At 40.6% G+C, this 72,089-nt stretch overlaps 5 protein-coding genes and 1 pseudogene across 5 annotated transcripts; 2 read left to right on the plus strand and 4 right to left on the minus strand.

Annotated features, from left to right (window-relative positions):
- Nucleotides 1-12,312: 12,312 nt before the first annotated feature.
- LOC115728078 lies at nt 12,313-13,179 on the plus strand. Its single transcript, XM_030658406.2, has one exon. The coding sequence runs from the start codon at nt 12,313-12,315 to the stop codon at nt 13,177-13,179; it is 867 nt and encodes a 288-aa protein (XP_030514266.1).
- Nucleotides 13,180-19,859: 6,680 nt separating this feature from the next.
- LOC115728077 lies at nt 19,860-24,561 on the plus strand. Its single transcript, XM_030658404.2, has 3 exons — nt 19,860-20,676; nt 24,026-24,152; nt 24,191-24,561. The coding sequence occupies exons 1-2, from the start codon at nt 20,438-20,440 to the stop codon at nt 24,081-24,083; spliced, it is 297 nt and encodes a 98-aa protein (XP_030514264.1). The 5' UTR covers nt 19,860-20,437; the 3' UTR covers nt 24,084-24,152; nt 24,191-24,561.
- Nucleotides 24,562-27,289: 2,728 nt separating this feature from the next.
- LOC115728076 lies at nt 27,290-29,261 on the minus strand. The gene is made up of 3 exons (XM_030658403.2): nt 28,862-29,261; nt 28,636-28,727; nt 27,290-28,541 (listed from the first exon to the last, which is right to left on the minus strand). The coding sequence occupies exons 1-3, from the start codon at nt 28,937-28,939 to the stop codon at nt 27,692-27,694; spliced, it is 1,020 nt and encodes a 339-aa protein (XP_030514263.1). The 5' UTR covers nt 28,940-29,261; the 3' UTR covers nt 27,290-27,691.
- Nucleotides 29,262-30,061: 800 nt separating this feature from the next.
- LOC115731692 (pentatricopeptide repeat-containing protein At4g11690) lies at nt 30,062-31,827 on the minus strand. The gene has a single exon (XM_030662370.2). It carries the CDS (start codon nt 31,684-31,686, stop codon nt 30,352-30,354), a length of 1,335 nt encoding a protein of 444 aa, XP_030518230.2. The 5' UTR covers nt 31,687-31,827; the 3' UTR covers nt 30,062-30,351.
- A 508-nt stretch (nt 31,828-32,335) lies between these two features.
- LOC115731691 lies at nt 32,336-37,493 on the minus strand (annotated as a pseudogene).
- A 540-nt stretch (nt 37,494-38,033) lies between these two features.
- Nucleotides 38,034-48,028, minus strand: LOC115728079. Its single transcript, XM_048272019.1, is given in 26 exon segments — nt 38,034-38,364; nt 38,538-38,627; nt 38,629-38,644; nt 38,731-38,811; nt 38,888-39,024; nt 39,126-39,219; nt 39,302-39,375; nt 39,455-39,616; nt 39,705-39,764; nt 39,906-39,968; nt 40,134-40,257; nt 40,355-40,410; nt 40,494-40,589; nt 40,729-40,831; nt 41,136-41,284; nt 41,371-41,399; nt 41,735-41,915; nt 42,258-42,381; nt 42,648-42,795; nt 42,984-43,062; nt 43,187-43,246; nt 43,387-43,488; nt 43,616-43,721; nt 44,294-44,511; nt 47,507-47,680; nt 47,995-48,028. Coding segments are annotated over 25 exon segments (2,598 nt in total). The 5' UTR covers nt 47,995-48,028; the 3' UTR covers nt 38,034-38,292.
- Nucleotides 48,029-72,089: the final 24,061 nt, after the last annotated feature.

A 72,089-nucleotide genomic window follows, 5' to 3' on the forward strand; every position in this document is an offset into this window, starting at 1 on the left:
ATTGAGTGAGCTAGTGAGTCAAATATATATACATACATAAGCATTTCTATATAGTCCGTGTTTGATGTCTTCTTATGAATTGTGCGGTCATCGTGCTTTTTGCTCTTGGAGCTTGGGAATTCGGGTTTTTTTCTAATTTATTTTTTTAAAAAAAAAATTTACAAAAATATTTTTTAAAAATAAATATTTATGGATTTGGGCCTCGCTCGGCGGTTGGGCTGCCGAGTAGCCATGGTGGGCCAGCATGGCTGCTCGATAATTGGGCTGCCGAGCAAGCCCATCTGCTTTTTTTTTTTTTAAATTTCATTTTTTAAGTGTTTTAATTATTTATATTTATAATATTTTCGTATTTTTTAACATGTTTATATTTATTTTATTTATAGTTTTTTTTGCGAAGCTTATCTTTATAACATAATTAGTAATAATTAATACAAAAAATTATTAAGATCTATAATTCATAAATAATATTGTAATTATGTAATTAATTGAAAATATTCACATAAGGAAAATCCTCAATACCAAACGAAAAGAAACCCTAGCCGCAATATAAAAAATAGAGCCCAAAATTTTTTTTTTTCGGGGCCGTTGCCCCGAACCCCCACGCAGATCTATTCGCACCGTAAAGGAGATTTATTCGCTTGCTCCAAGTCGGGCCTATCGGCCCAACTCTCCGCGTCGCGAACTAAATCTCAATTTTTCCTCTACTTTTTGGGCTGCACAAAAATATGTCGGGTCGGGTCATAAACCGGACTGAGTACATAAAATTCAAGACATATTTTACAATATATGAAATTAATTGAAAATATTCATAATATAAATTTGGTAAAATATTCATATAAATAATGTTGTAATTATGCAATTCGGTCAGCTAAAAAGATTGAAAGAGGAGGAAAGAGGGAAAGGAAGGTTCATTTAATATCGAGAAGTAACACCGAAGGGAAAAAAATGCAAAATTGACAAGGAAAACGGCGTTTTTTGAGGAAAAAGCCGGGTTTTTCTTTTTGTGTGGGAAAATAGCCGTTTTCCTTGTCAATTTTGCATTTTTTTCCCTTCGATGTTACTTCTCGATATTAAATGAACCCTCATTTCCCTCTTTCCTCCTCTTTAAATCTTTTTAGCCGACCGAATTGCACAATTACAACATTATTTATATGAATATTTTACCAAATTTATATTATGAATATTTTCAATTAATTTCATATATTGTAAAATATGTCTTGAATTTTATGTACCCGGTCCGGTTTATGACCCAACCCGACATATTTTTGTGCAGCCCAAAAAGCGGAGGAAAAATTGAGATTTAGTTCGCGACGCTGAGAGTTGGGCCGATAGGCCCAACTTGGAGCAAGCGAATAAATTTCCTTTGCGGTGCGAATAGATCTGCGTGGGGTTTCGGGGGCAACGCCCGAAAAAAAAAAAAATTTGGGTTCTATTTTTTATATCGCGACTAGGGTTTCTTTTCGTTTGGTATTGAGGATTTTCCTTATGTGAATATTTTCAATTAATTACATAATTACAACATTATTTATGAATTATAAATTTTAATAATTTTTTGTATTAATTATTACTAATTATGTTATAAAGATCTTCGCAAAAAAAAAATATAAATAAAATAAATATAAACATGTTAAAAAATACGAAAATATTATAAATATAAATAATTAGAACACTTAAAAAATGAAATTTAAAAAAAAAAAAAGCAGATGGGCTTGCTCGGCAGTTAGGCCACCGAGCAGCCATGCTGGTCCACCATGGCTGCTCGGCAGCCCAACTCGCGAGCGAGGCCCAAATCAGTAAATATTTATTTTTAAAAAATATTTTTGTAAATATTTTTTTAAAAAAAATTAAATTAGAAAAAAACCCTCGGAATTCTCACAATTTTGACGCACTTTCCCGACTATTGTTCTATGAATATGTGATGATTGAGTTGCCTCTTCACGTAAAATCTTCTTGACATGACTCCACATCTCATCAGACAGAGCCTGTGGATTCCATTACAGCTTTAGGAGCGTTTACCCTGTCATAAGTAAGGGATTTATCCCCTTGCAATTGAGTTTGGAATGGAAAAAAAAAATCATGATACTTATTATATTATGTCTCAAGTTTGAATCATTTAGATAAAAATAAATAAATAAAAGCGATCTATTAAATATGCAAGATTTGATCGGTTTTGATTAACGAAGACTAGAGCGTGTTTAGCAATTACGTTCAATTAAGAATGTCTTTAATGGAAAGGACTCTTCGGTGGGTCCCGATCATAGTGGCACTAGTTGACTTTTATTGGAAGAAATTGAACTCTACAGTGCTTTTTTCGTGGAGCAAAAAGGAGGGGCCCACATTGAATATAAGTTATATTTTAAGTGTGGGTTGTTTAGATAGGGTTCAGAGAGGGAAAGAAATAAAAAGTAAATCCTTTTGCCTTTATGTTTTCCTTCTCACGCCCAGACGAAGTTGCTCGACGAAGCCGCACAGTGAACTCCGAGACAAGGGTGAACAGCGAAGACGAAAGAGTCTCTCTGGGTGACGTCTTCTTCGATTTGCACGGAGAGTCCTAAACATGGTGATTCTGTGCTGTAAGTTTTTTTTTTTATCATATCTAATTGTGAGCTATTTTATTTGTAAATAGCTAGGGTTTGGGTATACCATAAGTGCGGGAAATATGAGCGCATTGAGCGATTGTAATTGTGATTCTCCGATTATAGTGGATTGTTCTTGCTAGCTCTTCATGTGGATGTAGGTACCGATATTCGGACTGAACCATATAATCACCGATGTCCTTTATTGTTCATCGTTATTTCTCCGAGCTTTTCGCATTGATTTATTTGCAAGATTTTGGTTAGCTTCCGCGTTATATTTCAACAATACTATCCAAAGGTTAGAAGTGTTCTTCCAAGGAGAGACACAAACAAATGGCTATAGTTTTAGGGAAGTTATCGGTAGTTACAGAAGTAAAATAGTTGATACTTTCAATTTGTCCAAACAAATAGTACTGAAAGACATTTTAGACATTGCTAGATCATAATGTAAAAATCATAGCACATATAACAGTGGTAGCCGACAAGTGCCGTAAAATGATAACTCATGTTGGGAATGTTGGAAAATAAAAACAACGTTTGACATTTGGTCAAAATGAGACAACTTTTCGATAGTCTTGTTTGTAATATAAGTTCAAATATGGAGTTTTCGACCCCTCCACCAAAAAAAAAAAAAAGAAAGAAAACATATTGAGTGTCTTTTGAACCAACTTTTATTGAGGATGAGAACTTTCTTGTATTATATGCTTGCAAATTCATCAATTTTTCAGATATAGTGTTGCAAAGTTTTTATTTTTCAATTCTTCCAAACTCTAACGATAGTAATCTAAAAGGCCGTCAAGATAAATGTGACGTATCTTGATCAATAGTGAGTTTTATTTTTACACGAATTATCGTTTTGGCTTAGTCCTTTTTTATGTGGATAGCCTCACATAGTACAAAAAGACTAAAATGCCCTTTATGGTATGAAAGGTGCAAGTCATTTCGTGGGCAAAGTTGAAATTTTGTGGTTCCTCTACATGTGTTCTCTTCATTTTAGGGGCGATTGAAATCTGTGGATCCCATATAAGATTGAACAAATACCACCCTAATCTTTTCTCCATCTTATTAGAAAAAAACTATTTTTTATTACCTTCTTGCCTTCATAGTCTTAACTATTACAAAATTGCCATCAAAGCCTTTTTTTTTCCTAGAAAATGACTTAATTTGTCATTCCTTATGTTTTTTTTACCTCCATTAATATACTTCTTAGGAACTATGGTCTATACAAGGGTTAATTATAACAGCCGTAAACAAACAATAATACTGCCCAGGTCGCGTAGCTCATGTAAGTCCCTGTCTAATCAAAAGTTGTATTAGGTCAGAGAGGAATATATATGATATAAATCATTCACTGGAACGAGATAATATACAACATGACTACTATTACTTATGGCAGGACGACATAATTATGGACATGTTCTAGTTCTTGGAAAAATATAAAGAGTAGGCAAAATATGTTTTAAGGATTCTGAGAAAATAATGATAAACGGTGCGGAGAAAAGTTTAGAAAATTGGAATATGCTACCTATAGATGGACACCATGTATACAAGAGAAGAAGAACCTTCGAATTTAGGAAGTATGTGATTAAGACCGTTCAAAAAAACAATTTCATAGTGGAAAAGGAATGTTGACTGATCATAAATTAAGGAAATTCTATATTTTCCTGTAGGGCGAGTCCAAGTTGCTTAAATCCCCCAATCACGATCGAATTGGGGTGGGTTTGGTTCAACATTTAAAATGAGCTTTGGGGAAATGAAAATGCCTTGAAAGACTATGCGAATAACAAGTTCTCCTTACTAAAAACCGTAGCATCCAAAATGTGAGATGGATCTATTTGCGTGTGTCAGAAACACATACTTTCTTTATTTATCATAAAGGAGTCATAAAATGCAAGCCCATGTAGCAAAGAAAGTCCCATAGAGTTTTTTGGGATCCTCATGAATGATCAAGTCAGCCACCTTAATAGGTTCATTTCGGTTAGCTAGGCCTCCAATAGTTCCGCACTTCAGCGACTAATCTTCCCTCGAATAATTATTTCCTCACATGTACCGACCAACCATCTGACATTGTCTACTATTGTTTCTCTGCCTGCCAAGATGCTTTGCCATCCCCATGCAGGTCAACACCCTTTTCTGCTTGCCAGAATTTTCTTATGAGAAAATATAGGCCTTTAAGAAGTCTGCACCACATGGAGTTTTGATTCTGAGAAAATCTTGATCGATGATAATACCTCTAAATACGCTGGACTCTAGGGAGAGACGAAAGGCAGGTCGCGACGGTACTTAGAGAAGCTAAAGTCACACATGTGATAACCTTCTTCATCCATATCTCGCAGAACCCCATTTTCCTCATAGAAGCATCTAAGAAGTGCCACTCCACCCTATCATATGCTTTTTCATTTCTAGCTTTAAGTTAGATTGGAATTTTGACTTCCTTTTTCGCACTCTTAATTGGTGAAGAACTTCTTGTACAACTAGGATGTTTTCTTGAATTTGTCTCCCCGCCACAAAGCGCTTTGTTCCTCCTCTATAATGTCATTCAACCAAGGTTCAAGTCTATTGGCCAGAACAAGCTAGATCAATTTTGACCTATAAGCCTTGTAATTTTTCCTACTATAGTAATATGAGTTCTATTTAGCTTTGAGTTTAGGTGTCCAGTGTTAAAGAAATGTCGTAGCTCCTCAAAAACTTGTGTCTTGATTTCCTCCCAGTTCTGATGGTAGAAGAGACCTTTTAAGTCGTCTGGTTCCAGATCTTTAAAGATCCCATCTGGAAAACAGTACATTGGACTTCTAAAAGGGTGACTTCTGCTAATAATGACTCATTCATCACGTTTGTGACTACCGTGGGATACTGTTCCAGCACTAAATCAAATTCTCGGGGGCATTCAAAGCTGTACAGTTTCTTAAAGAAGTCTGATGTTATTTCCTTCAAGAGCAGTGGGCCATGTATCCATGTTTCATTCTCATTTTGCAGCATCGATATTCTGTTCCGCTACCTTCTTTGAATCATCGTGGTGTGGAAATATTTCGTGTTTTTATCTCTCCGTATAAGCCAAATAATTCTCGGCCTTAAACCCCAATACATTTCTTTCCTTCTCCATATGTTGTCAATTTCCTCCATTATTTCTTTATGTTTTCCCCTGTCTGTGGCCAGATTATGATCATCTGTCATAACTTTAAGCTCGGCTTGCAATACTATGATCTGCTTTTGGATGTTCGAAAGTGTTACTTTGCTCTATTTATCCAGTAATGCAATAACAGCTTCGATCTTCCGAATGAGATCACCCTTCACTAAGCTAGGTGAGTTCTAAGCCTCCTTAATAATCCTTCCACAATCGTTATATTCCTGCAAAAAAATCCTCGACCCTGAAAGTTTTCTTTTTCTTTTTCTTTACTGGAATTGTAGTAAGGGACATTAATAGAGGGCAGTGGTTTGAGTCAATAGCGGGTAGAGCAAACACTTCAGCTTTGGCGAATTCAATCCTCCATTCCAAGTTACCCACTGCTCGATCTAATCTTTTTTTACGTATGCATGATTCGATCTAAATAGACACTTCTAGAAAAGCAAGCTGAACATATATTGAGAGGTTTAATGGAGGAGGAAGATTGATTGGGAGTTTTAAGTAACATTATGGATTATATTCACAGACCGGTCAGTTATGATTATTTAGTGTGATCATAATTGTGAATATAACGTGTCATATTTTAAATGAGATCCAGAGAAAGATATATATGTAACTGATCAATCTACAGTACAACATACAAAAATTCACCTTTGATTATGTCCATTATGAGCTGTCATATACTCCCGACGGATGTATGACAACAAGCTCTCAGTGTATGCTAGACGCACGGGTTATTTGTCAATATGAACTTTGCAAAGATAAAGAGAGTTATGCTTGATCCTCTGTGGACGAGTGGGAGTTGTTGGTCCTCCGTGGGCATGTGGGAGCTATTTGCCCTACATGGACGAGTGGGAGATGTTGGTACATGGGACATATGGTGTGCGCCCATGTGGGCAATCACACTTGCCCATCAGAGATAACTACCGAAGCAATTATCTGTCAATCTTTTTTCAAACGTGAAAAGGCATGTTTATTGATATACGTTAAAATAGATGCTCTCCCCATTGTTATGAGTTTAGTGAGATGCACTCAAGAGAAATGACGACAAAACTCTCTCTTCCTTACTGTTGAATCGCACTCGACACAAAGAAACTCTCAAGATCGCAAAGGGGCACCTAACCTTGACAATTACTGTATGTCGTCGTGATATACTCATTCTGATCGATGATACAAGTTATGTTTTGGGTATGTTTCCACAATTAGATCTTAAATTGAATAAGGGTTTCGTATCCAATAGTTCCTTAGTCTTCTACTCATAGCATCCATACATTTTTCATGTTCGATATCCCTATCCATTTCTATACACGCAGTGGCGCAAACCAGGAGTAGGAAAAAAATTACATTATAAGCAGAGAATTGACTTGGCTTGATAGAAACTCGAGGGCAGAGGCCAATTGAAATCACTTCTTACTTCCAGATGGGGAGCAAAGTTGTGAAGGTTTAGGGGGTTCGGGTAATTTGCATTAGGCAATTATTGTCCGATACATTTCCTTTAGAGTTTCAAAGGAAAGGGGTAGGGGAGGCTAAGAGTTGTTTAGGAAGGCTTGGGTAAGATTCGAGGGAAAATCTGGGAGTTCATGGGAGCAACTAGGGTTAGGTTTTAAAGGGGAAAAACACTACCTAGAAAGGTAAGAGAACTATACAAAAATGAGAGAGAACTTTTCTGTATATTGCACTTGCTATCTAGATTTTACTATTTCAACAAAAGGATTCAATTGTTATGAGAACATTAGCGGTTGTTTACACAAAAAATGACCAACTTTTGGTTATTATCTACAAGTGATAGACCTAGTCGATAAAAGCATACCAATCCTTATGGTTATGATGAGGAGTATAATATATAGGAATCAATTTACCTAGTTTGTTGTGGGTGATGCTTTGAAAGCGGCCCTTTTATGTTGTAGACCATGTTTTTACCAAGGCTAATCCATTGATTTATTTTGAGTTAAGGATTGGACGTAAACTTGGCTTGAAATAATTTAAGATTTAGGGATGTCCTACAGAAGTGAAGTTATTAATAACCCAATATTGAGTAAGTTGGACTCCGTAATCACTTGGTGTCACATCCTATATTACCTAGATCATTTGAAAGGGTATTGTATATATAATTCTAGTGAAGGCACAAGAATTGTGAAATTACGTATAGTGAAGTTCCTAGAATTTAATGTAATCGAATAAGGTAGCTGCTCATATTGAGGATATCGGTTTGGTGGGGTTTACTGTGTCGGTTTCTCTGCCTATATAGACGATCGTGGAGCCTCCCACATCAACTTTTGGTTATTATCGGCTTGTTGGGGTTCAAGATCCTATTGTTGAGACAATTCTGATGAAATTCCTCAAGCTGCAATTAGCGAGGTATTCGGATGCAAACTTTTCTAGGTATTGAGATGACAAGAAGATGGTCATCTTTATGTTAGCAAGAGGTGTAGTATGATGAAAAAGTGAGAAGCAACAATCTAGATTAACCTCTACCATAAAAGTGGAGTTTATAGCATGAGTTTTGGTTGCTACTCAAGATATCTAGCTTAGATACCTCATTAGGGAGTTGGTTGTATTTGTTTTTGTGGATAGACCCATTCATAATTATTTATTAACAATAATAGAGGTCTCAAGGGGTCTAAGTATTTGGCGGCCAAATTTTAGCCATAAAGGAGACAGTTGATAACGGAGATATTAAAGTAAAGTATATTTCCACATATGATATAGTTGTTGATCCACTAACAAAATGTCTTCGCCCTTGTGTATTTAAACGACATGTTAAAAGCATGGGCTTAGAAGCATCATGTGATGCTGTTACAACATGTCATTCAGATAGGCTTAGAAGCATCATGGAATACTATTGTTCAATGGGAGCTATTTACTTTGCTTTAATAAAGTTTACATATGTGCTTGTTACATTCAGTAACAATATTTGATATGTATTAACTCTTTTGCATGCAATATAGCATTTATGAATGAATTGATGTTCAATACATATATATAGTGAAAATCTCAAGGAATTTGTGAACCATGAGTAAAGGCTAGGGGCATTCAATTGTTAGCCTTAAGGATATGTCTTGTTACATATAAAGTAAAGTAACTATAAAGATAAGGCGTATATAAGTTCATTGGAACCATAAAGATATTCTCTGGTGGCACATCGAGTTTCGTGACTCATAAAGAGAAGTGAATGTGATTGACAAAGGAGATGACACATAATGAATCACTATGTGAGGTTTTGTCATTTGCCACACTACCATATTGAATCGATATCAGTAGAGTTAAAGGCATTCATGACCATGGAAGGCTACGTGTCCGTTGATGCCGGTACTGACATGATTCGGTGTTTGAGACTTTATGGGATCGGATTGATCATTAAGAATATCTTTTGACTAGCATAAAGGTGTGCACATATAGAATAATTTTAATTAATAGAGCCCAAGTGGGAGAATGTAAGAGTTTTTTTTTCTATGTGGGATTACATTAAGGTAAGCTATAAGGATTCTTAATTAATTTAATATGGACGGTAGCTAGTGTGAACCAAGTTAGGCCCCAACCCGTGATAATAGGGTCCATGTTGGAAACTCCATATAAAGGGTTAAGTGCCCCCTCTAGCCCTCTATTGCAAAATTTCATAACTTACCTTTTTGTTTGGAAGAGTGATTGTCTCATCGGCCAGCGTAAACAAGAGGAAATAGAGGGGAAGTGCTCAAGTCTCAATTTATCGATGTTCCATATCAAGTTTTGACGGATTCTAAAAAAGGTGCATGCCATTCTTCTTTCTATCATGTAGTATTTCATATTCTAGTTATGGCAATCTTTGGGCGCACCACATTCGTAGCTTACAAAAACTTCTGAAACTTATCAATGTACAAACAAGGATCATAAGCTAAACAAAGTTTTCTATTTGCATTACGAATGTAGGTAAAAGGGGATGTAAGATAGCTAACAAGGTGCCAATATGAGTGAACCTTCACCGCATACATAAAAGCAAAACAAACATTGAAAGCTATAAGCCTTACCTCCATAATCCTAGTGTTCAGGATTAATATCCGAGTCTGGAATCACTAACATAAAACACCAGGCAACCCTGTTGGCAAAAACTATTTATAGCTTTTAGGAGATCATAAATGAGTACCACAACCCATCCATGGGTGGCTCAATTGGTTAGGGGCCCCCTAAAATTGGGTTGTTAGGGGAATTTGGTTCTTTTTTTTTCCTCCACAAAAAAAAAAAAAATTTAAAAGGGAGGGGCTTGGGGGGGTTTTTAGTTGGTTTTTTCAATAGGAGGGTGCGAACCCCAACACCTCGTTTAAATAATAAAAAAAAAAAACTAGAAAAGACATTAAGAATATGAGAACAAACAAATGAAGAAACCTCCGCACTTGTTGGACGTCTCCTCTCTCAATCTTACACCCAAAACCACAGTATCTCTCAAAGCGGACATTGTTGATCATCTTCTTTGCTTCCTCTTCACTGAAGCCATTTACATACAAAGCAGCATGGACAGTCATCATAGAAAATCACCAAGACAAAAGCTTCCAACTGCTGTGAGCTTCAAAAACATTCATTTGGATAATATTAGCACAACGATTTCATGTCGATAGCATGAAAAAGTTAGAGCAAACATCCACTATATAGAGATCAGAAACTCCTTCTCCTGCATTTAAAAACCCTAACCACCTCAGAAACCAATATCAAATCGGTTCAACACAGTATCATTAGGATTAGAAAAGAACTTGAATCGCTACCTACCGACAATTGTAGTTGGGGCTTGAGCAATAATCGATCATCTGCTGCTTCATAGCTCCATCACCACCAAGCTTATTTAGGATGATGAGCCAATGCTGGTAATCACAGCTTGGAAATAGATAAACCATCTCTAGAGGGAATCACTTCAGGGAGGTTGAGTTGGAGTTCGCTGATGAGCAAATGGAGGTATCAAACAGGGTCACACAACATCAGACTGAAGCGAACCTTGTCCTATAGAGGTTGGTGGAGTTAGGCACGAGCGCGACGTAGAGCAGCAGGGGAAGAGGAGGGTGGGGAATGGAGGCAATGTCAAGTGGGGTTTGGTCGGGAAGAGGTGTATCGGGATGAGTTATATGGAGAAGGAGTGGTGGCGGACGACATGGAATGCGCCAAGTTTTGTGCCATGGTGGGATCGGAGATTTTGAGAGGGAGTAAGGCGGGAGATTGTGATGGAGGAGGAGAGAGGGGGGGCATGTTGGCCGTTGAAGATCCTCAAAAGCGAGAAGATTAACAATATCTAAATTTTAAAATAACATTTCACTAACAATAAATTATTCTAATTTCTCCTTTTTTTCGTCATTAACAATATTTAAATTGAATAAAATAGTTAGTTAGCTAATATTAATCGCCATATAAGCAAGAACTATACAAGTAGTGGTGGTTCACTATAGAAATCTATAATCTTAGCTTAGGTATCTCATCCAAACATTGTAATAAGTCTTGTTACATTACTAAAATGTGTGCAGTTTTGAATTTTTTCAAAGGATAGGCCAAAAGATCAAGCGCGCATGAAGAAATGGTTTGCACCATCACGACACGAACTGCAAACATAATTCAAAATGTAAGATGTAAATCATAATAAATTAATATAATGGGCATATAATAGAAAATTCGCACTTCAAGGGGGTCAAAATGTGATAATTGACCCTCTGCTAAATTTTCCCGACGAACCAAAAAGAAAAAAGAAAAAGACTGATTTTTATGCGCGGGACAGAAAAATCAGCCATGCTTACAAGGCAGCTGATATGGCAAACAATGTGACGCGTCATCCGAATGGAAATTGAGGTGGTTACATGTACAAAATATTGTCGGTTTATCGTGAACCCAAATGATCGTTCAAGTTTATAGTTTTGAAGTAAATCGTGAATTATTTGGCCCAAAAAAAAAAAGTAAATCGTGAATAACGATTTTAAAACGACATTGTTTTTTGTAGACGGTCACCGTGTCATTTTGCACATTATCGATTTGTCTTGTCAATTGCGATGGAAAGCTTCCATGGCGAAAAAGGTTAAGGCTCCATTTGATCAAAAAATCAATAATTTGAATAATATTTTTATAAAAGGTATAGTCTATAGCGCTTATAAAAATGAACGAATAAAAAATATATTTACTGTCCACGAAAATATTTAAACATAAATCGTTATTATTAATGAAAATGTTTTTCATTGAATAATTATTTCAAGCTACAATTTCAAGAGAATAATATCCAAATCGTTCATTTTTCACTCGAAATAATAGTCAATAAAAAAATACTTTATTTATCAACAACAATTTATTTTAAAAATATTTATCTTTTATAGATAGTATAAGGGATCAATTTTTAAAAATATTTTTCAAATTATTTATTTTTTGCAAAATAAATGCACCCATTTAATTTAATTTATTTATTTTTTTGGATTTTTTGTCCATTTGAACGATCAACATGAAGATTTGCTCAAACTACTCCCAAAGAATTTTCGACTGACGCCATCAACGTTCACACCCGCATCAAGAACCAGAACAACTCCGACAACTTCCCTTTCACATTCTCCGCGCTGACCAATTCATCTATTAAGAAAAGGCCAAAAAAGCAACGACCAACGCCTACGATCAAGAAAAATGGCGTCCCTCGCCACCCATTTCTCGGCCTTCATCTTCCTCTTCCCCGTCGGCCTCCGCCGCCTCCTCTGCTCCTACTCGCTCTACCTCAAGAACCCATCCTCGTATAGATCCAAGCCCTGGTACTTCTCGGAACCTAAATGGAAGAACCTCGACCTCTACACCCTTCTCGTCGCCCTCCCCATCGCGTCCTTCTCCGAAATCTTCCTCTTCCTCACCTTCTCCGGCCACCCCACGTACCGCTTCGCCTTCTTCCAGCAGTCCGCCGCCGTTTTCCTCTTCTGGGCGTTGGTCATCCTCGTAATCTTGAAGGAATACGTCGACAGTGCCACGATAAACGAAGGGTACGTGTTTATCATTGCTGGTATTGCTTTCTTGGTGGAGTACTCGGTGATTGGAAAGGGGGTGGGTGGTCTCGGTGCGCCTGTGTACGAGCTGTTGGGGAAGTTGAGTCTTGTTTGTGCTGGTTCTTGCTTGTACTTGGGAATGAGGCCGTCCGCGTTCTTTGCAGAGTACTTGTTGTCGTCTGGGTTGGTGTTCAAGGGGACTTGGGTTTTGCAAGCTGGCTTGAATTTGGGTACTGATGTGTTTGCCTTAAAGGGGTGTCACCAGTTGGGGGTTTCGACAGGACAGTGGGATCTCGATGTGAAATGTGCTCTTGAGGAGGATGGTTTGCGGGGCATCGCACTGATGAATCTGTTGTTTATCGTGCACGCCATTGGGGTTGTTGTCGTCAGCTTCGGGCTGTTTGGCTTGTTGTCGTGTAATCGGAATTTGAGATTCGGTGAGGCGAGTGGGCCGTTACTGGCTCAGCTTGAATCGGAGAGCATGTTGATGCGGCCGGCACCTGAATTTGAGCTGGAATGAAGGTCACTCATATTTGGTCCTTCATTTTGTAGTTCTTCAATTCATTTAGGTAGGCTACTTTTGCCTGTTCCTGGTTGGCAATGAGCAACTGATTCTTTTAAATCATTATTTTTTTGCAATGAAAAGAGTTACTAGAATTTTTTCTTAACTGACTTGTTGCCAACAAATGAAAACTCTTTGTCAAGTCTGCCAGATTGCACCTAATAGAGGATATAGGGGATCACAATTCGTGGCTGCCACTTGCTCCATGGGACCATTTTGGATTTGGATCTTGTGGTTGACATGTAATGTTTTGTCTTTCACTTATGTATTTACCCTACATTAAGAGTTTTGTTTGGTTTGTTCATAAGCCAAGGGCATATGCCCTGCAGATAGGCAGAAACATGGTTCCAAAAATGAGTACAAATACGAAGAATTGATCAGCGAGACAATCGGAGTAAGCCCTTTGCTTTGATTAGTATATCTGATGTCTTCAGTGCATCTATTGTGGCATCGTCAATTGTGCATCACCACCACATGGAGTTGCTAGTGCCACATTTGCGAGCAATATACTTCTTTTAAAGCTATTAAAGATCAATGAACATTGGCTCTATTTGTGTCTCAAGGAAAGGTCTAGAGATTGTTTTGCAAACTACTCTTTGCTAGAAGTTTCTTGGCCATGGTGGGTGGACTAAACCGAAGCGTTGCTAAATCATAAATGAGATTTCATGAGACACTCAAGATATTAAGGGAACATTCTTTTATCATTGCACATGACATATTTGTTTCAAGTGTCGATGACAATAAGCCTAATGGCTGATGAATGCCAAGTTTCTAAGAAACAGGAACGGTGATTCATCAGGGGAGCAATTAAGATTCTCTGATCATCTGGTCTTGCCAAAACCAGTTGAGGGGGAAAGGCCTACCAGCAACTCGTTTTATGAAAGGCTGTTTTAAGACAAACATAATTTGTTGCTGTTCTTTTAGAAGATCCGGGAAGACAGAGGTATAGTTTTATGCAGAACTGTTGTGAAGGTTTAAATAGGTGTACCGAATTTTGTGGATTGTCATTTTGTGGTTAAGGTATACTCTGCAGCAGAAGGAAGTTTTGGATTTCAATCATAGACTCGTTATGCTGAACCCCATGGACTTGGATTCTGCAAATAATTCTATTGATTTTCTTGGGGAAGATTTTTCTAGTTCACAATCTTAGATTTTATAGATACGAATCCATCTCTTCACTCATGCGTCCAACTGTCGAAGAACACAATTTGTTTAGTCTGCGTCAAGGAAGCATTCTTTTCTATGGGTTTTTGGCCAAACCAGTCCACATGTGCTGGTTCAGAGCAAGTGCCGTTGTTGTTAAAGATTGAGTCAGACAAAGTGCCGATTTTAGCTAGAGAAAAGGTTCATGATCCTCTCTACAGAATGGTAGAATTACAGGTAGGTTCCTTTCACCTGCTTATGTGACCTCTGCGATTTTTCTGTTTACTGGAAGTTTTAGATTACTAACTATTTCCAGTGAAAGGAGTCAAGCCAATTTATGTCATTAATAATGCTATGACAACTTTAGCAAGGCATGTCTGTCACCTATTGGACCGATCGGGTGGTCTTGGTCAGCTGTACTTATGCCACCAAATTGCTAGCTTTCCGTTTTGAATCCATTCTACATGGCTAGATATATTTCCTTTAGGGACTGATCAGGTGCTCTAGTGGCAACTGGCAAGTGTGGTGGATTATCCACCATCATTACATTGCTGGCCCTTGGAGTTCTCTTCTCTTGCGGTTACATTGTCAAATTTACTTTAGAAGAAGAGCAGTTGCTTTCTCCCTCCAAGCTCTCGGTTGGCTAGACCTACCTTCCTGGTTCTTGCTCATCATTTTTCAGAAAAGGAGACGCGTGAACAAGTAGTATGATTCTTCTCACATTCATTTGTGGAACATAAGCACTCTTCATTGCTGTAAATGAGGGGCCTTGAGAGTCAATTACCTTGACTTTTCCACGCTTGAGTGGAGTAGTCAGCTAGATGTGGTCATTACGGGACTTCTAAATATTTATTTCATAGAGCAATTGAATGAATTTAACAATCAATTGCTGGTTTGCTGTCTCTTTCATGATACTCTTATAAAACCCTTTTCCTGAGGTTGTTCTGGTGTTTTCCTTTTATGGTGAAGTGTCGTCGTCGTCGTCACTCTCTCTACCTAGGCGGCATTTCTATTCCACTGTATTTTGAGTCGCAGACGGTCATATCGGGAAGAAGAGTAGTTTTTAGAAACAACTGATGGGAACTTTCGACTTTGATTATGCCATGCTTTTTGTTTCTTCGAAAGTGCAGTTCGGCATCTGTGTTTAGACTCTTCAGAATGAACTGACATGTATTTATCGACCATATATATTCCCACGAACTCCGTGCCGCTGCCCCTGCCCGATGGCCATGATACAGAAACCCGAAAACAAAGAAATGGAAAAGAAAACTCAGTGCCAAAACAACCCAATAACCTGATCAGTGTCAAGGTAAAGTTTTTTATGGAGAATGAGGCCTGATTCTATGATTGCTATTGAAATCAATGGAGGTGCTGACGATTGCAGCTGAACATATTGGTGGGATCACGCGAAAGCTAGCTCAGATGAAGAGGAGCAGAAAGAAACTCAGCATAGACGAATTTGAGTCTAGCATTTAAATGGTTTTTCCTAGTGTTATGTTGTCACTGAGCTCAGCGAAGCTACTTCCGTTGTTATTATGCTGCTGCAGCAAGAATGGAGTTTGCCTCAAGTTGACCATTTGCTTTTTCTCTGGCTTCCACCAACCTGAAGATATTTTTGCTCTGATAATATTTGCGATTTCTATCAGAGCAATTCCCACATGTTAAAATTCAAGCTCAAGTGGTCCTGACTTTCGAACCATAGTATGAGGTCCTACCATCAACTAGCCGCCAGGATAGATCAGTAAAAAGAGAGTATGGGACTCTGTGACAATTGGTACGAACCCTCAATAACATCCTAACATGCATCGGGGGTCTCACTTGGAACCTATCTAATTCAATGACCAAAATAGTTAAGATTAATGTGCATCTCGAGGGTGCGTTTGCTTAACAAAAAAACTTAAGATTTGGAAAATATTTTCCAAAAAATGATTGGTAATACAACTCACAAAATGAATGAATAAAAAATATTTTCGTCATCTACGAAAATAGTTAGGTATTAACAAATTGATGATAATGGGAATATTTTTCATTGACTTGTTTTTCTAAGCGATGTAAATAATCACTTTTGGGAAAATCATTTTCGAATCTTGAGTTTTTCGTTAAACAAATGCATCGCTAATTGTTGCGACCTAAAAATCAGATTTCTAGGCTAATGGATTATCAAGTTAATTATCTAATTAACTTAATTCGGACTCTCCCAAGTCCATATTAAATCGCAACTTACAATTCGCTATTTAACATGCAAATGATTTAACTTGGAGTCGCCATTAATCAATTCATGGTAGGTTGATTAGACATCTAAATAAAGCATCGGGAGAAATACTTTATTTTTATGAACCATCAATTCATTGAGTTTGGAAACTTGGTTATACTAATATTTCTATTAACACCTTTTCGGTACCTTTCATTTCAATGAAAATTATCCGAGTAAGCAACTTTTGAGGATTGCGATTTAAAGTTCCAAAGGTGTAATTATTTTTTTATTTTTAAAATGAATGATGCAATGCATGAATGTAATTGTATTTCAAGAACACAATTATTCTAATGACATGATAGTATGACATGAATGTGTAACGAATTTTTTAGTTTTTGAATCTAAAAAAAAAAATGCAAAACAACATAAATTCTAACCTACATGTCATGCTAAAATGACATGAATTTGATCTAAATGACATGTGACATTAGGCTAGATTAGCCTATCAATTTAAAATGGACGAACCTAAATGACATACAAATGCGAAATGGCATCATTGCCAAGCTAATAATACATGCAATAAATAATATGACAAAATGACGCGGCAAAACTATATGACATGGTGAAGCAATGCGACGTGAAAATGACATAATGGTCATGCGACTAAACCTACATGGCGTGCATATATATAAAATGAATGTATTTAATCTATATGAATAGAATGTTCCAAACTATATGCAACTACATGAGTGAAACATTTTTTGGTATTATTTTTTATGAATTTTCGAAATAAAAAATTGATGAAGATTAGTCGGTTAAATATTATCTTAAAAGATTCTGAATTAACTTTTCATTAAATCCCAGAATTTTTAGGAAAATCTTTTTACCCCTTTATTTGCATGTTTGGAAAGTGATGCAATTTCCAACATATTTATAGATTGATTCAAATGTGTTTGATTTACTACCCAAAACTAATGAGATAGGAAATCTTGGAAATCCTATCTTACTAAGAGAAATTAGGGTAACAAGCCAAAACACATCCAAAACAATGCATGATCTTTTGAAAATATTCTCCGATTCGAATTAGATGACGGATTGGATCAAAGAATCAAATCTTGCGGTTAAGATTAGTTATCTTAATCCCCATGCCATCGAGACAAATCTCGGGGTCGAGATTAGTCCGAATTTGTACGTTGTCAATGGGGAATCACTCATTTAATTCGAATCGGTTTTTTCTAAGTCTAATAAAATATGCAAAGCTCTAAAACATTTAAAATAGGCAGCTAGAATACATCAAAATACATATTCAAGAGCCATGCGAATTCAAAATTAGGAAATAAAATCAAGCAAATCGAATTAAGATTAGACTTTTTACCTGATCTAAGTTGCCGCCAATATTGTTTCCTTTCGAACTCGGTTGACCGGGACAACTCACGGATCACGCTCGCTAGAGGGACTGGCTGAACAAAGACAGTGAAAGACTTCACGGCTGAGCTCCGCAGATGTGTTGTGGCGGCGGCGTGGACGACGGGACTCCCTGGTAACCAGAGGCAAGGATGGCGTCGGACAATGACGATGAGGATGAGAGGTCGTGGTCGTGATGGTTCGCTGAATTAGCACGCGAATATCGCAGCGTTGGTGATTGTTATCAGGACTCGTGGCTACTATGGATGAATTGCAGATAGGAGAGGCCTGGAAGATGAGGGGAAAGCACTCAAGTGTGGACTGATTCTTTTTCCTTCACGACCAAACATGGACTCTGATAAAAAAAACAAACTCTCAAAGGGCGGAGCTCTAAAAAAATTCCAATCCCCTCTCTGAAGTGTGTGTCTTTTGGTCGTCAAAAGTCTGACGTGAATTGTGGATGGACCCGTGGACTCTCCCCCTCCCCTCTTTATCCTTTTTCTGCCCTCTCGTCCCCCTTACTCTATATCAAAAATTGTGGATCGAAACAATATATTGTTGAGATTTTCGATAAAAAATTTAGGCCATTAAGGAAAATAATAGACTTCTCCAAATTGTCTTTCTCCGTGCATTCAGTCCAATTCCTTTTACCTCGCCAGTTGTCGGTCCAATGCAACCATATGAACCTAGTAAACTATTAATGCAGATGTTCCTAATATCTATATGCAATTTAAATGATTTTTTTTTTTTTTTAGGGAGCGAGGTCTGTCCCTAATTTCCTATGCTCAAAATTTAGGTGGCAACACTAATGTTTGATTCTTATAATCTCATCAGGTAAGTATCATCACCACAGGCATTACAACTAATCACATTACAAATCACCATTACGGCTTTCATACGAAGCACCTCTTTATGAATACCAGCGGACTGGAATTTATGATAAAGATTTTTTTCTTTTCTTTGGTCAAAACTATAACGACAGGTTTAATTGTTGCAATATGGTAGAAAAGATTCAAATACTATTTGCAGATGATATCTCGAACTTGCGCAACTATTCCCAAATTTGTCAACTCTCACGTGTACATTCTATGTTAAGCATAAGTTAGATTGTTGCTTCTTTGTAGTGTACATTGATGTCCAATTTGGACAGCGTTTTCTCCTTCCCAAAAGGAGGGAATCATACCACTCTTTAAAGCTCCATTTGGTCAATAAAAAATGAATGATTTAGAGTACATTTTCTTAAAAATAATCGCATGTATCGCTTAAAATAATTGATTAATAAATTTTTTTTAGCATTGACAACAATTTTTTGTCTAAATATTTTCGAGGATGATGAAAATATTTGGTCTCATTTATTCTTATAAGTGATATAAGCAACATTTTTAGGAAATATTTTTTTAAATCATTCATTGTCAACCAAACAAGTCGAGCCTTAGTGCATTAATGCAACGACATAACCACCTCGGACGATGGGAAAGACAAAGGATACGGTAAATTGCTATGAGTTTCGAGAGGATCAATATTGGAGCGATATTAAAAAGTGAAATATGGTAAAGTAACGTGACAAGTTACAAAAATTCTATATATCCTTAGTCAATTATCATGAGTCCAATCGATCATCACGGGACAACTAATATAACTTTTTTTGTTGCATTTTTCTTTCCAAATTTATACTTTATTGACTATCTTTGGATAGAAGAACACATGAGGAGGACGAAGAAGAACACAAAAAGAGAAATTTACATAAATGCATCTTATAAGAAAAGCACATTATGTACCATAACGATATTAATTAACATTAATAACAACATGGGAGAAAGTTAGCTTGTGTCGGCGGGTCCCACAGGCCACAATGCCAATTATATTCACGTGTCCACCAACCCGAACTCTCTATTGTATTTTATTTGGCAGCTTCGCTGCCGTCAACAAATGCGCATAATGGTCTCCTTGTTCCCGTCGTTTTCGATCGAGCAGAGAGTACTGCTTCAAAGTCGAAACGCGTGAGGATCTGCAAAGATTTTTCTGGGTTTTAGGCTTTCGGCTGTTTCTGCGGATCCTTTCCTATCCCAAGTTTGCAATTGGCGTTCGTTTCTCAAATTTTCGCGATCTGCAGTTGCAAATTTGGGAACTTTTCGTTTCTGCTGTCATCCCTAGTGTCTGGTGATTATTGGGTCGCTGGCCTTTTGGTTTTATCTTCTGCGATTAGATCAAGGATCGGGTCAACAAGCGGGCGTTGACTTTCGGCTTTGTGCGCTTGGGTTTTATGGTTTTTAACGCTTCCCTCCAAAACGATCGGCATATTTTGGATTGTTTGCGATCGCGTGATCTTTAAGCAATTTGAGCGTATGGGTTTTCCTTTTCCGTCCGAAAGACCCTGAAGATTTTCTCTTTGCTTAATGTTTTTTTAATCCGGGTTTTGACTCGACATCAGAAGAAATTTTGGTAATCGTGTAGAAAGTAGCGTTGCAACTGTTGATGGATGAGAGTGCTAAGGAAGCAAATGGTTATGATAAGAAGCCTGTCAAGCCTGTGAGGGATTTAGACTCTGGAAAGGTTGAGGGCCATGGTGATGTAGAAGAGGACAGCGAGGTGAAGTCGTTGTTGCCGCCGAGAGATGGTGGGATGATCAGGACTTCCGAGAAGACGAGGAGGAAGGTGTCCTGGAATGACACCAACGGCAATAATCTCACCGAGGTGTTGGAGTTTCAACCAAGGTATTTCACATTAGTAGTATGTTAAATGTTTGATTATTCTCTTAAAAGTGTGTGAGCTGGCATGTTTGTGATTATAGGTTTTATTCAGGTGGTTAATGTAGCATTTTCTATGCTGAATTGCCTCAATCTTATTAAAGCTTAGACATTGTTGTCATGATTGTGGTACTTCAAATTGTGGCGGGTGGCTGTTAAGGGCAAGATTTATGGTTCTTGTTATCTTCTGTGATGAGAAAACAGAGAAGATTGTTGTTATGATCTTACAGTAGTCTGACTTTGTAATACTGGTTTTCTATCCTGCCTTAGTATGGATGATGTAGCTAAGAAATCTTAGTAAAGTGCCTTTTGCGGTTGTCTTGTAACTATAAACAGAAGCAATGTGATGTGGTATTCTTATACTGGTGCTGGTGCTTGATTCTGAGGACAGTCTAAAAGTGTGAAAGAAAAAGGAGTTTGACCTTTGATGGCTTCCATAGAACTTGATTTATGCCTGATAAGTTACCAGAGAGTACAATAGATGCTAGAGTGGGCAGCCTCCATAGGTGAAGGAGAAAATTTACTATTAATATTGTTTTTCCCTTTGATACTTCAATTTGCCTAAGGGTGGAAATGAATGGTTGTGATATCTTTAGTTCAGTATGCCATGGTAAGTTAATATTTGCTGCCATAACTACAATTTGGCTTCAGGCACGCAATGTTTCATGTTAGTCATTGAGAATGGGAAGAACTTAAACTGTTGTTTTTGGTCTATACTTAATATTACTGGAGGATACGTATAAGCAAAAGCTCAATGGGTTAAGAGGACCCATGTAGTTGACTCCACTTATCAGGAAACGCTCAGTAAGGTGGTGTAATCTAAATTTGATGTAGATATTAATTTAAAATTGTTCGAGCAACTAGAGCTTTAATGATGCTAACTGAAGCAAGGTCAATCAAGATTTTTCCATCATTTGTCGATACAATTGCAGTTTATGCTTTCCCATGTCTGGAACTTGTCAGCTTAGCTATTCAACAATAGTCTTGGAAGGAAATCCAATAAAATTGAGAAGCCATATCTAGGGCTTGTCAAGGATCGGCTGAAGCTTTACTTTCTTTTAGACATTGTGACCATATGATTGGGCCATCTTTTATGACAACAACCAGTTGCTTGTAAGAAGGCTTTTAGCTTTTTCCACTGATATAAATCAATCGAAAACTCTTTTTCATGGTCCACTGTCGAAAGACCCATGCTAGATATGCTTTTTAGCAGTATCTACTCTTCCCTTACCAATTTTCTTCACATTTGGGATCATACTGTTAAAACATTGAGCTTCTTGATTATTGAAAACTGCACCCGGGAATTTGCAGATTATGATATTTGAGGAGGAAGAGGGCCTTAAATTGCATAATTTGTCATGTTAAGACCTTTTTATCAGTCTTTTTGTCAAATGTGTTCTGAGTTCAGCTATCTGAGATCATCTCCACTCTTCATCTATATTTCTAATTGTGTATTAGACTTTAGTCCTTGTCAAATGAATGTCGACAGTAAGGTTTGTTATCTTAATTCCAACCTAGGAGGTATTAAGAGGATTCCAGTTATGTTGGTTGAGGGTTGATTTGTGTCGTCACTTTGAATATTCTCCATGTACCTGGGGGAATTTAATATCCGAATGTGTAAAGACATGGTGGAGAATATTTTTTGTTGAAATCTACAGCCTAGAGTAGATGATGAAGAGGTTGACCTAACTCTCATAAAAATGAAGCAGCGCATGAACCCTTTGGGACCATAATCAATATCTTCTTACGTTTGGCCCTATTGAATACAAAAATGAGTGCCTACACTTGAATGAAAGCATAACATATAATGGAATGGGGAATGTGATGACTTTGTTAGTTAGGGGAGGAAAGATAGTGATTCTACAAGTGCCAAAAGATGAATGGTTTCATCTGATCCTTCACTTTACATATGGTTGGTTTGATGCTCATGATCAAACAGATCTGTTGCTTTAATTTTGAAAGAATGTGCCTTCTCACTGGTCTACTGGTGAGCTCATGTTCTGGACTGCTATAATTGTTCTGCAATGACATTTTGCTTTCTTTAAATGTTCAGTTCATTTGGAAGGTGTGACCCTCACAGGTCGCATGATCTTTATGTATTCGTGCATGTAATGCTAATCTTGTAAAGCTGTAACGAAATTGGCACTTGCAGGAAGCTATATGTAAAACATGTGGATAGTCCATGCACTATTCATTTTACTAAATTGAAGTGCATTAGTGAAGATTAAATGCGGTGTACATGTTTTATACATCCCAGATAGAAGAGGGTCAAGGCAATGGAATTTAGACAATGGATGTGAAGTACTAGGAAAGCTTATCCTTATGGTACTAACAAGAGAGTAGGTCTTCATATTGACCATAGGCCCATAAATCCCTTGAAAATCAAAACCAATGAATGATGAGCTTTGTACACTGAAGAAACAAACAATTCATAGTTTTCTGGATGTCAAGACTTAATTTGGCTTCTGTATAGGGCGAACAAGAGGCATGGAATTTAATGGCCAGAGACATGTCTTCTCCTAAGAAAAGTTGACGCAGTTTGATTTGTCTGCAAAGAGTTGCTGCAGGAGTAGTGTATGGTGGGTTGAGTATCTATTAGGAATCCATTATCACTGAAATTGTCTGCACCAGTTGCTGTACTTTTCTTGTCTCCTAATTTTCTTGTTGCCTTTGTTTTGGATTGATTTAGAACTTCTATGCTGTCACCGTAAATTATCTAAGCGGCAGAAAAGTGGTGATACATGTTCCATCTCTAATTGGTCATCGTAGTACTAAATAAGCTAATCTGTCTGATGATGAGTGCATCCTTTTCAACTGCATACAGCCTGATGTAAACTTGGCGTGAACAGATCACCAGATTCCTCCCTTCAATCTCTTTGCTTTTAAATATTCTTCCCTGCCTTTGAGTTCGAGTATGTACTCAAGTTCTGTCCACATATGATGCATAGTCACCTTTATGCCAATGAAGCAGAAAGTAGAGTAGGGGAAATCGGGAAGGAAGCCATTGACATTAACAAGAGTCAAACGAAAGCAATAGTGGAGGTTGTAGAATCATTGTTCTCTGCTTGATAAAATCAGATCTCTGAATGCTGGAACTCTCAACCATTGGCAAAGAACAGATGATAAAGAACGTGTATGCTGTATAAATAATCTCATCTGAACAATCTTTGTGGTTTTTCGCCAGTTGAGTGCACTCCCTATTTGTTTTTTTTTTTTTTTTTTCCTGCTTCACCTTTCTCCAGATGTTACTTGACTTTCATTGCTTTTTCCCTGAATTTGATGCTTTGTGATAAGCATTGCCTTGTTTGTCCTGCAGTGATGCGAGCGACAGTGATGATGACGATAATGATGCTTGCATATGCACCATAATGTAGAAGTGATATGACTCTTGCGCATCACGATGTAGCAGATTGGCCCATGTCGACACCATCACTTATTGGAAAGTCAGTGGGATTTGCTTGAGGATGGTTGTTTGGTTCAGGTCAGTGGGATTTGCTTGAGGATGGTTGTTTGGTTCAGGAATGGCACGCAATGAAAATTGCCTCCACTAAGACTGTTCTCTGCGATATCATGAGTCTTTTGGTGGCTACGGCTACGAACAAAGGAGGAGTATTGCTTTGTCTCGAATGAGGAAAGAAGTTGTTGGGTTCATCTTGATAGTCTAAGATGCAATACTATGTATAAAATACATTACGCGTGAATTCATACCGTATTTACCCGAGTACGAGTCTAATTGATGGTGGGATTATCACCCCAGGATTCTCAATGGTAAGAAAGACGCCGATACTAAGTTTACGACCATGTCGCTATCCGTTATTTTTGGCTTAATACACACACTTATATCTCTCCCTCTGCTTTGTGTTTTGTGTGATTCATCAAAGTAATTGTGCGGGGAGAACAATAAGTCGTGCATCTTCTGGTCATGTTAGTTCTTTTTTCTGTGTCTTTTTCTTTTTTGGGTCATGAGGTCATTTGAGTTCAGCAGGCAGGAAATGGTGATTCTGCAAAGAAACGAGAGTGACTAAGTAGAGATCTGTCTTGAGCCCATGTGAGATTTACTAATGAATATCACTAGGAAGTAAAACGTTACTAACCCCATTAATTTTAATGGTTTTCTGTATTACGATTTAGTAAGCATATTAAAACTCGTTTAACAACCATCTGTAAACATCACCAAACTCTCAGAACCATGTTGGATAAGACCGCTTCTGATTTCCACACTGCGGAAAATTAGATACGAATTTGCACATGTCAAGCTTTGTATGTGGAAAGAACCTTATTCGGAGTAATAAATGTTAAGTGCGTGGGCCCCAAGAGTTGAATTAAGCATAAAAAGTAAGTGTCAAGTGTCACGGCCCAACAAATTCTCTGTGCAAGGATGGGCCACGATATGCCCGACAGGCCAGGTCGTGAAATAGGGGCGATGCCCATGAATGACCTGATCCAGCCAAGCATGGCCCAAGGTTGCTGGGGGCATGGCCAGGTGCGACCTTTGAACTGTTCATGTAATGATTAGACCCTCTAATGATGCCCTACGAGGAAAGTAAGGTGAAGAGTCTCACAAAGGGCGATTCGTATGTGACCAAATATGGCGGACCAACCATGCACGACAAGGCACATAGGACAAGGGAAAAATGACAAAGGTTCAAGAAACAAGGGGTCTCCATTCTTGTGTGTATATTGGGGTCTGCCCTCATTTTTAATCTGTTCATGGGCAATACAATTCTCTCTCTCTCTCTCCATATGACACTTGAGTGAGTGCATGTATGCGTCAGCTAACTTGGGAAGATTTTCCTAGGGCTGCACGGGCATAGGAACGCTAGATACAACCGACCAGTGACACAATCGTATGAGATACTAGTATTTGGTACAATGGTAAAACTTTTTGTACAAGATGATAGGTTGACGCATATTTTGTTATGCAAGAAGAAGCCATTGCCATCACTGAAAACTTACTAGCTAATCATAGGTAATTTTTTCCCCTAATTTGAAGCTACTTATCACATAGAAAATATTAGTAGCTAACATAAGTGTATAGTTCTTTGTAGCAAAAATGTGGAAATGTTACTTCTATTTTATGATAGAACCATATATCGGCATGTTTTTCTTTTTCTTTTTAACTAATTGTAAACACACACACACACACAAAATGCATTACCCATTTCACATTCATGGGTAGGCAACCCACATAAGTAATGAACATGGTCTTCAAGATTACTTCAAGTGAGAGATGACGTGATTTGAATAAATCATATTCAATGGTAACTTCTTATCGTTATGAATTCAATTTCTATGTCGTAAGTTATTAGTAATTTGTCAACTTCCGAAAGTCATGAGTAACTTTATAATCAACACATAAAGGTTATTAATTGTTAAACGTGGTTAGTACCTTTCCACGTAGAAAAGTGAGTTGCAATAATCTTTTTCATAAGCAAAAGCAAAGAGGGGCATGGCGCTAAGTGCCCGTTCGGGAAGTCACCGGAAGGGTCTTATATCTACTTCGGGAAGTTCAATTTAAGCCTTTGCTACTTTGCATCACTTGCAAACCGAAAATCCAAAGTTGGCGAGCCCATCTTCGCATGCTAGCATTTAGGAAGACTCGTCACCCGAGGTATGCTATAGGGTGATATGGCACGAGTCATGTGGAGGTTTGCTCACGACATGAATCGAATTTATGATATCGTGGAAGAAGACATGTAGCCCTGTAATTACTAGGCCAAGCACCTCGGTGGTATAAAATAGAATAGTAAGTTTCCACATTTTTTTAATAGCTTTCTTCTATAGCAAAAGCAAGAAGTACTCAGTATTGTGTCGATGTTTATCAATTTTTCAAGGTTAAATGTCATTTCAAATTTTCAAGTTTTCTTGAAAATTACTTCTTTATATTGAAACTTATTTTAAAGTAGGGACAGCGAGTTCCCAGTTAATTTCTGTTTGTCCGATCGTATGGATCTCCTTCTTTTTTCTTTTTAATCCTAAAATGAACGGCCCAGATGGCCCAACTACACAAATCCGTGCTGGTTGAAGCATATAGCGCCTCTTGAAACAGATACCTTTATTTGAACAATATCAAGCAATTGTATTATCCAAAGAGATACCAGCCAAAGTCATTGTTCTTCTTTGTTTCTGGCTAACATTCGAGTCTTGTGGATTCTTCGAGCACCGGAGTAATCTCAAATTTGTATTTGCCGAAGCCTTTTCTCCCGAGCACCTCGGGAACAACTGAAGCACGCGCTTCTTGGTTGGTCTAAAGAGAGTTTTTCGAGTTTGGTAAGTTAGAATAGATCTTGAGCGAGGAATGATCAGTAATCACTTCTCAACTCGATACTATTTTTGAGATGCTTGACGTGGAACAATGGCAATGATTCCGAAGCACCACAACCGTCCTTTCACTCCAACAACAGATACTAGGAGACTAAACATGGATCTCAAATGTGTGTGATTTTGCAGAAATTTCGTCGCCCGAATTGAGTTCTACATTTATTTTGGTTCTGTTCAGATATGAACAGATGAACTGTGATGCTGAGAATATTGGTGTCATAATGAAATTCGTAGTCAACCCTCTTGGCAGTTCTTCAAGTCAATCAAACAATACATGATCATCACCAAAAAAGAAAAAAAGAACAACCAGAAGTAGTCAAGCACCCCCAAATAGAGGGGAAATAGTCAAATTCTCTCTCACAAACAAGCAGAGACCAGAAACAATCGTTGCCTTGTAAGAGGCAAAGAATATAATTCAAAACACACAAAATATTGGATAACAGCATGTATGTGACTCAAGGTTATTGTCTTTATCCAGGATGATGGGTGAAAATCCTGATCACAATGTTGTAAAATTGCAGTGCCATGGGCATTGCTTTATTACAGCAGACCGGGGTTTCATCAGCTGTTTCCTTATCATTCCTGCGATTCCCAAGAAGTTCAACTCGATCCCATCTGTTGGTGACTGAAATCAGCTCAATGAAACATGCTTTTGCTCCAATCAAACTGTCCTGAATAAGATGGTGCTGCTCTTACTGACAGGCGCATTCTCGGATGGAACAGTGTCGGGCGAGACCAACCAGTTCGAAAGGCTCGTGTTCACTGAGTGAAAAGGTTTAGAAGCAACTGAATTAGATCCCAAAGAGGAAGCTGGGGGACTAAAGCTAGCATTCAGTGAAAATGGCGTGCTGAATTTTTTCTCCAATTCTAGGTTCTCCTTTTGCTGGTGCTTAACCGGTGTGGCATTCCCCTTGATTCTCTTCCACTGCATAAGATTTTCGACCGGGTTTAGCACAGAGTCGACATATTGAGTCCTACATCGAGCATTTTCACTTGTGTTCAGAGTTTTCGTTTCTAGGACACTCATGGAATGATGGGATATGAGGTTTTCAGTTTTGTCCAAATCTGACCGCCACAGAGAAACTTGCTCCTTCATACTCGAAGACACCGAAGAAGTGATTTGCAGGGGAACTTGCTTCTGACTCATTCTAGAATCCTGCATGTTGCCATAAAAATCGATATTGTCATCACTGCCTATATCATCATCCTCATCTTCGAGTTCGAAATCGCTGTCATCGTAGAGCAATTCCTCTTCCTCATCAGAGCTGTCTCTGCAGTTCTGATACCTATAGTTCTCCGAATAGACAGCACCTGTTGAAGCAGTCGAACCACCCTTGTTAGGTAGTGTTGGGGATGGATCTAACCGGGGCGTTTCGTCCTCGGGTCTTCTCTTATCTTCCTCTTTATCACTCTCCGAGAAATAAGCATCCGCAATCGGGATCGGCTCATAGGTCTGGACATTCAAGTTGAACCGGACTTTCTTTCGGGTCTTCGCACTAGACTGTTTCTTGCTATATAAAAGCAAAAAGCATTGCAAAATCATCAAGTAATTGCCCCAGTGAATCAATAATTTAAGTAACTTTCCTTAAGGGAGAATCAACTAACCTCAAGGAAGAAGTTGATGTGCTAGAGTCCTGGGCGATTTCTAGATCTAGTTGGGACGAGTTATCCAGAGGCTCATATTTTCCCCGGCCAACCTGCAAAAAGCCACAAAAACACAAGCACTTGGTGAGCGTCCTGTGGAGAGAGCCAAGAACATCGACCAAGAAACAGGGGAAGATAAAAAAAATCGAAGCTTTGGAACAAAGGAAAAAAAAAGGGTCTTATGTACATGATCTTCAGAATGGATTGGCTTTCTTCTCCGCCTTCGCTTCTTGGAGAGCCCGAAACACGCTAGAAAGCACCCCATCAACGGTGGAGGTTTTGCAGAAGCTCAGTCTCACTGGGGGGCGAGCGTCTTCAAGTCTTGAAGATCTTCATGGAAGAGGAGTTTGCCTCAAATGAAGAAAGCCCATGAAGGAACAGAGAGAGAGAGAGAGAGAGAGAGAGAGACTGTGTGCGTTCTGGTGGGTGGGTGTTAATGGGCATCTTGATTTGAGGGAAGAGAGAGAGGGGGGGTGTTCAAATCTGGGGCTGTGGCTCCATAGTGTTTGAAAAAAGGGAACGTTGGAGTCTCATAATGAAGGAGAAGAGGTGGTGGGCGCTCGTGCTTTTATTTAATGAAAGAGAGAAATCAAGATGGAGACAAATCCAGCTTTGTCTGACAGCTTTGCTTGCTGGTTTACATCCTCTCTCTTTTCGCTCATGAAACTTCTTCTCCCTCCAAAAATAATAAATAATTTCCTAGAAAATTCCTTAATTATAGATACATTGTCTTTTGAATTTATGTGCAACTAGACAATATAAGAAACGCGAAAAGAAGATTCACATTTGATAGACGTGGCGTTCCATAGGGTTCCGGGTCGGAGGACCACGTTCGGACATTAACTGTGGGACGGTCAACGGGCTTTTTTTTATGCATCATAACACACTTTTAACTTTTTTGGTAGCATTGTGGATAAGTAATTCTCTCAATAATTATGAGAAATAAAATAAGTGCACTAAAAATTTTAAAATTTATGACGAAAGTGCGATTAAGTACTAAAACTTTCAAATAGTATAATCAAGTCCCAAAATATGTTCAATTTATCCAATCAAATCCTTTCATTAACACCGTCAATTTAACTAATAAAAAATGTTGACATAGCCTTTTTTTTTTTTTGCTATTTTCTCTCTCTTGTACGGGTCATTTTGTATTATTTTAGTCTCCACATCTTATTTAAATTAGATTAAAAAAACTGAAAAAACAGGCTAACATTTTCTTACGGTTCCTTGCACAATTGCCAATATTTTTACACCTTCTTCGGTGCTGTTTTCTTTGTCGCGTAAGGAATAGATATAGGTGCCGCGCTTCTCAACAGCAAAGGATGATTTTCCATTCTGGATCAATAACAGCAATCAATGATTAACACAGGAGTTAGATGTAGTACAATCACGACAAAACTGTCATAATCAATCCTTAAATCTAAAATGTTCTGCATAACTGCAAAGTCTGGGCATTACCAAAATTATGCACAACTGGATACCCAACCATGCGCTGGTGAACACATGATCAGCGAAAACTCACCAAGATGCAAGGTAAAATTTAACAGATGCAGAGGCCGATACTTGCCCGTTGGCGCCGGCCAATCGCTGCCGAAACTCTTTGGACTATGCCATTTGATTAGTCCATCCAAATTGACTTTCCATAAAGAGCTCCATCATGAGCCCAGTATTGCCACCCTAATCTGTGCCACTCTTTGCCCTTGAAATCACATCATGAAGAGAAACAGGCGGTGTCAAACCTGACTTCACCATGGCATTCAGCAAATCCTCTGCCTCTTCGCACTTGCAATCCTTGCAAAGAACCTCAATGGTTCGACTGTAGCTGCCGAAGTTGGGAACCATTCCTTTCTCGCCCATTTCCGTAAGCAAACTCAGGGCCCTATACGAGCTGCCCTCTTTGCAGTATCCGTGGATCATCATGTTGTATATCACGTCGTTAGGCTCTACGTGTCCATCACGCATCGACTTGAACAACTTCGATGCTTCCTTCATATTACCTTTCGTGCAGAACCCGTGTACTAAAACACCGTATGTGTGCGCATCAGGAACGAATCCTGCCTTCTGCATGGATGAATAGACGTCCGATGCTTTCTGCATGTCGTCTGACCGTGTGAAGGCATCTATCAGGATAGTATAGGTCACTTTCGAAGGAGAGATGCCTCTTTCCTCCATCTCCTTCACCAAATCAGTCACTGCAGGCAAATTCTTGGCTCTAGCAAATCCCGCGAGTAAAGTGTTGTATGTAACCAAGGATGGGGAGTGACCATTTGACTTCAATTGATCAAATAAGCTGAAAGCTTTGTCCAACTTTCCACAGATACAGAATCCATGTATAAGGGTGTTATATGTAATCACGTCCGGATTAATCCCGCTCCTTTTCATCAAGTCCACCAACCTCTCGGCTTCGCAAACTCTCGAGTCGCGACACAGTCCCCTAATGAGAATGTTGAATGTGACAACACCATATGCAATCCCTCGCTCGCGCATTTCATCGAACACTTCAAAGGCTCCGTTCACATCACCTCCCTTACAAAGCACGTTCATCATGAGGTTGCAAGTTTGTACGGTCGGAACAACCCCACTGAGCTTCATCTTCCGGTACAACTCGAAACCATCTCCCTTCATGCCTTTCCTCAAATACCCATCAAGCAACACTCTGTAGGTGTTGCGCTTGGCAACTAAACCCAACCTGCTCATCTCAGAGAACAATCCTCCAGCCCTTTCTACGTCGCCGCGTTTGCAGCAGCCATCGATCAAAGCCGTGAACACGTAGGCCACCGGGGACCAATTCATCTCCTTCAACCGAGCGAAAACCTCGAAACCTCGGTCCAAGCGACCCGCTTCGCAACAGCCCTTCACCATGATCCCGAGACTCCGCTCGTCGATGATTCCAACTTTGCCCCCGGAATCACTGAACAGACGCCACGCCTCGTCCAACGAGCCCGACCGAAGGAGAGAGCTCAGCAGATTGTTGAAGGCGCTCGGACCGGGGACGAGGCCATTTCTCGCCATCTGGGTCGAAAACTTGTGAGATCGCTCTGTCGATGGAGATTGCAGAAGGGCAAGAAGGTTTGACTCGCGAAGAACAGCGTTCACCGGGATTGAATCGGACGAAGTTCTTGTCGCCTTGGGAGATGTGATCAAGGCGAGAAGGCGTCGAGTGACGGGGTTTCCACCATTTTTGGAGCGACGGTGACAGCTTTGGCGGGTTACTTGTCTCTCTGTCTTTCCCCTCTATTTATGTTGGCAAGTGCAACTGTCAACTGTCATTCAAGTCCAAGTTCTATGGAATATAAAATTTGCGATCTTTCGTTAATCCCGTGACAAACTACATGATCTACGCAAAGTTAAACTAGTTACCAAACCCACGTTAAGAATGTGCCTATCAGATTGAGGGAAATTACTGCCGCGGGATACAATCGCGTCTCGTTCATCTGATGCAGACATCGAATGAGCGATTGAAACTGTCTAAAGTAACCTCTCGCTCTCAACTCACATCCAAACTGTCGAAAGCGGGTTACAGAACTGCATGTTTTTGCACCTTCGAATGCAGATGATTTGCTGCTAGTTGCCGGAGAAGAATTTTGGCCGATTCCTTGTCTGAATCAATAACTGCGACACTTTGAATATCGTTCTGGACAGCAAAAGGAGAATTGTTCTCTCGCAACAAGAATAATTCGCAGGTTTGAATATGGTGGTCACGACCAAAGAACGTTGAATCACTGAAAGAAGCAACAAAATTTTTCCAGGAACCAATGGCTGAATGACCCTGAGGGAATCTCTTATGAGCTGGCTTAAATTGGTTGTGCTTACTGCTTTTTCCCTTTGCAAGGAAATGATCAACTTGACGGCGGGAAACTCACATACGGATTGGCGAAAGCAGCATCATTACCTGGACGTGAGAACACAATCTGCATTTCGAAGTCCATCCAAAATTACACTTTGTAGAAGAAGCACCAAAAGGAAAAGTGCGTTGTTATCAGCTCGTGCGTTATTTTCAACTTGACGAGAGTGAATGCTAACTTCTCCCATGACGAGGAAAGAAAGTAGTACTACCTAAAACAAGGAATTACCAGATAATTTCCAAGCATGTGCGACTTAAAACCAGCTGCACAATAGTCGAAGTTGTACTACTATGACCTTTTAAACTTTTCATTGAATCCCAGATCTAATCTTTCCCCACAAAAGGAGAGATGTGTCATGACCGATGACAAAACCAGGGGAAATTGGAGCAAAGTGATCGCAGCTTCATGTCGCTTGTCACCTCTGTTTTTCCATTAAGTTCTTCCTCCAACATCAAAGTGTCTGGTAGTAATGGATTCCTATGTTGTCCAAATACTCCATGCTGTAGTGGATGATCTTTTGGTGCATACATGAACTGAAGACGAACGAAGAAACTTATGTACTTAATGATACACAATTGTACCAAAGTTGGGACGCGGTGGCCATAGCTGATGTTATCCTGCTTAAGGAAGGCAGGCAGCCGCCGGGAAAGATATATTCTTTCATGAAGTCTGAACTCCGCCTGTATTCGTCGTACCGCTCATCGGGTATGGATATGAACTAGTGGAATTTAACACACCAGCGAAAAAAAATAAGCACGTCTTTAACTTTTGTAACAATAATTCGAGCCTCAAAACCGTTCTGTCTCACACCTGTAGAACAAGAAGTCCATCTTTGGCTAGCACCGATTCGCAACAGCTGAACAACTCCTCCATTTGTTCATGGCCAACTGCTTCTATCATCTCACTGTGGATTCTTTCCATTAGGACAGTCCTTTAAGTCTCTTTATGGTAACCATATTAACACAACACAAAATGGCGAGAAACTCACATGATCCTATCATATTTGTAGGTACTTGGAAATTGGCAATAATCGCAAAGAAGGAAATTGATGCTGTCCTGCATCGAAAGAAATACATTATCTCTTGCACAGAATGAAGTAAGTTTTCAAGTTCAAAATGCCGGTAGATTGGGTACCTGTAGCCCTGCTTCTTTCACTCTCAATTCGGCATACTTCAGCTTCTCTTTTGACAAAGTAATGCCCGTGTATTTGCATCCGGTTTGCCTGACAACTTCAATGGCCAAGCTTCCCAAACCGCAGCTGATTTCTAGAACTACGCACGTCTTTTCAATTCTTGCCTACATTTGGATAAGGCAAAGCATTAGTCACAAACCTGTTGAACGTCAACCCATCAAGCAGCCCATCAAGTAAAACTTACTTTTCTCATCAAAAGAGAGATTTTTCTCATCTGTGCTGCCTTTAGGTCTTCACCTGCTGATATTAACAGCTGGTATTGCTTCGGCTAAGTACTACTTCAAGCATGTTTCAACGCAGAACACTTTAACTCAAGCTCGTAGGAACATTTCCCAGCATTATGATCTGGTAGATACTTTATTCCTCATCCTTTTTCCTAGAATTTTCTCAAGAGAACAGAACAAACCAGAGTACTCTGTCAGTTTCTCAACATTGATGTACATCAAAAGCAAGAATGTGCTTGTACACATGGTATGCTGTAAAGATGATTTCCATTTCATCATGTTTGCAGATTGACGAACTTTTTTCGCTGTTCTTGGATGAGACTATGACATACTCCTGTGCAGTAGTCAAGGTCAGCAGTCACAACCCTGTTTTGAAGTTTTGCTGCTGAATATGTGCGTTAGAAATGAGAACAAACACAAATCATATATTAATGAAGTCTAGTGGCTCAAAATAACGACGCATTGTTGTCCTGTCGAAAATTTGAAAGATGGCAGGTGAAGACCTAAAGGTGGCACAGATGAAAAAAATCTCTATTTTGATTAGAAAAGTAAGTTTTACTTGACGGGCTGCTCGACAGGTTGACGTTCGACTGGTTTGTGACTAATGCTTTGCCTTATCCAAATGTAGGCGAGAATCGAAAAGACGCATGAAGTTCTTGAAATTGGCTGCTGTTGGGGAAGCTTGACCATTGAAGTTGTCGGGCAAACAGGATGCAAATACACAGGCATTACTTTGTCAAAAGAGCAGCTGAAGTATGCCGAATTGAGAGTGAAAGAAGCAGGGCTACAGGTACCCAATCTTCCGGCATTTGGAACTTGAAGACTTACTTCATTCTGTCCAAGAGATAATGTATTTCTGTCGATGGAGGACAGTAACAAATTCCTTCTTCCTTCTTTGCGATTATCGCCAATTGCCAAGTACCTACAAATATGACAGGATCATATGCTGTTAATAACATCGGCATCCACCGAATTGAGATGGCGGTATCAGAATCTCTGTTGGCAATGAGAATCTGCGACTTTCCATATTGTTGAAAATCGATTAAGCATTTGATACGTTTAACAGGATACAGCAATTATAAAATGAAGTCTGTTCGATGAAGAAAACAACCTGAAAAAGATTTAGAAGAACTTTATCTTTGTCTACAAGAGAAAAACAACCATTTATGTATGCCTCTGCCAGGCCTAAATCGGCCTGAGTCATGACCTGAAAACCCAAAAATTCTTTTGTTAGGACGCAAAAGGTCTCAGCATGAAAAAGAAAAAACCGGGCTTTGATCATAAAAGGGTCCTGAATAGTCTGATCCAGTGGGGGCTGAAGTTGCGCGTAACTACGTAAGTTAGAGCAATACATTCCAGTAAAGCTGTGGACTGCGGATCCTCAAAGTGACTTCCAGAGGACATCTTTTTGTGGTTCTGCCGAAGGTAAACATCATGCCGCCTTCCTCTAATAAACTGCCAATCACGAAAGCATAATTGTTGCTACGTGATTCTCAAAATGGTCCCTTAAGCTGTATGTCATTAAGAATATTCTGCATAAACTCGCAAATTCTGTTCTAAGACATCGATGAAATTGCAGAAGTGGACCACATCAAACTAGCAATGGAAATGACTTTAAAGACGAGAAGATGTTGACTATGAGACTATCAGAGCAATGACACTTTTAACACTTCTCAGGATCTACAGAGAAACAAGACCAGGAACTACGTACTCACGTTACCGAGCCTGTAGAAATATAGCGCCCGAGAAATCTAGTAACGAAAAGGCATGCCCCGATTTCCTTGAGCGAAGGAACCATATTTTGGGGATTCTCAAGAGTAAAATGTCTTTGTCCAGTCACTCCATGTGCAGCAGGCATGCCAGCCTGCAAAGAAGTCCCTTAAGTTAAAATGATCATATGCAACTTGCACAGAGAGAGAGTCTATACCTTCAATCCATCCTCATGGAAGTCATATCCTGAAAGAAGAATAAGAACTCTAGTTAGTCATGATTGAAATCGGACTGAGTCCATACCACAAGGTTCAAATTACAGCAACTTTCTGAGACAAGACAGTACAAAATTCATCAATTTGGCGCAACTGTGGACCCTCCTCATCATTCAGGATTTAACCTCAAGAAAGATGGCAAGAACCTTGCAAGAATACTCTTTATTGCGTGCATAGGAATATAATACTGTCAGCGTTGCAACCGCTCCAACCGTGATTGAGGAATGAGAAATTATTACCCAAATCTATCATAAGAATTCGTGTGTTCCACGCGGGTTCAATATTCAGGTTTGACTAAACAATTTTCACCTAGATTTACTAAATGATTGCTCATGGGCGACACTAGTCCTTGTGCTAAAAGACGAAAAAAGTTACCTTTAAAAGGCCACTAATAAATGATCTCGGAACTTTAGACCAATGTGTGATGTTGTCCCTAAACTTTTAATTTGCTCAGTGTGAGCATTGAACTTTTAATTCAATGTGCAATGTCGTCTCTAATTTTTTAACTTAATTAATGTGGTCCCTAAATTTTTTTGTAAATGTTTATCTAATCCTTGGATTCAATTTCGTGTAGAGACTCAATTGGAAATATATTGAAAGTTCGTAGATCTCATTGAACAAATTAAAAGTTCAAGACCCACATTGCATATTAGACTAAAATTCATGAACCACATTGAACATTTTATGTTCAGGTATGCAATTGGGCATTGGGCCAAATCTATCGGAGACACTTTTTTTTTTTGTTAACTATAGAGCTAAACTTTGTTCTCCCATTCCTTACCAAAAAAAAAAACTTTGTTCTCCCACTTTTTCACTTTCAAAATCTAGAAGTTATGAGCAAAGTTTCATACCCTCTCAATGTGGAAATTTCGAGGAACAACAATGTATTGTGACCCTTTTATATTTGTTTACGATGAATCGTTGTGGCCTCCGAAATAATTTTACGATGTGTTACAACAGTTTTTTTATTTAATTATGATGTGACGTCAATATCATGAAATAGTAATATAAGTCTCATCAACATTTTTGAGTTTTTGCTCTTGCATCATTATCACTCTCTGACAAATAAGCATCATCATTCGGGTCTTCGCACTAGATTAGCTTTTTTACTACATAAAAACGAAATTTTATCGAGTAGTTATACTAATGAATCAGTAATTTAAGTAACTTCCCTTTTGATTTGACTAACCTCAAGGGAAGAATTTTTTTTTTTTTTGGGTTTAGTTATATCATATTCTATTCTATTATACAAACTATAATGTGTGCGTTATATGCCGTACGCAAGTTGCGAAAACTTGCCCCTTACTCACGCACCCCCACCTTCCTCTTCCCAAATGGGAAGAGTGACCACCGGTGCAAACCCCTAATGGTTCAAGAGAAGAAGTTGAGGTGCCAGAGTCTTGATTGATTTCTAGATCTAGTTGGGATGAGTTTTATTGTTAGAAATATTTAGGAACTCTAAGATATATTGGCTGCACGTACCCTCACGTGTCAACTGACGGCCATTGTATGTGAGATCCGTGTACTCATGGCCAAAGCACATGAATAGGGCTCCGACGGCGATTGCTGGCATCATCAAGGCCACATTAGCTACCACATCACCCGACCACGTCGCCGTTGACCATTGACCGTTTACTAAAGTTGACTGATAGTGGTTCCTAATTGTATTCAATGGGTAAAATGGACGTCCCAATACTTATTCAAACCATTTTGGAATGGATCAAACTATATTGGGTTAAGTGTACTAGAAGTTCTAAAATTGCAATGGAGAATGCAAAAGAGGCAAGAAGGCTTGAATTGAACGAAGTACTCCGTCGAGTTGGGAGAGGTGATCAATGGGAAGGCGTTGAGTGCCGGGGTTTCCACCATTTTCGGAGCGACAATGAGAGCTTCCACGGGTTTCTTCTCTCTATGTTTTCCCCTCTGTGTTGGCGAGTGCAACTGTCAACTGTCACTCAATTCCAAGCTCTATGGGTGCGAAATGCGAAAACTGCCACTAAAGTTCTCTCTCTCTCAACTCATGGCAACTCATGCTTGTGCGACCTGCTTCAAAAGCGGGTTAAAGAATAGCATACTTTTGCACCTTCAAACGCAGATGAATTGCTGCGACAAGTTGCAGAAGAAGAATTTTGGCCGATTCCTTGTCTGAATCAATAATTGCACCGACTTGACTATCGTTCTGGACAACGAAAAGAGAAGTCCCCTCAACTGATGAACTTGCACGTTTGAATATGGTCTTCACAGCCAAAGAATGTTGAATCACTGAACGAAGCAAGAAAAATTTCCCAGGAACCAAGGGCTGAATGACCCTGAGGGAATCCACTGGGAGCAGGCTCAGTTGGGTCGTGCTTTGTCACTTCACAACAAAAAGATCAATTAGACGGCAGGAAACTCGCGTACGGATCGGCGAATGCAGCATCATTTCCTGGACGTGAGAACACAATCTGCACCTCCAAGTTCATGGAAAATTACACTTAGAAAAGGAAGCACCAACATGAAAAGTGCACTTGTAATCTGCACTAGTCTCTTATTTTATTTTCAACTCGATGAGAGCGAAAACAAACTTCTCCCATCACAAGGAAAGAAAGTAGTACTACTTAGAAAATTGAGGCATTACCTGATAATTTCCGAGAGTGTGCGACTTAAAACCAGCTGCGCAATAGTCGAAGTAGTACTCCCACGTCCTTATGAACTTTTCGTCGAATCCCCAGAGCCAATATTTTCCTGCAAAAGGAGAAAGCCGTCATGAATTGCCGAATAGACTGGGAGAAATTGTACCAAAGTGATTGCAGCATCCTGTAACTAGTCACCTCTGCTTCTCCATGAAGTTCTTCCTCCAACACTGAAGTGTTTGATAGTAATGGATTCCTATGTTGTCCAGATGCTCCACGCTGTAGTGGAAGATCTTCCGTCAGATGAAGTGAAGAAGAACAAAGAACTTATGTACTTAATGTAACTCAACTGTACCAAAGTCGAGACGCAGAGGCCATAGCTGACGTTATCCTGCTTAACGAAGGCAGGCAGCCGCCGGGGAAGATGTATTCTTTTATGAAGTCTGAACTTCGCCTGTATTCGTCGTACCGCTCATCGGGTATGTATGTGAACTAGTGCAATTTAACATGACAGTGAGAAAACAAAAAGAATAAGTTCATCTTTTGCTTTCAAAACAATAATTCGAGCCACAAAAAGGGTGCATGTCACATGCCTGCAGAACAAGAAGTCCGTCTTTGGCTAGCACCGATTCGCAACAGCCGAAGAACTCCTCCATGTATTCGTGGCCGACTGCTTCAATCATCTCGCTGTGAATTCATTCCATTAAGAGTAAGTCTTTTAAGCATCTGTTTTGGTCTGTTTAACCGTACCATGAATAGACAAACTCACCAGGAAATGATCCTGTCATATTTGTAGGTACTTGGCAATTGGCGATAATCGCAAAGAAGAAATGTGATGCGGTCCTGCATCAAAAAGGAAATACATTATCTCTTGAACCGAATAAACTAATTCTCAAGAACATATTGCAGGCAGATTGGGTACCTGAAGGCCCGCTTCTTTCACTCTCAATTCAGCATACTTCAGTTGCTCTTTCGACAAAGTAATGCCGGTGTATTTGCATCCGGTTTGCCTGACAACTTCAATGGCCAAGCTTCCCCAGCCGCAGCCGATTTCAAGAACTTTGTGCGTCTTTTCAATTCTCGCCTACATTTGGATAAGGCAAAGCATTAGTCACAACACAGTTGAAGGTTAACCGTCAAGCCGCCCCCAACTAATTGCAAGCAAAACTTACTTTTTTAATCAAGAGAGAGATCTTTCTCATCTGTGCTGCCTTTAGGTCTTCGCCTGCCATCTTCAAATTTTTCAACAGAACGAGAACGCACCATTATTTGAGTGACTAGACTTCATTCAGACATGGATATTTTTATTTACTCTGGCTACAAAAGCACGTATTCGGCAGCAGAAATATCAAAACATGGTTGTTGTTGCTGACCTTGAAAACCGCGCATGAGTATGTCATAGTCTCATCCAAGAACAGCGAAAAAAGTTCATTACTCTGCCAACATGACAAAATGGAAATCCTAGAATTATATCTTGTCATATCTACAAGCACCTTCTTGCTTTTGATATACATCAATGGTGAGAAATTGACAATGTATTCTGGCTCCTCCTGTTCTCTAGAAAAAACGCTAGGAAAAAAGTTCAGGAATGCAGTATCTACCAGATCATAATGCCGGGAGATGTTCCTACGAGCTTGTGTTAAAGTGTTTTGCCTTGATACATGCTTGAAGAAGTACTTAGCCGAACCAATACCAGCTGTTAATAACATCGGCGTCCACCAACCCCTAATCAAAAGGGGCATCCACGGGTTTAGTATCTTTATTAAGATTGTACAAGGTATAATCCAAAGCAGTTCGTTCCACTAAGTAAATTATTGAGTACCTTTTCTTAATTAATCTCGAGGCAGTATTATCAGTATTTCTGTTGGCTATGAGAATCTGCGATTATATATATCGTTGACAAGTGAATAAACATTTGATATGTTCAAAGTATACAGCATATAGAAAATTAAGTCTGTTACCTGAAAAAGATTTAGAAGGCCTTTATCTTTGTCTACGAAAGAAAAATCACCATTTATGTATGCATCTGCTATGCCTAGATCGGCCTGAGTCATGACCTGAAAATCCAAAAAAATTGTTATCAAGACACAAAAGGGTCTCAGCAGAAACTAGCAAAAACTGGGCTTTACTCGTAGAAAGGTCCTGAATAGTCTTAACCGGCGTGGGCGGAAGTCGAGTGTAAAGATAGAACGATACCTTCCAGTAAAACTGTGGACTGTGGATCCTCAAGGTAACTGTCAGAGGACATATTTCCCTGGTTCCTTCGAAGGTAATCATCGTGCCTCCTTCCTCTAACAAACTGCCACTCACGAAAGCATAATTACAGCTACATGATTCTGGAAAGCTTTCTCCTAAGCCGTAAGTCCTTAAGAACAATTTTCATTTTTTCTGCAAATCATTCTTATTGACAAATAAATTCGCATATTCTGTTCTAAGCTATTAATGAAAATGCAGGAGCAGACCAGTAAGATGAGAAGATGTTGACTAAGAGACAGATTCAGAGCAATGACAGTTAACATTTCTAAGGATCTACAGAGAAATAAGACAAGGAAAGATGCAAGCTACAAGCAAGCAGTTATCATGATAAGTAGCAGTATACTCACGTTACTGAGCCAGTAGTAATATAACGCCGGAGAAATCTCGTAACAAAAAGGCGTGCCCCCATTTCCTTGAGTGAAAGAGCCATATGCCGAGGATTCTCAAGAACAGAAGGACTTTTTCCTATCACTCCATGTGCAGCAGCCATGCCAGCCTGCAAAGAAGTCCCTCAACTTAAAATCGCATATCCAGCTAGTCGATCGATTGATCGAGAGAAAGAGAGAGAGAGAGAGCGTATACCATCAATCCATCCTCATGGAAGCCATACCCTGACAGAAGAATAAGAACTAAAGTTGGTCATGACATGAGAACTAAAGTTGGTCATGACATATACAAGTATGTTCCCTTGACGACCTGAGTCTTAAGAATTAAAAAATTCTATCTGCCGAAAGGTTGAAGTTGCAGCAACTTTATGAGCAAAGACCACACAAAATTGACTCACTTACTAGGCAAAACTTAGGACCCTCCTCATTCAAAATGTTACCACAAGAAAGGTGGCCAGAACCTTGCAGCATTATTCTTTATTACATGCATAGGAATAAGTAACACTCAGCGTTTCTAAAGAGACGATCACCAGTGCCAATATAGAAATTGAAAGGCTCACCCTGGTATGCTCCGCAGAACCAAATTCCTCTTTTTCCTTGGATCTGATCTAGCTCGAGTGAAGCTTTCGATGCGGCAACAGATGGAATTGGATGGCCAGTGCACCACTTAAGCAATGTGTGTTGCGGTTCATGTGAAGGATTGAGAGTCACGAGAAACGGCCAATCCTTCTGATCAAGGTTCTGCAAATTTTTACAGGCCCAACCAAAGAAAAGAGAATTGGTCATGCTGAAACCGGTGCCAACAGAAAGGGAGTTCTAGAGGCAGTCAAACCACGGAAATTGCCAACACGTTGCAGAATGCACCTCAAAAGATGCTACGTCGCTAAAATTTTAGTAGGCATTAACAACTTTTATGCATATCAACCTAAATACTAATTAGTGTAGTTTTATGCACTCCATGACAACTGCAAGTTTCACTTCCTTTATTCTAAAGGAATATGTAGCACGACTTTGTAGCACAACAGATCCTGAAGGGCACAGCAGAATCAGAAATAAAATCACAGCAAAGCACATTTGCCATACCTGAAGCACATTGAGCCAGTACGTCAAGCACACTTGATTTTCAGTAGTCCCAAGAAAATTCCATGCACTCCATGCTGCTGGGTTTTTGGGCATGAAAGTTTTGTCATGATGAAGATAAATCTCGCTGCCAATAGGAAAAATGTACCGATGGTTTTGCATTCTGTCGTGCATATAGAGAGCTAAAAAGAAGCTTGCCAAAGAAATTTTTCCAAACAGAAGGCTTAAAGCAGATGCAATTGACAACGAAATCACTGTGGACACCATTGTTCCAATCTATCAACTAACCGTGGCGTTGTAGACAATTGGATATTTCTCCAGGAGCATGTTTGCAGATACTTGTCATGACAACATTAGCCAAAAATGCGCAAGCTACAGATTAACCAATTATACCTGTAGGCATATTGGAATGCACCCAGGACTCTCATTTCATCATATGTTGCTTGGTCTCCCAACAATCTCAGAGCATCCGGTGCATGGACAGCTACAATACACTTATCATATACTTCTTCGGAACCATCTCCAGTTAGGACAATGCAGCCTGTTCAGTCTCCTTCTGTTAACATAAAATTGTGGACTAAAAGGACAAAAACTATAAAGCGTCCAGATGATACTTGAGTGTACCTACTATGACAATTTAGTTCTCCTGCCCAAATTGTTCAGTCTAGTTCCATGTCATGTCACTGGAAAAATGCAGAAAAGGTTGAAATTTAAACCGCGAGTACTTACCCTCATCACTAGTTGAGATGGATCGCACTTCACAACTTGTTCTTATTTCACACCCTCGACTCTCAAGCTCATCTCTGACCTGAACCCACAAATATTTACAGTTTTATTCATCAGATTCTTTGTAGGGCTTCAAGAAGAAAAATTTACTACCGAGAACGTCCAGTTTTCCATCTCGATTTACTGAATGTCCTAACTATCATCACCTTATTCACGTAAGAATGCGAGCGTCTTCGGACAGTAAGCCACTGAGGGCGGCCAAAAACCTGCAAAGAATCGGCTTATTGATATAAAATGCTACCAACTTAAGCAGCAGAGAATTGGTTGATAGGACATCTGAAAAAGCGAAACACGGTTTTTCTCATTTCCAATCAACCACTAACTCTTCTATAGCCATGAGACCAACCTGAAGCAGATGATGATTGTGGCAAAAGGACAGAACCGAGAAGGCTGAAAAGCTCATGACTCCTTCCGAAGAGCAAGACCAGATTGAACCACAAATTGGGATCTATAGGAAAATAAAATTAATTGGTAATTGGCATAGAGCTACATTCTACAAATGAGTTAAGTACAGATTTTGTGATTTGAGTTAAAAATCAAGGATATGACAGAGTACAGTGATTCAACAATCTCACAAGGTAAGCCTTTTGAAACAATTCAGAGTAACCCCGTGAGTTGATGAACTGTCCCAAAGTTTCGCTGCGATCAATGTCGGGATTGCTCTCAAGTCCTTCTAGGTAACTGCAAAAATATACAGGCATCAAACAGAGTGAATGCCAGTGATTGTCTGGTCACGCATATGAAAAGGATGCAAGAACTTGAAGATTGGCTTATTGTTTTGAATGAATTAGGCCCAGCTTGATCACCTTGCAAAGTCATGTAGGATATGCTACCTTGAGAATGAATATTGCCCATTTTCGAGACAACATTTGGCTTATCTAATCATATTATCCTGCTATAAAATGCATAGAATGTCCTGGAGTTTCCTTTAAAAAATGATTGATATCATTGTTCGAACTGTTTCAAAATCTCACGTCAACAGTGTAGCATATTGCCAAAAACTTAGGCTTCAAGAAACCACTCTCCACACGGGTATCATTCGTGATCAATTAAGCTGGCAATCACAATTCATTAATGACATTTCCTACTTCTGATAGTGGGAAGAACGCTCGCAAGATTGGAAAAGATTAGCAGCAAATCTTTGGGATGAAGGATTATGATCATTGTCATCGATCTGAGCTGCAAGCAGTGCAGACAACCAGAGACGGAAATGCAGATAACCATCCAATGAGCACCAAAAAGACTTGATTTACCTGAGGACATCCTCCTTAAATTTGATGATTTCTCTGAGCATTAGCCAGAAGTAAGGATTCAACACATTTGTCTTCTGGGCAAACATACTCGAAAGACCATTTCTGCTTCCCCACTCACAGCCTCGGCCTTCGTCCAAGCTGACCGAGAATGACATGTCCGATATCTCCATTTCCACTCCAAGACTCTCAAACAACTCCATCATATTAGGGTACGTAACCTGCACGAGAACCCCGTCATTCACGTCAGCATTAGAAGTTGCTCAAGACTAGTCGATTGTTTACAATGAAAATTACTTCTATAAGATGCCAAAGAAGTACCATGATCTCAAAGCGACAGAATAAGAGATCAATGGCTTCAACTCACGTTACTGACAACGTATGCAGCGCATTAGTGGTACATCAAATCCGAGTTATACTCCGAGACAAGATTCGATGGTTGTAGCTACTCATAGATATTTCAATGGCCGAAGACTTATTTGATGATATGCCATTGTTATGCAACCCGACTAAAACCAAATCTAGTCATTTTTATTCTCAGTTTGAAAATGATTGTTCCGTTATAGTCATGTGTGTTGCTATAGTCATGGAACTCCTTTCTCTGTAGTATAACTATAAATATAAGTAGCACCGACACCAACATGTGACAGATGACAAGACGCGACACGACACGCCGACATGTCATTTCTAAAAAATAGAAATTTTCGACACGTCGGGGACACGTTATATATTTAAAATATATGTTCATATAAATGGTAAAGTATCATTTTTATTATTATTTTTTTTGTAAAAACAGAGAATCTACAAACAAGAGCTTTTATAATACAAAAGAAATTTTGTTATTGCCGTAATTTGACACTAGTTAGTCTAGAAAAAAGTAAATAAAAAAGTAAAAAAAAAATGATTAAAAAGTTATTGAATTCTCCCGAAAGTAATGTGCTCCCCAATCAAATAGTCTATCTGGGCCTCTGCAATCTACGGTGCACAGTACCGCACACCCGCACTTGCGCCTGCATGCTCTCTATCCTCTCTCTTCCTTCTTTCCCCAAAGGGACCCCCTCGCTTTCCTCCCCTGGGCTCTCTCTCTCATCTTCGTCTCTCTCTTTACTTAAAAAAAAAAAAAAATCTCTCACTCCCCTCTCCTCTCTCTCGTCTCAGTCTCGCGAAGCAAACCGTGATTTTGGCTGTCTCGCCAGTCCTCCGCCGCTATCTCGCTCTGTTCTCCGAGGCTCGCTCGCTCGCTCTGTCCTCCGACGCACATGAAGCCCATCCTCTAGCACTGGCTCACTCCATTGCTGCCTCCCTTTCCAGATCCGTGCTATCCAGCCCTCCTTGCCCACCGACTCGCTCATTGCTGGCTCTCTCCCTCTCTCATGGTCCGAGACGCAAGCACCCTTCGCCTCCTCCTCCCCCAGATTTCTGACCTCCAGATCTACGTTTCCTCCGCCCGCCTTCCTCACCGACAGGAGTGTCCCTGGCGTGTCCCTGGTGTTGACTACGTGTCGGATCTTCGACATGCGTTGATCACATGTTGAATGCATGTTGGCTGCGTGTTTGTATCCGACACGTGTCCGACACCGACGCGATGACCTTATCAACGTAACGTGCTGGTGCTTCATAACTATAAACATAAAGGAATCTACCCAAAGAGTAAAGAAAACATAACTAGACAAAAACCCGCCTTTTTTTTTTCAGCTCTAAACCTTGCTAGATTGGTGAACCCGGGCCGGCCAGCAGATATGCCCTAGGCCCTAGCTCCAAAGTGCGAGTAATTATAAATTATTATCGGGATCTACCATCAAATTGGATGAGTTTTTCGTGCGAATTTCACATGGATCCAATCTAAATTCAACGAACGGTCGCTTGCGGGCGACATTAGTCGAGCCTAGGGCTCCCATGTGTGTCCCATGGGTGTTCTCACCACCCTTTTCGAAAACCCCCACAAACATCAGAAAAAAAAAATGCGAGACAAGAAGGAGAAGCAGTAGTAGGATAATACGATGCAACTTGTTCCCATCGATTGGTTTCACATCAAAATCAACAAACAGTACCGGAGAGAGATAATGCCATTCGATAAGTACATCTTATGTCTTAATTTTTTTATCAAAGGTTTACGTCCGACAATAATTTTCTAAAGCGGTTAGATAGACAGGTTCGGGGACAAAAGTACATGTATGATCAAACAAGTGGGAGACATGATTAAAAAAAAAAAATAGTCATTTCAACCATTTCATGCTGATAACAAAGTATTTGAAATTCTTAGGTCGCCTCATTGTCCTAATTTAAACGTGCCAATCTCCCTTTAATATATGATAAATCACGCATATGAACGAATTTACTCTCCGAGAATATCCTCGAAACATAAGGTTACCCAAATAGGTAACTCGGTGATAGTGGAATAAACTTAACATGATTTGATATTTTATATCTTAATAATCGAGATCCTCGTGTAATTAAGTTCGCTAGTCTAATTAACAAAAAAGTTCTAATGCTTAGAACAACACGTACATGCCCATGTTACTTGAAACAAGAGTTTTTTTTTTTTTCCTTTTAACATCATCGTCATTTGCAATTATTTTCAAAATTAGATACTAGAATGCTCTATTCTCGTACAAAATTCTAAGTATTTCTTAGAAACTTTATAATCTCCACTCGCTACTCCGAATGGATGCTGCGGTATCGGAGACTAACGGGCAACAACATACCTATCTCGAGCTCTTTTAGATTCACGAAAAATGGAGAGTATAGTTACTAAATCAGCTCAAGTTCTTGTATTTTAAAATCGAAAAAAGGAGAAAAATATATATGTCAAAAAAGAATTAGAAAAAAAAAAAGGGTTGAAAATTAAACATATACACGTGGAGAAAGGCATTGTGACTTTCTAAATCTGCACATAAAGTTAGAAAGTTACCCTTTTGTGGTCACTGGTCAGAAGAAAGTTACCCTTTTCGATTGCCTTCTCACCTCCCTAAACCCCCACTTAGAAAGTAATACTGTATTTTTCTAGGGAAAGAGGATGTGGAATGGCGATTTGGAGTAATAACGCGAACGTCCCTTTTGTATGTCGCGAGATGCTTAGCTGCTTGCCATGTACAACTAGATCTACGTTTCGCTCCGAGCAGAGACGATTGGAGAAAATGCAGCGACGATAATGGTGGGCAGAAGATGTAAAAGGAAGGGAAAGAAGAATGGAGATGTGAGGGTTGAAAGACTTACGCGATTGAAGACCATGAAGCCGAGGTCCACGTCGACGCCGTCGAAGGAGGCGGTCCTGGCATGGCCGCCCAAGTAATCCTCCTTCTCGTGCAGCACCACCTTTGCTCCCCCTCTCACCGCCTCGTACGCCGCCACGAGGCCGCTCACGCCTCCCCCAACCACCCCTACTTTCATCTTGATTCCCAGAAAAAAGAAAGGACTGTCAAATGCTTGGCAATGGAATCTATCCCTTAGGGTAAGTTGAAAAAATTGCCTGCTGTCTGCAGGGGTACTCATGAAAGTGCACAACACAGACAATGTCGTGGGAGCCTGAGGAGAAAATCCTGTTAAGAAAGTTGTCGATTTTCTTTCTTTCTTGGGGGGATATGATTTGCAAGAAACTTTCAGTAGAGAAGAAGAATGGCAGAGGGCTATAACCCAGAACATTCCGAGAAAACTTTATCCCGAGAGAGAGAGAGAGAGAGACTAGAAGAAGAAAAGTTGGTTACCTTGAAAGGGCGTTTTCGAGAGAATAGACTGAGAGAGAGAAGCCCAGAATCTCTCGGATTGGCACTTGAATTCACTAAGGGTACGCATGATAACATTTCTGAAAGTGAATTTCTGTTCTAGAAGTGTTTTTGGAGTAGAAATCCATTTAGTAATTTAATTTCTGAAGTAGAAATCCGTTTGGCAAAAACTTTTACTCTGAAAGAAATTACTACTTCTAAAGTGAATTTTCACTTTTGAATATTTTTCCCCCAATTTGAGAAACTAAAAAAAGTAGCTTCTCAACTCAAGAAATACTTCTTGAACAAAAAAAAAAAAGACATCACAAAGTACTTCTCGCCTCACCTTCTTTTCATTACACCCTCACCACTTTTTTGATCGGGCTCATCTCTGCCGACTTCCGTCGCCACCCATCGCCCATCGATACCCATCGCCATCGCCAACCACCGCTAGCTACCGCCTATCGCCTTCCATGACCACCGCCAACCGCCGACCATCGCCCCCGGTCGGCCGTGACCGTTGCTTGCCACCCGCCGCCGGCCGTGACCGCCGGTTTTGATCGTAGACCATTGCCCACCCACCCCCCACGCCCACCGCGCCGGTCGTGATCGTCGACCACCACCGTCGTTACCCATCGCCCTCCACCATTCGCCGCCGCTGAATTGCCATCTCCATTTGCCGCAATAAAATATAAATAAATTTTTATTTTTTAAAAAATAAAAATTATTTTTTAAAGAAATTTAAGAAATTTTTCGATTGTCGACAATTCTTCATAGAATATTTTTTGTTAATAATGTTTTAGAAGTAGAAATTTTTAACCGTTACCAAACGAATTTCTATGATTAAAAATCAACTTCCGGAGCAGGAGTAGAAAAATCAACTTCTGACCGGAAGTTGATTTCTGAAGCAAAAGTATTATCATGCGTGTCCTGGTAACACTTACGGAACTAGATTTCTACTCCGGAAGTGCTTTCGGATAGAAATCCGTTTGGTAATGTAATTTTTGAAGCGGAAATTCGTTTGATAAAATTTTTACTTTTGAAAGTAATTTCTACTTCTGAAGTGAATTTTAACTTCTAAAGTTGTTTTTTCCCCAATTTGAAAAGCTAAAAAAAGTAGGTTCTCAACTCAAGAAGTACTTCTTGGACGAAGAAAAAGACCTCACAAAGTACTTCTCGCCTCACTTTCATTTTATTACGCCCTCACCATCTTTTTTATTAGGCCCGCCTCCACCGACTTTTGTCGTCGCCCACCGCCGATCACCGATACCCCCCCGCCGCCGTCGACAACCATCGACCACCGATCACCGCAGCCCACTTCCCACTGCTAACCACCGATCATCGCCCGCCACTTCCCACCGCCCACTGCCTACTGCTGCCGGCCGTCGGCCGTGATCGGCGACCACCACCGCCGCTGCCCATAACCCTTAGCGAACCACTGCCATAGAGTCACCATCTTTCGGTTGCCGGAGTAAAAGAATAATTTTTTTTTATTTTTAAAATATAATAAAACATATTTTTTAAAGAAATTTAAGAAAGTTTTCGACGATCAACAATAATTCTTCATAAAATATTTTCTGTTAATAGTGTTTTAGAAGTAGAAATTTTCAACTATTACTAAGTGAATTTCTATGATCAGAAATCAATTTCCGGAGTAGAAGTAGAAAAAACAATTTGTGACGCCCTAGAAATTCGTTGATTGTAAAATGCCGGAATTCAATAAAAGGATGAAAATTGAATTTTAGTATGTACAAAATTTCAGATCATAAGGACATGAGGGACGAATTTTTGACGATTCCTGAAATGTCGATCGCTTTAGATTAGGTTCGAAAATCCTAGTCGTCACAATTTAGAATTTAAATCCTCGTGCCTAAGCCTAATCCGGATTGAGCCTGGCCCATGAAAAGACCAAAATGCTCTCACTTCAGTGCGCTAAAAATTCATTCAGTCCTAAAATACCAAATTACCTTGTTACCCCTCATTTAGGTTTGACCTGGTACGCTCAGCAGAACCAAATTCCTCTTTTCCCTTGGATTTGACATAGCTCAGGCGAAGCTTTCGAGGCGGCAACATATGGAAGCGGATGGCCAGTGTGCCGCGTAAGCAACGGGTGTTCCGGTTCATGCAAAGATTGAGGGTCACGAGAATGACATGTCTGATACATCCGTTCTCCCACGCAAAGACTTGCGCACAACTCCATCATATTAGGGTGACATGTCTGGTATCTCCATTTCCGCTCAAAGAGACTCTCAAACAACCCCATCATATTAGAGTTCGTAACCTACAGGAGACTCGAGATTCGCGTTGGCATTAGAAGTTGCTCAAGCCTAGTGATCCTTTATGAAGAAAATTACTTGTCTAACATGCCAAAGATCCATGATCTCAGAGTGACAGAACACGGACAAATGTCTTCGACTCCCTTGTTGCTAGTGACACACGTGGCACGTTAGTGGTATATTGAATTTGAGGGTAAAAACCGATCAATGGCATCGCTATCAATGACATTCTACATGGTAATGAACAAATTCTATCCATGCATAGTGTAACCGGTAAGAAAGAAATTTTCAACTCGCTAAAATTTTTGCATGCACAAGATACTCAAATTGCCTGTTTCTTCAATGTTTGAAATCGAGCTCTCCAGGCCGACACACTTTCCGGCCCAGCCCAAACTCAAGGGCTAGAATAGAGCTAAACGGGCCATTCTTTTGCAGCCCACTAAGACCCGATATCTTTTCCATCTATATTATTAGCTTGAGAGTGATTCGTACGGTATGCAGGAATTTTTGGGGTTCGCAAGAAGGTAAAATGAAAACCAAATTGAACCCGCCCTATTCCAATTGGGCCGTCATATTTTTATGTCTATATTCAGATTAGATATGGTCATGCACATTGAATTTAGGTATGTAAATAAAGCAAATCTAACTAGACAAGTGTCGCGACCTAAAATTTAGGCTAACGGATTATCGTGTCAATTGAATCAACTAACCTAATTCGGACCCTCCCAAGTCCTACCGAATCGTAACTTAGATTTATTCATGAAAAAATATTCAATTGGAGCCGCCACTAATTATTTACAGGAAGTTGATTAGAAACCTTAATAAAATAGAGGGAGAACTATTTTATTTCGCGCACCGAGAGAAAAATGGGTTCGGGGACATGGTTACATTAATAGGAAAAATTAATGCCTTTTCGGTACCAATTTTATGAAAAAAAAAAGCCTTTCCGATTGATCGAGGTGAATTTGATGATTAATTGGAAAAATTTGACATGAGGACTATATATTAAACGCCCGGAGGATGATTTTTTTTTGTTGGTATTTTTGGTAATAAAAGAAAACACTCAAAAGCAATCAAAATCTAAACAAAAATAAACAAAAATGCCCATAATATACCTTTAATTTCCGATTTTTCCGAAAATCTTCTCATTCCCAAAGATCCGAGCTAGAGCAAGATTTTATCCGCTACATCCTCGAGGATTCGAACCAGTATGCGGATATGTGTATAGAGAAAACAACATCCCCCTCTTTACCTTACCAAAAAAAAAAAAAAACAACATCCCTTTTGCCGAAGGGCGTAACACGAATTTCTATACTAAATCACCATCCCATTCCACAAGATCGTGGCTAAGGCGTGTGATTTATTTTTCCGACGGGTCTAGACACATTGGGGAGCATATATTATGGGCATGTTTGTTTAAAGATGTGCAAATTTTATAACAAATCAAAACAAACAAGCATGACAAAAATAAAAAGAAAATGAAAATCAATTGAGCTTGAAATTTCAAAAATTCAAAGAGGGGTGGCCGAAAATATGGCGTTGGGGTCCACCTTTCCTCATTCAAAATAATAATCCAATTTTAGTTTGAGAAATTATCTTTAAGATTGGAAAATTTTAATTTTAGATAATCCTCATAAAAAAAAAAGATAGAGATTCAATCCAACCAAACCTTATCTCTAATCGAATGTTCAGAAAATTCACCAGAGATAAGATAAGATAACATCCAAATCGTTCCGCATGTGTTAAAGATAATGACTAGCTAAAAAAAATGTATCCATGAGTCAAAAATTATCTAACTTAGCCAAATCGGATAAAATTTCAATTTAGTCGAATCTTTATTCACTCCAGGAGATAATATCGAACAATCACAAATTCCTATCAATAACGCAAGGTCATGATCGAATGCCCAATGGATAAGTTCCAGTCAACCAACGTAGCGAAAAAGATTAATCCTCCACTCACATTAAACCGTTTGATCAAACGAATTGCCTACGTGCTAAAAATTCCATGCTCATGCCATAAAGTTATGATTTTTTTTTTTTTTACAGAGACAATCTAGATCATTCATGACATGGAGAGATAGGACCAAGTCATCACAAGACAAAACCACTCAAAGATAATGCTCTAGGATCAACCGTAGAGAGCAATTTAGCCATGAAAATCTAAGTGCCGAATGGCTCCCTCACTCTTTCCATCATACTTGCTGACAACAACATCAAAATTTTCACTCTACTAAAATTTGATTTTTTAGTCCCTACCATGGTCAGAATTTTTATCTCATGGAACCAGATTTCAAGAGTACTTTTTGACAATCGGTAAAAATTCATCCGTTGTTTGATAAAAAATAGTTTTAGTTTTCCGACTTTAACTGCAAATCGAAATATGTTCGTGAACACACGTGCATATTATTACTAAACTAACAAGTATAGATTAACAATCAAGATCGATAGATTAGTAATCAAGAACCAAGGATTTTTACCTTTTCCGAAACGAATTTTCTGCTGCGCGCACTTGATGGTGTCCACCCGAAATTTGCACTTTACGAAGCGCGAATTACTGGAGATTGTTTTGGTTGCACTATCACACGTAGCACTGGGATTAAATCTTCAAATAATGTCAAAGCAAGGACCAAGAAAACTTGACCCGGAGCTGGACAGTGTTGCAAGTTGGACTAGTTGATGGTTGTAGCTTGGCTTCTTGTGGTGAGTGCGCTTGAGAGAGAAAACCAAGACTGAACGTGGCTGAATTGTAGCAGGACAGCAAGGAACACCAAGGTTGTGTGGTGGATGACAAAGTTGGTGTGGAGCGCCGATTGATTTTTGGCAGTAGACGAGGAGGCTTTGGCTTGACGACAAGAGGGACAATCAAATCCTCGTTCTTGCTCTTGAGAACCTTCTGTTTGGCTCTTAGAAGTACCGCAAATTTCAGAACGTGAGCCGACCTCCTTCAACGTGAACGAAGCCTTGTATTTATAGAGCTCGTCTCGACAATCCTAATAGGAGTAGGAGTTGATTTGGATCGTCGGATAGAGAATTTTAACTAGAACGGGATCCAATGTAAGCCTTAGATTTTAAGAGTCCGCATCCACTAAAACTTTCTGTTATTTTTCAGCCAAATAGCGATAAAATTTTAGTTAAGATAAAACTCTAATAAATTTTGAATTTTGACCTTAAAAGAGTCCTAATCTAACTAAACACCTATCAATTTCGGCCGAAGTAGATGTCATCATGGGTTGGCGACATTCCCTCATTTTATGGGCTACCTCACGTAATTTCAAGGTCTTTGGGCCTTAATTAATTCAACGAGTAATAAACTTAAAGGCTTCAATGACCAAAAATGGGCTAGATTAAATTTGAGATAAAATTCGAGCCACGAGTAAAAGTTATATGACCAAATCAAAGCAATTCATGGGCCTGCTTTGTTTATGATTTGTCAAAAGCATCCCCTTACTTGCACAAAGAAAAACCACCTGCGGCTCCCACTTGTTATTCCTCCTATGCCCTTACCTCCTTTTCTTTCCATGGTAATCCCACTTGGACACGTAGCAATATAGAGATCATTCCTTGTGACCCTAAATAAATATGCAATGACTAACAGAAAATAAATATGCAATGCATGAAAAAATAATTTTTTGTGAGAACTATAACTAATTCTCATTTTATGTTTAAATAAACGATTTTCTTAAAAATTCAAAATTTAGGTGTCAACAACAAGAAACCTTTTTTTTTTTTTTTTGGGTCTAAAGCTTGTTGGATTGTCGAGCCGAGGGAACCGCTCCGACCATGATCGAGGAAAGAGAAATTATTACCCAAATCTATCATAAGAATTCTTGTGTTCCACGCGGTTCAATATTCAGGTTTGACTAAACAATTTTCACCCGGATTTACTAAATGATTGCTCATGGGCGACACTAGTCGTTGTGCTAAAACATGAAAAAAGTTACCTTTAAAAGGTTACTAACAAATGATCTCGGAACTTTAAATCAATATGTGAGGTCGTTCCTGGACTTTTAATTTGCTATATGTGAGCATTGAACTTTTAACTCAATGTGCAATGTCGTCTCTAATCTTTTACCTTGATTAATGTGATCTCTAATTTTTTTTTTTTTGTAAATGTTTATCTAATCCTTGGATTCAATTTCGTCTAGTGACTAAATTAGAAATGTATTGAAAGTTTAAGGATCACATTGAACAAATTAAAAGTTCAAGACTCATGTTGCATATTAGGCTAAAATTTACGGATCAAATCGAACATTTTATGACATTTTATGTTCATGAATACAATTGGGCAATGGGCTACATCCATCGGAGGCTTTTTTTTTTTTTTTTTGGGTTAACTCTAGGCCTAAACTTTGTTCTCCCACTTTTTCACTTTCAAAATCTAGAAGTTAGGAGCAAAGTCTCAGACCCTCTCAACGCGGAAATTGCCATGAACAACAATGTATTGTGACCCTTTTATATTTGTTTACGATGAATCATTGTGGCGTCGTGAAATAATTTTACGATGCGTTACAACAGTTTTATATTTAATTATGATGTGACGTCAATATCACGAAACAGTAATAGGAGTCTCATCAACATTTTTTAGTGTTTGCTCTAGCATCATTGTCACTCTCTGACAAATAAGCATCATCATTCGGGTCATCGCATTAGAGTAGTTTTTACTCCATAAAAACGAAATTTTATCAAGTAGTCATCCTACTGAATCAGTAATTTAAGTAACTTCCCTTTTGATTTGACTAACGTGAGGGGAAGAATTTTTTTTTTTTTTAGTTATATCATATCCTATTCTATTATACAAACTATAATATGTGCGTTATGTGCCGTGTGCGGATTGCAAAAACTTGCCCCTTGCTCACGCACCCCCACCTTTCTCTTCCCAAATGGAAAGAGTGACCACCGGGGCAATCCCCCAATGGTTCAAGGGAAGAAGTTGAGGTGCTAGAGTCTTGACCGATTTCTAGATCTAGTTGGGATGAGTTTTGTTGTTAGAAATATTTAGGAACTCTAAGATATACTGGCTGCACACGCCCTCATGTGTCAATGATGGCCCTTGTATGTGAGATCCGCATGATCATGGCCAAAGCACATGACCAGGGCTCCGACGGCGATTGCTGGCATCATCAAGGTCGCATTAGCTGCCACATCGCCTTGCCATGTTGCCATTGACTATTGACCGTTTACTAAAGTTGATCGATAGGGGTTCCTAACTGTACCCAATGGATAAAATGGACGTCCCAACACTTATTCAAAACATTTTGGATTGAATAAAACTATATTGGGTTGAGTGCACTAGAAGTTTTAAAACTTCAATGGAGAATGCAAAAAGGGCAAGAAGGCTTGAATTGAACGAAATGCTCCATTGAGTTGGGAGAGGTGATCAATAGGAAGGTGTAAAGTGCCGGGGTTTCCACCATTTTTCAGCATGATAATGAGAGCTTCCATGGGCTTCTTCTCTCTACATTTTCCCCGGGAAAAGTTCATTAAAAGTGTCATAACTTTTGTACGGCGTTTACTTGAGTGTCGTAACTTTTAAAACGTTCACTTAAGTGCCATAACTTTCAAAAATCGTTCACTTGGGTGCTATGTTGATGTGGATCTCGGAAAAGCTGACGTGGATGTCGGAAAAACTAACGTGGCAGCCGTAAAGCTAACGTGGCAAGCCGAAAGTTGAAGTGGCACACCGGAAAGCTAACGTGGCTAGCCGGAAAGATGACGTGTCACGCCGGAAAGCTAACATGGCACGCCGGAAAATTGCTATAGCATTCAAGTGAACGATTTTGCTTCGACATGGCACTTAAGTGAACGATTTTTGAAAGTTATGGCACTTAAGTGAACGTTTTGAAAGTTATGGTACTCAAGTAAACGCCGTACACAAGTTATGGCACTCATAGTGTACTTATCCCCGTTTTCCCCTTTATGTTGGCGAGTGCAACTGTCACACCCCAATCCTTGGGTACGTAATATCCCTACCAATATGCCTCGGGTCAAAAAGGATGACGTCTCGGGCACGTCATCGACCCATTCATTTTATCTTTTATTACGCATGCGGAACGTACAACTCTCAAACATCAAATCAGACAACATGGATATTTAAATAGATAGTTACAACAATCAAAACACGATAGTTCAGCAAAACCACATTGTATTTAATTATCTTTGTTAACCCAAGAATGTGAAATATCTATAAGCCCATTCTTCGAGCCACTTTCCACAACTCTCAGAAATACCAGGTTGGAAATAACACGACTCTCAAACAACTCCAACAAGATCCACACCAATTCCAGTTATTCATGACTAAGGGCCTGAAATTGGTTAATAACGATGGGGTGATATATGAATCTCGGTTAGTCAATGCCTGAGCCCGGCTATGACGTTGATTCTCTCAGAAAATCCTACCAGGCAGCCACAAAAGCATCATACATATATAGGTCAACTACATGCAAACTTACTAGTCTTCCGCCATGCACAATTCAATGCTTGACTCAATTCAATAGTCACATCGGACAAACAACTGGCATGGTATCATATCAATTTACATGCGCAGGACATCACACGAAGTCCATTGAATAACTAGTGAACCATGAAATCGGCGTGGTCGGTGCACATCACTAGTGTGGCCCCAACACTATGATTGGCATCGTCTATTGGTAGGACTAGGTATCGTCCCTTACTTTCGGCGACGTCGATCGAGAGCTAAGTATCCAGTGCGACCGGCATGACATAGCAAACATGCATTCTAAAAAGGATTGTCGGTCCGTCACAAGTCGCGACCGGTATCCGACAATTCATGTGATCTGTACGACTAGCACGGGCACGAATTAACGCGCTTCTAACAAGTCATGTAGTTTCGTACGACCGGCACGGTACGAACTTATCAAGTACCCGTACGACCGGCACGGTTTAACCTCATCATATGACCACTCAAGTACATCCGACAACCAACCAATTTTTATCTTTTACTTTTAGCCGGATGCTCATGCGGATGTGCTTAAGACTCGGCCCACGGCCATTTTCATGCTAAAATATGCAATTTAATTCCGCACGTGGTCATATAAATGTACAATATTATCCACAAGATTTTGTATCGATACGGGGTGGCTGATACCCATAATCGCTCACACAACAACCAACTACCAACACCAAGCCTTCAATCAAACACTAAATCACCACGGATTAATTAAACACAAGTAATAATCCCACCAATAATTATTAATCCAATTTCGTACAATTAACGGTCGTACGCTCGGCTTTGACCTATCGCTCGCTTGCGATAAAAAATCAGCAATCACTACCCAAACAATCAATCCAGTCTAATCACCAATTAGCCAAAGACGGCCTAACCAGTCCGACTACCTTAAATAATTGTAGCCATTTATTTTAAACCCAATTTCTATCTAATCTTACCACAATTAAACTACCTAAACACTCTAAATTGCTAACAATGCTAATTGACTATTATTGAGCACAATTAGCGCCCTAATCGGGGTTTAGGGATTTAACTCACAATTTAAACGATGTTCGGCGATGACTCGGACGCGTTGGTGACGACCATGATAATGCAAGGCGCGGGTGGCTACGACAATGACCGGCGACGGCTCTCGATCATGGCTCACGGGTCTCGGCTTGAGTTGGTACAACGGGCACAATTTCGCGTTGGACTTGCTTCGAGCCTCGGGTCGAGGGACTCACGATTTCAACGGATGACGCGATACGAATGGCGGTTCACGATGGGACCGTAGGTTACGGAATAAAGGCCTCGCAGCGGCGGAGACGGTGATGAGTGGCGAAAATGGAGGCTCGCGGCCACGGAACAAGGAAGCCACGGGGTTCTCGGTTTCGGGTTAGGTCATCGCTCTTTGGGTCAACAGGTGGCCGGCGGGTCGCGGCAGCTCAAGGCAGTGGATCGGCTCAGGGGACGAGTTCGGGAATAGGCAACCACGTGGCCGGGCAGTGGCTGGCGGTCGTCGGGCATGAGCAGAGGAGGGGAAACAGGGTCGACGTCGCATGTGAGCTCAACTAGGGTTCGCGGTTTCGGAGGGCCGAGGGTGGCTTGCGGGTCTTGAGGCTCGGACAACCGGCGAGGCTATTCGACGGTGACCGATGATTGGCGGGTGGCGGCAACGCGCTGCGGAGCGGGCCGTGGACCATGGGTCAAGTTGCAACAAACAGAAAGGAGGGCCTTGGGTTCAAAGGTAGTAGCCGCACAGTGGCGTCGGGCGGGCGGCACGACAGCAGGCGAAGCCGGTGGTTGGTGGCGACAGTGCAGATGGGGTAGGGTGAAGGTCGGAGGGTGTTGGCCAAAGAAGTAACGGAAGAAAGAAGAAAAACGAAGACGAAGAAGAAGACGCAAAAGGGAGAGAGAGAGAGAGAGAGAGAGAGAGAGAGAGAGAGAGAGAGAGAGAGAGAGCGTCGCAGTCAACAAAGAGAGAGTAGTTGGTGAGGCTTACAGCTGATAAGACCAAAAAGAAAAAAGGGGGCCCACCACTTCAAATCAACATTAATGGCTTTTTTTTTACTTGTATAATATCTAGGGGCGTAACGATAATTTATCCAATCGGGGTAATTTAAACTACCGATACTAAAACCGAGGGCAATATGATATTTTCACGGTTTGGGTTCGGTCAAGGTTAGGTTTAAGTGCGAAGGGTTCGAAATCGCTACGCGATGACCGAACTATCATAACCTAATCTAGTCTGACTAACATCTCGGGAAAGATTTAATCATCGTCTCTTAAACCTTCAAAATCCAGTATTATTCCACGGACTGAAATTTTAGGAACTAAAATCCTTCGACCCAATCATCTTATAGTCGTCGAAATTCTAGGGCATCACAACTTTCCCCTCCTTAGGAAATTTCATCACCTAAATTTAACTACTACAACTTCTCGAAAGGATGAAGATACTGACACCTCACAACATCCTCACTACTCGTCATCATATACTTATCTCATAACAATCCTTATCTCAATTCAGCGCACTAAAACTACACTGTGACCTTGAAAACACAAGTCAGATTCAAATCTACGATCCTTAATTATCAATCTGTCACAGTTCCATGTCCACGGTTTGTCTAGATAGGTTAAATCGTCTAACTCCGAAAATCCAAACCTAAATTGTCACTTTATGCATGTGCTACCCAAACCAGCTGTAAACTATCATACTATATCCACAATCGACCATAGAACGACCATCCCTACTTATTGATTGACAATCTCCTAACTATCCAATGGTAGAAGTTGTTGCTATTTCCCCTACCAGACGCAATCACATCCTTCAACCTCTTGCGTCCAAATTATCCTTTCAAATTGGCCATCCGTCTGCGGATGCTAGGCCGTACTAAACAAGGGCTTCGTTTGCAACTCAATCTGTAGATTTCCTCCAAAATGCAAGAGTAAACTTGGGATTACGATCCGAAATGATTGTCACCGGCACTCATTAAGGCGTATTATTTGTAGTACATACAACTCAACATATCTGTCTAAAGTAAAATCCTTTCTCACTACTATAAAACGAGCATACTTCATCAATTGGTCTTCGAAGACCCAATTTGTGTCATTACCCTTCTAATTTCTTGGCAATTCCATCACAAGGTCCATCGTGGTATGCCCTACCTTCACTCTAAAATCTGCAAGGCCACATCAGTCTACTAGGTTTATAATGCTACGCCTTGACTAAGCACTTCGCCACGTGCTTGGCTATACCGATCTCCTACCATTCCACTAGTAGTATTACCTCGAATTCTAGTACATTCTCGCTTAACCGGACTAACACCATAGCTACTGCAGTGGCCCGACAGGTTTATTGTCTTATCAAAGCAAGACCTTTAAGGTCATTGTCTCCAAAGATTATATGGCTTTACTATGCTTCCAATGCGCACTCTGATTACGTGTCTTCCTTAATTGCCACATCTCGCAATCTTAATTTTATTTTAGGCCATCACCAACCTCAATAACTCACACATTTATCCGGCAAACCTCACTATGTCATCCACTCTTAACTTGCCATTATGAACTTTCCTTTTTCCTTCCCACGATCGTCGTCCCACGTATTTGCCTAAAGTTCCATTGATTATATTCCTCAAATAAAATCCACTCCATCACGACATTTTTGGGTAGCTGGTTAATTGATTCATATGGATCTCAAACCATTCTTAGGCTACTCTAATCACATAGCATGGAGCACTCTCTCCAATTCACCTTCGGAGGCACAACCGACCTTTACCAACACCACCAAGCATAAAAACATTATTTATTCGTGACATCTCAATCCACTTACAATCTTTCATCCATTAATCAAAATATAATACTATGCATCTTCAAACATATTTTTCACTTTGAGAACCAACTTTAAATATGTGTAATGCATGATCGTCCTCACTACTCATCATATATTGTTTAACTTCGCTCCGGCCTTTATCAATCTGAACTTTTTAACTCCACAGGCGGTAATTACATCTCAAGCTCAATCGCCTAATTTCAAATCAATTGCCTAAGATCAAATTATAATTTCATGTTCAATCATTGTCCAAATAAAACCCATGTGCACTCATTCACACCGACCCTTAATCCAAATGTCTATCGTTCACTGTCTTGCAATCCTTTTTTTTTTTTTCATCGATCGGGAACATCAATAAAAATCAGGGACTTAAACCACCAAGGTGCCACACAAATTCAGACCTATAGTCTACGATTATTAATCACCACAATAATTCCAAACAAGCTAACCACCAAACTCCAATTATTTAAGCCTAGATCCTCGCCTTCTGAATTTATCGCCCAATCTATTGGCGGCCACTATACTATATCCTCAAGTTTGGTCATTGACAATTCAAAATTACAATTATCTAATCCAACCGGCCCTTTGTCCAAATGTTTCTTATTTGTTTCCTGAACCTCACATCAACAATTAATTAGGGTCTTTCCATAACAATCGATATCTAAAACTATTAGGAACCAACACAATTTCAAACCTATGACCCACCAAAATCAATTCTCAAACTTCACATCCAAAACCATTGATATGTCATTTCCATCTCAACTTATCGTTCATAAGTCAATCATTAAACTTTAAACGCGTTCACCAGTTCAACTCCACGCACAAAACATTCCTGGTTCTCGTTCACTTCTTTGCGAGTCTTCATCATATCATTAATCAAGGCCATTAATGAAAATCAATAACTAAAACCATCAGAATACTATACAAGTTCCAACTTATATAAGCCACAATTATCAATCGTCTCTTTGCAAACCGTCTTCATAGGCCAAGCCTATCGATATGTCTTTTGCATTTCGACTCATCGTCCTTCTTAAACAATTGCACCAAGAGCATGGCTATTGCAAAGTGTTTTTCCACAAAATGCCTGTAATATTCCGCCAATTCTAAGGAACTTCAAACCTCTATCACTATCGGTGGTCTTGGCCAACCCATGACTGCTTCTATCTTGACCGAATCTATTGAAATTCCTTTGCTAGAAACCACACGACCTAAGAGAGCTACACGAGTTATCCAAAATTTGCACCCACTAAACTCGGCAAGTACTTATACCTCCTATGGGTCCTCAATATAGTCTTGAAATGCTGCTCACGGTCTTTAAAACTCTTCGAGTACATCAAGTTATCGTCTACGAACACTATATTCATTATATCCATAAAGGTAGCAGAAACATTCGTCAGACTGCACGCCGTCACAGCAAACTCATAATGTCTATAACGCATTTTAAATGCTATTTTCGACATATTCTCCTTCTTGATCCTCAACTAATGACTTCTCGTCCATAAACCGGTCTTAGAAAATATCGAAGTTCCTTACAGCTAGCCAAATAAAGCACCTATCTTGGACTGTGTATAATGGTTCTTGATCATCACTTGATTAAGCTACCCGCAATCGATGTACCACGTCAACGATCCATCTTTATTTCTCAAGAACAACATAGATGCTCCCTATAGCGGTGCACCGGGGCGGATGAATCCTTCATCCCGCTACTCCTGCAGTTGTACCTTAAGCTTCCTAAAGTTCCGACAATGCCATCCTATAAGGCGCCTTGGAGATCGGCTTCGTCTTAGTGGTCAACCCAACTACAACCACTAATTCCCTTTCTCGCGGCAACTCTTGTAACTCTTGAGAAAAGACATCGAGAAATTCACACATCATATCGATGTCTTCTATCCTAGGTTCCTCAATTGACGTGTCAACCACAAATGCCAGGTATCTTAGACAACCACTCTCCAATAGACGAATCACCTTGAGCGACTAAATTGACAAAGTTGAGGTTCCTCCTTGATTACCATCAAACTTAATACCGAGCCCATTCAACTGGTTAAGCTAAATTGTTTTGTGACGACCATCCATCGCAGCTCCAAGACAATCCATACTAATAATAACATCAAAGCCACACATCGCTAGCACGACCAATCTATCATCTTCTCGTGACTACTTATAATCAAATTGCATCCGATCAAATTACACTTGAAACATCCTATAGCAGATACCAACTTATCCTCTAGCGGCGCTGGAATCCTAAAGACCGTTTCCAACGGTTCTAAACTCAAACCAACTAGTTTAATAGATTACACTCCGAGCAAGTACTTTACGGGGCCCCGCTCACCCCAAAGCAATACTTATGAAAATTTAGGCATACAATCTTAAAATTTACGTAATAAATACACGCATAGGATTTCAATCCTACTAACTATCCCAAATCCCAATGCTCCTTATCACTCCAAACCATGCCCGGATGGATCGGATTGACCTTGCTATGATACCACATTGCACAGGGATGTTATATCCTAATCCTCGGGTACGTAATATCCCTACTAATACGCCTTACGTAAAAAAGGATGACGTCCCAAGCACATCATCGGCCCATTCGTTTTATCTTTTATTACGCATGCTGTCACGCCCCGAATCTCGAGCTCGCAACATCCTTACCTTACTAGCCTCGGGTCATGAATGATAGCGTCCCGGGTAGGCTATCGACCTATGAATTTATGGCGCATGTGGAACGTGCAAATCTCCTAGACAACAATAACAACGGGATAGCATAGTAGGAAAAATAACACCGTCAATTCACAAAAATAATTTCATTAAACATTCAAGCAGACGAATCTTAACCCTACCGAGCTACATAAAATATATACAACCCTATACTTCGGGGCGGCTCACTAGGACCTCAAAAAGACACAAGGTCGGGTAAGGTTAATTCTTCGTCTACTCCCAAAAATCCTACCATCATCCTCTCGGTTCATCATCCACGGCCTTCAAGATCGCCTGAAAATTGTTAACCACGACGGGGTGAGAAATTAATCTCGGTGAGCCAACGCCTAAGCCCGGTTAGGACGTTGATTCGCTCGTACACCCTAAAAATTAACACATCAGCATAAAGCAAGTATTTCAATCACAGGCAACTTACCCTCCAAGCCATACGTAATGCAATGCGGACTCGACTCAACAATCAATCAACCAAATCAATTCATCACCGCAAAGCATCACAACACTTGCATGCACAGGACACCACACGTAGTCCATTTATTATCAGATCCGACCCGTAGGTCCAGCACACTAGTCGGTTTGGTGCTCTCTTGGCGGGACCAAGCATCGTCCCTTACTTCCGACGACGGCGTCTGATAGTCCATGTGACTCCGCTTGACCAACCGGAAGACAATGATTGTCGACACGGCACGGAGCTAACATGAATCCTAAAAAGGCTTTGGCCCATCACAAGCCGCGACCGGCAAACGTACAGCCGTAAGACAATGACCGACGCGCATCTAGCAACCGGAAGACAATGATCGACGTGCATCTAGCAACCGTAAGACAATGATTGCCGGGACCGACCGACCGTAAGACAATGATCGTCGGAATTATCCCATTATGTGACCACTCGGGCACTTCGACAACCAGCCAGTTCATTTCTTGGATTTAGGTCGAATGCTCATACTCGCATGTTCAAATACTTGGCCCAAGGCCGTTTTCGTGCAAAAACATGCAATTTTATCTCATACGTGGTCACATGAATGTGCAATTTATATTGATCGATGCATCAAACAATTTGGGGCGATTCAACTCTAATCGGACCCCCACACAATCAGCACTCAAATCCGGCATTCATAGCCAATAATTCATAAGTCGATTAGCCAATTGCAGCCAGTCAATTATTAATTCCAATTTCAATTCCAATTGCGCACTCGTCTCTAACCTATCGCTCGCTCGCGATCAATCAACACAAACAATCGGATCAATTAACCAATCTAATCTAATTAGGTATGAAATCCTAACTAATTAGACTAACCTAACCAATTAGGGCCATTGAACCTAAACCAAATTTCTAACCTAAACCGGCCCTAATCGAGCTACCTAAATACCTAATAATCTAATTAATCTAATCTGAACGCAATTAGCATCCTAACCAAGAGTTAGGGGCTAACTCACAATTATAATAAGCTCGGGCGGACTCAAATTGGGCGGCGGCGACGCGAACTCGGCCCGGCCCGACGACGATTAAAGGCGGCCCGCGACCTAACTTGAACTTTGGCTTCAACCCGGTCCGGGACGACCCGAACGACTTGGCGACACTTTGGGAAGATGGCACGGGACTCGGGGTGGTGGCCTGAGCCGGCCTGAACAGTGACCGGCCGGCGTGAATGCGATCCCGGGCGAAAAAGGGCAAGCAAGTAACAAGGGGAAACGGGCTGTTCCGAGGGGGTTCCGGGCGTCCAAAGTTGGGGAAAAGCTTGGCCAACGTCGGGGGGTCTCCGGGGGAGCTGTGGGTGGCGCCGGTGGCGACAATAGGTGGCCGGAGGCGGCGGTTCCAAGCTGCACGTAACCGGTGTAGTAAAACAGGGGCGATTTCAAAAACGGGGAGGTGATCTCTGGGCTGTTCGGAGCTCTACGGGCTGCGACCAACCTCCGGTGGCCTTGGGGGAAGATGTGGGGTCGAGGGTGGTCGCTCGGGGTGGTTTGGGGTGGCCGGAATCGGCCGGAGGGCGCCGGAACAGAGGCGGTGGCTGGGCGACGCAAAAACAGGGCAGGTGGGTCGCCGGGGCTGTTCCGAGGCTGAATTGCGGCTCTGCGGCGACTCACGGCGGAGGCGGAGCGGCGGACGGAGGTGGTTGGAGGTCCGTGGTGATGGTTGGGGTGTTGGTCGAACAAAAATGACCAAGGAAGAAGGGGATGTCTTCGATTCTGGAGGGGGTCGCACACAACACAGAGGAGAGAGAGGCGGACGGGAAAGAGAGGAGGGGAGGAGAGAGAGAGAGAAAAAGTCACGTGGGTTTGACTAGGGGGCTGATCGGATTTGAATGGGTGAGGCCCACAAGTCACTCAAAATTAATGGTTTTTGGCTTATATGTATAATATCCAAGGGCGGTTCCGTAATTTGACAAATTGGGACTGATTGGATTTTTGGCTCAACCGATAGGGAATAAAATTAGGAATTTCACGGGCTAGGTTCGGTCCGGAAAAATTTTAGGCGCGAGGATTAAAAATCCTAAGTTACGGTGACCACGGTTTCGAGACCCAATCGAAACCGAACAAAATTTTGGGACTCGTCCAAATTCATCACTTTCGTCCTTTCGATCCAAAAATTTGCACCGACTAAAATTCAATTATCTTCCTTTTTATTGAATTCAGGCAAATTACATGGTTCGAATTTCCCAGGCGTCACAACTCTCCCCACCTTAGGAAATTTCGTCCCCGAAATTACAATACGATCACGACTCTTCAAAAAGATACGGATAACTACTCTTCATAACTTCTTCGTTCTCCCATGTAGCTACTTCGGTTCCGTGGTGTTGCCAAACCACCTTGACTAGCTGAATCGTCTTGCTTCGGAGTACTTGTTCTTTCCTATCCACGATCCCGACAGTCTGTTCCATGTACGCAGCTCGCTTATCTAGCTCAATTTCTTCATAACTCGGGACATGAGCGGGGTCCGGTTCGTACTTTCTTAACATTGACACGTGGAATACATTATGCACCCGAGCCGGTCTTGGCGGCAATGCAAGATGATACGCCAAATTTCCAATCCGCTCCAAAATCTCAAAAGGCCCGACATACCTAGGGCTTAATTTTCCTTTCCTACCAAAACGAGATGTCCCTCTCATTGGCGACACCTTCAGAAAAACATGATCGCCCACTTGGAATTCTAGAGGTCTGCACCTCCTATCTGCATAGCTCTTCTGACGACTCCGAGCGGTCCTCAGTCTGTCTCTGATAACCTTGACGCCTTCCATAGATCGCTGTACTAACTCGGGACCAATGATTTTTCTTTCGCCTACTTCATCCCAATAAACTAGCGCCCCGCACGCTCTACCATACAATGCTTCAAATGGCGCCATCTTTATACTTTGCTGATAATCGTTGTTGTAGGCGAACTCAACTAGATGCAATCGCTCTTCCCAATCGCCCTTAAAATCCAAGACACATGCTCTCAACATATCCTCTAGAGTCTATATCGTCCTTTCGGATTGACCATCCGTCTGCGGGTGATAGGCCGTACTAAATTGCAGCTTCGTCCCTAAAGTAGTCTGCAGACTCTTCCAAAATGTGGCGGTGAACTTGGGATCACGATCCGAGGTGATCGTCACCGGTACTCCATGCGGTCTCACAATATGCCTCACATACAAATCTGCATATTTGTCCAAGGTGAAGTCTTTTCTTACTGGAATGAACTGCGCCGACTTCGTCAATCTGTCTACCACAACCCATATCGAATCATGTCCTCTTTGACTTCTTGGCAATCCCATCACGAAGTCCATCGTGATATGCTCCCACTTCCACTCTGGGATCTCCAATGGCTGCAACAGCCCTCCGGGCTTACAATGTTACGCCTTAACCCGCCGACAGGTCAAACACTTAGCCACATGCTTGGCTATATCTGCCTTCATACCATTCCACCAGTAGTGTTGCTTCAAATTTCGATACATCTTTGTACTTCCAGGATGGATACTATAAGCGCTACGATGTGCCTCCGATAAGATATCCTCCCTTAAATTTTCATCGATCGGCACAACCGGACGTCCTCTAAACTTCAATATCCCATCCTCGGCCACTTGAAAATCGACTCTTCGCTTAGCCGAGTCTTCTTGAAGAATCTTCCGAACAGTAGGGTCCGTCGATCGTAAGGTCTTTATTCTCACTTACACTTCTGGCTCGATTCTCAAAGTAGCCACTAGGCTCGACAGATGACTAATCTCCAACTTGAAGTCCGAGTCTCTCACTTGCTCAAGCGGACGCCATTCATTAACACATAATTGAGCAATCGCTGATTTTCTACTCGGGGCATCTGCAACCTTATTCGCCTTGCCTGGATGATACAGTATCTCGCGATCATAATCCTTGAGCAGCTCCATCCATCGATGCTGCCTCATATTCAAGTCTTTCTGAGAGAACAGATACTTTAGGCTCTGATGATCGGTATACACTTGGAAACTTTCTCCGATCGGATAATGCCTCCAAATCTTCAGGGCGAACACGACCGCGACTAACTCCAAGTCGTGCGTCGGATAGTTCAACTCATGGGGTCTCAATCGGCGAGACGCATATGCTACTACCCTTCTATGTTGCATTAGCATGTAACCCAGACCTCCGAGAGACGCGTCACTATATATCTCGAATCCTCCGGGACCGGACGGAATAGTCAACACGGGAGCCGTAGTCGCCTTATGCTTAAGCTCTTGAAAACTACGCTCACACCGGTCCGTCCATTCATACTTCACATCTTTCTTCAACAGCTTAGTCATAGGCGAGGCTATAGCTGAAAACTTTTCCATGAATCACCTATAGTAGCCCGCCAATCCCAAGAAGCCTCTAATTTCGATTCTCGTCGTCGGTCTTGGCCAATCCATGATCGCCTCAATCTTAGACGGATCTACCGCAATACCCTCACCAGAAACCACGTGGCCCAAGAATGCCACATGAGCCAACCAAAACTCACACTTACCGAGCTTGGCGAAAAGCCGATGCAATCTCAAAGTCTCCAATACTACTCTCGGGTGTTGTTCATGGTCCTCGGAACTCTTCGAGTACACCAGGATATCGTCTATGAACACGATGACGAAGCGATCCAAGAATTCCTTAAAAACTCTGTTCATCGGGTCCATAAAAGCAGCAGGAGCATTCGTCGGACCAAACGGCATCACCGTGAACTCATAGTGTCCATAACGCGTCCCGAATGCCGTTTTCGGTATATCTTTGTTGACACCTAATTTTGGCGTTCCCCGTGTTATATATATATTTTTATTAAATAATGACACGTCTAATTTATTTTCGTCTTATTACAAAATAGAAAAGTAAAAAATATATATAACTACTTAAAAAAAAAAAAAAAAAAGAAAAAAAAAGAAAGAGAAAGGGAGCAAAAAATAATAATAAATAAATAAATAAATGAAATGATAAGCTATTGAATATGCATATTTTGTTGTTGTAATATAGAATAAAAAAAAATTTCAAAATTCAAATTTTATTTTATTATTTTATTTCGTTTAAAGAAAAAAAAATCAATCAATTCGGGCCGGCTCGATTCGGGCCCAAACTCGAGCCCACGACTTTTTATTTTGTTCTCACGCGTAGCCCACCCACGTGCGGCCAGGTTGGGCAATTCTCTTCCTCAGCCCACCTTTTCCTTTTATTTCTCAGCCCATCTCCCTTTCTCATTTTTCTTCAGCCCATCTTTGTTTTGTTTCCTCCCCCCCACAGCCCATCTCTCTCTTTTAATCTTTTCTCTTCAGCCCTTCCATACGTGAACATACCCCACCCACTCATGTCACTCCCTCACGTGCACTCATATTCTGCACAAGCTTCACGTCACTCACATTTTCACCATTCACTTCACATGCTAATCACCTACCCACGTCTACATCATCCGTTTTTTCACTCCTATCCACACAAGCAAGCTTGCTGAAGAAGGCAAGACTTGCATAAAAAGAAGAGGAGGAGGGCAGGCACCGGGTTGGCTGGTTCGTTGGTTCGGCTCCGGGAAGAAAGGGGTTCGGTCGAAAAAAAAGGGAGGAAGAAGGGGTGCGAAGGAAACTTAAGGAGAACAAGAGCGCAGCTGCCGATCTCCGAGAAGTCACCCGCGAACCCGTGATTTCGTTCGTAAAGGTTGGCCCCCTCTCTCGATCTTGGTGGTCCCCATTTCATCCTCGCAGCTCGCCGGGCCGAGAGTTTCTATTTCTCGGACCGGCAAGCCTTGGGCCACCGTGTTGTTTCGGCCGCTACGGGTCTTGCTATTGAGTTCTTGGTCTGTTTTAACTATAATACCCATGTCCGATCGCAAGTTTTCGACTCTTTTTCTCGGTCCGTCACTTGGCTGCACTTGTTTGCTTTGATTGGTAGTTTAATGTCTTTGTTTGGTTTCGAACTATGGACGGTCTTTTGAGTGGATGACCATTCGGAGGGGTTCAGCCGTGTGAAATGGAGTAGCGATGGTAGTTTTGAACCTCTACTGAGCTCGTTGTTGGGGGTCGTCGATTCTCCGGGGTTTCATGGTGAGACTTTGGAGCCGCTTTGGGAAGGGACCGGTTAAATGGTTCAAGGTCCGGCGAGATTCCGGCGCATGAGGAGGTTCAAATCATAAGCGCAGGTGACGGAAGCTAGGGCGGTGTTGGTTCGTCGGCCCGTGTTGGGCGAGATTTTCAAGAGCTAGGCGTTGGGCCGACGATCGGGAGACCACCGATGAGCATCCCCATCTCGTGAAAAGAATCAACGAGCTCGGGCTTAGTTGGCGCAACGGCAACCGTAGGCGACGCTAGTCCGAACCGAAACGACGTGGGTTCGGGCGCCGGCGGAAGGTAGAGGCCGAGGGAATGCAAGCTTGGGCGGACGCGACGCATGCGTGAACCGAATGCAACGCGTGCGTGAGCGGTGCGGCACACGAACACGGACTAGCGTGAGCGAAACTCGGCGGCGGCGACGGCGAGATGAGCGGATCTTGGCGGTGCGGCGACATGGACGAACGAAGGTTGTTGGCGTCGGATTGGCGTGGCGTCGTCGTCGGAGTCACGGAGAGAAAATCGCGCACGAAGAAGACGATGAATAGTAAAAATGGGGTGGGAGGCTGAATCGCGTTTTTGTGGGCTGTTCGTGGGTTGATCAAACGACTTGAGGAGGGTAAAAAAATAAGAAGAAGAAAAAGAAGAGCTGGGTTGGCGTGGGGAAAAGAGGAGAAGTTGGGCTGGTGTAAAAAGGAGAAGAAGAAGAGGAGAAGTTGGGCGTAAAAAAGGAGAAGAAGAAGAGGAATTTGGGCTGAGGCTATTTTATTGCGGGAAGTTAAAGTTGTGGGCCACGTGGGCTGTTCGAGTGGGCTGAGAAAAAAAGAGAAGAATGAGTTGGGCCGGAAGGATTTTTAGACCGGGTTCGGTCAAAAAAGGAAAAGTGGGCCTATTTTCCTTTATGTCAATCGGGCCCGGTTCGGGTCCTCTCTCCCGGGCCCGAACAGGTCCGACGGCTCGATCCAGGCCCGGGTCCGAGAACCTTACCCGGACCCGGTCCCTTATTAATAAAAAAAAATAATAATAAAAAATAATAAAAAATTCAAAAATTCAAAAAAAATAAAAATTAAAAAAACAATCATAAAAATTTCAGAAAATTAGAAAAATGGTTTCTTGGACCTTTTTACCCCTAATGTGAATTTTAAGCCTAAAATTGGCGTTGATTGAAGACCGATGTCCAAATCCGGCTCGATAATCGTTGTAATTCGACCTTCGCGTCGAAATTGTTTGTTTAAATATCGCCATCATAGATTTGGTCCGCATGTGCTTATCCCGATCTTTATTTGGCATATTTATCTAATTGAGTGTTTATAACACTGTCTTTTGAAAAATTGCCTATTAATCGCTTTCCCTATATGCTAGGTTAAGGATAAATAGGTAATTGCACGAAATGACAGAAAAACATTATGCATGATCATTTAGTACTGGTTAGATACCCGATGAGCCTAAAATGATATGCGGAATGTGTGGTCAACTTAGGAAATATCAACCGGTTAGGTACCGAAAGGGCGCTAATTTTCTAATTAGCGTAAACAAGTCCCCGAACTTAGAAGCTCTTGTTGCGTAGGAATCGAGATAACCCTCCCGTGTCTCGATTGGTTTCTAGCCGACCCCAATAGGCTAGTGGCGACTCTTAATAGCATTTTAATTTGCTAATCAATAAAAAAGAAAAATCCAATGTCACGCGAGGTAGGACTTGGGAGAGTCCACGCCATCGATCTATGGCAATACCTCTAAACCTCGTTGGACCCTCTCGGGGAGGCCGAAGGCGAGGTCGCGACTGCTTGGCGACTCCGCTGGGGAGAAATAGGTTAAAAATCTATGTAGACTTAGGCCGTAATAACCAGCTGATTATTTTCTAATTTGATCACCATTTTGCTGTGTTGGTAGAAAAATCAGGTTAATCTACTAATTTTGTGATTAGATGTTCTTACGGGTTTGGGAGTCATAAGGGGCGGAGTGATTGTTGACATATTTGTTTTGCGGGGAGTTGTGGGAATGTATGTTTTCTATATGTATATAGAAGCGGTGTTTGATATACCCCGCTATACATGTTTTTCATACACTACACTTTTTGCACACACATCCAGTGGTCAAACCCGGATCGCGACCCCAGGAAACCCTTAGGAGGTATCAGAAATAGATTGGGCCATACGCAAGTCCGCAAATGGCACGATCATTTCTGATCCCGCTCATCATCTCGAAATGTGTGCCCCGACCCGATTATCTTGTCAGCATTTTTGGGGGCGGTACATCATTCCGTTGTGGTGGGAGCCTTTAGCTATTATTCTACCCTACCCTTTATGTGTCAAACCTCATTGTTAGCATGCGTGT

The sequence above is a fragment of the Rhodamnia argentea genome, chromosome 1, assembly GCF_020921035.1.
Source record: "Rhodamnia argentea isolate NSW1041297 chromosome 1, ASM2092103v1, whole genome shotgun sequence".
In the NCBI taxonomy this organism is placed as follows: domain Eukaryota; kingdom Viridiplantae; phylum Streptophyta; class Magnoliopsida; order Myrtales; family Myrtaceae; genus Rhodamnia; species Rhodamnia argentea.

Excerpts from the sequence above, each read along its gene's own strand:
- LOC115728078 (XM_030658406.2), top strand. The coding sequence starts at position 12,313 with ATGGCGTCCCTCGCCACCCATTTCTCGGCCTTCATCTTCCTCTTCCCC.
- LOC115728077 (XM_030658404.2), top strand. The coding sequence starts at position 20,438 with ATGGATGAGAGTGCTAAGGAAGCAAATGGTTATGATAAGAAGCCTGTC. Across the intron at positions 20,677-24,025 it reads GTGTTGGAGTTTCAACCAAG|TGATGCGAGCGACAGTGATG; the intron begins GTATTTCACATT and ends TTTGTCCTGCAG.
- LOC115728076 (XM_030658403.2), bottom strand. The coding sequence starts at position 28,939 with ATGGGGTGCTTTCTAGCGTGTTTCGGGCTCTCCAAGAAGCGAAGGCGG. Across the intron at positions 28,728-28,861 it reads CAATCCATTCTGAAGATCAT|GTTGGCCGGGGAAAATATGA; the intron begins GTACATAAGACC and ends GGCTTTTTGCAG. Across the intron at positions 28,542-28,635 it reads ACATCAACTTCTTCCTTGAG|CAAGAAACAGTCTAGTGCGA; the intron begins GTTAGTTGATTC and ends GCTTTTATATAG.
- LOC115731692 (XM_030662370.2), bottom strand. The coding sequence starts at position 31,686 with ATGGCGAGAAATGGCCTCGTCCCCGGTCCGAGCGCCTTCAACAATCTG.